At 41.8% G+C, this 72089-nt stretch overlaps 1 protein-coding gene across 4 annotated transcripts; it reads right to left on the reverse strand.

Annotated features, from left to right (window-relative positions):
* Positions 1-14500: 14500 nt before the first annotated feature.
* On the reverse strand, positions 14501-57495 carry fam219b (family with sequence similarity 219 member B). Of its 4 annotated transcripts, none has more exons than XM_073025073.1 (6): positions 57319-57495; positions 38077-38176; positions 27216-27306; positions 19775-19852; positions 18796-18850; positions 14501-17115 (listed from the first exon to the last, which is right to left on the reverse strand). In XM_073025073.1, the coding sequence occupies exons 2-6, from the start codon at positions 38135-38137 to the stop codon at positions 16957-16959; spliced, it is 444 nt and encodes a 147-aa protein (XP_072881174.1). In that variant the 5' UTR covers positions 38138-38176; positions 57319-57495; the 3' UTR covers positions 14501-16956. The 4 variants fall into 4 exon arrangements, with proteins under 4 accessions (XP_072881174.1, XP_072881173.1, XP_072881172.1 ...); XM_073025072.1 differs by lacking the exon at positions 57319-57495 and adding an exon at positions 55027-55156 and having other exon boundaries at positions 14501-17112; XM_073025071.1 differs by lacking the exon at positions 57319-57495 and adding an exon at positions 55027-55156.
* Between the last annotated feature and the right edge of the window lie 14594 nt (positions 57496-72089).

Consider the following 72089-nt stretch of genomic DNA (forward strand, 5'->3'; position numbering starts at 1 on the left):
TCGATCAAATGCTTTTTCAGCATCCAAAGATACAACGCATTGTGGAGTTTTAGAAGAGGGTGAATATATAATGTGAAATAGTCTCCGAACATTTGAAAAAGAATAACGACCCTTTATAAAGCCTGTTTGATCTTTAAAAATAATTTTACCCAAAATACTCTCCAACTGATTGGCCATTATCTTTGAAAGAATCTTAGCATCAACATTCAATAATAAAATAGATCTGTATGAGGCACAATCAGTAGGATCTTTAACCTTTTTGAGAATTAAAGAAATAGAAGCCTCATAAAAAGTAGAGGGTAAATCTCTTTTCAGAAAAGAATCTTTAAATATTTCCAACATATATGGAGAAAGCAATTTTCCAAATTTTTTAAAAATTCTACAGGATAACCATCAAGTCCAGGGGCCTAACCAGATTGCATTGAAAAAATAGCTTTATGAATTTCAGATTCAATGATTTAGGCATCAAGAGTTTTTTGATCCTCAACAGAAATTTTAGGAAAAGCAATCTTTCGTAAAAAGGCATTCATTTCAGAAGAATCTACTGGACATTGGGATTTATAAAGTTCAGTATAAAAATCTTGAAAAATCTTCTTAATTTCTTCATATTCCCGAGCCAGGGTACCATCCTTTCAAAATTTGCCTTTTGGCTCCAGCCGATTTTAATTGAGATGCAAGTAGTTTATTATTTTTATCTCCAAACATATAAAATTGGCTCTTTAACATATGCAAATAACCTTCAATTGGATGAGTTAATAATAGGTTATATTGTGATTGCAGTTCCACCCTTTTTTAAAATAAGTCAACATTAGGGGAAGTCGCATCGATATTATCTAAATCTTTAATTGGTTTTGAAATTTTATCTAATTCTACTTTAGTCTGTTTTTTTAAGTTTAGCTGAATAAGAAATAATCTGACCATGTAAAAATGCTTTAAATGTATCCCATATAATTAATTTGGACATACCTCCTATATCATTAAAAAGAAAAAATTCTTTTATCTGGCTTTCAATAAAACTGATAAAATCAGAGTTTTGCAATAAAGTCTGAGACATGCATCATGGTGGACGGGCAAAATAGACATGATCAAATTCAAAGGACAAGCTCAAAGGTGCATGATCAGATATAGCAATAGCATCATATTCACAGTTTTTAACATTAGGCAAAAGGCGGGGATCAATTATAATATAATCAATCATCAAGTATTTTTTATAGACGTGCAAAAAAAAGGAATATTCTCTGTTATCAGGGTGCAAATGCCTCTATAATTCAATCAACCCAAAATCGGTCAAAATGGAGTTAATAACTGACGCAGAATGATTTGGAAGTCGCTGATTAGTTGAGCTCTTGCCAATCATAGGATTTAAACAACAGTTAAAATCCCCACCCATTATCAACATATATTCATTTAAATCCAGCAATAAAGCAAATTCTTTTTTACAAAAGGAAGGATCATCTAAATTAGGACCATACAAATTGACCAAAACAACCTTTCTATTACAAATCACTCCTTTAACAATTAAAAATCTACCATTAGAATCTGATTCAATATCCTCCTGAGTAAATATACTAGATTTAATAAAGATAGATACGCCTTTAGTTTTACTCTGAGAAGTAGCATGGAGCTGTAATCCATTCCACCATCCAAAAACCTATTTTGATCTCCTGCCCTGATATGCATCTCCTGAGCAAAAATCATGTCAGGTTGGAATCGATTAATAAGTTTAAAAGTCTTTTTTCATTTAATAGGATGATTCCGACTGTTTAACTGTCATACTATAATTTTATTCTAATTTACTTTATACATGCGCAGAACACATACCAATACGGGATTATCAAAGATGGCAGTAATGACGAGTGCAACCATATAAAAAACACACGTGTTCTGGAACCACCCAATGGGAAAAAACTCCTAACTCTAGACCCACCCACCCACCCACCCTCCGAAAAGCCCGGAAAAAAGGCAAGCGAACTAAGATAGGATACAAAGCATGGGCCGCTCTGTTGGTCTCCTCTCTCCCTCCCCCCAGCCAGCACACAAAAAAATAAAATGACCTTGCGAGAAAGACAATAACGTCTCAACAAAGGAGAGTGTTTACATTCCATCATGTATTAAACAAAAAAAGAACCACAATAATATATTCCCTTAGAGAGAAAAACCAGCGCCATCTTAAGTTCAGCTTTAAATCTCTAAGAAAACTTTAAATTCGGTTATAGGACGCTATAATAAAACAGAGGGGAAAAAGGTTGATAGTATATTTAACCGAACTAAATTTACAGAAATATTAATTAGTAATATCATAAGTAACTAAACCCTCCCGGATATATATATATATATATATATAAAAAAAGAAACCCTATTAGTAGGAAAAACTACCAATTAGTAAATTAAGACACAACAAAAAGAAACATCAAACCAAATACTAGATAAAAGGAACAAATCCTTTTATCCTCTTTTTTCAGTCAAATATCTAATTATCCATTTAAACAGTCAAACTCGAACCGTAAATCTTCTTTCAAAAAAAAATCCAATAAGATGCAATAATGAGCAGGTTTTCTTATCTTCTTTTATTAATCTCTCAATGAAATATCCAAATAACCTTCATATATCTTCTTTTCAAAATGTGAATAATATACAGATAATCAAACAGCTTTTCAGACAGTTCATTCGGTAGTAATGTCAGTGACAGTGACAGGTATAACCTGAATAAAATCCAGTGCAGCTTTTGGGTCAAAGAAAATGCATGGAGAAGAATTAGGAGGAAAAACTTTCATTCTTGTCGGGTAACTCAAAGGGGGAAATAGTTTCTTATCATAAGCTTGTTTCATTAGCAAAGCAAATCTTGATCTTTGTCCCATTACTTCTTTCAGATAGTCTTCATAAAAACGGAGTTCAGACTCGTTGAATCTGAAAACTCTCTGTTTTCTTGCCTGTCGCATTATTTGATCTTTAATTTTAAAGTGATGAAAACAAACCAGAATAGATCTTGGTCTGCTTGAATTCTTAAATTTCAAAGTAAACGCTCTATGTGCTTTTTCAATAGCAAGCGGCTGTGATAAAATAGTCGGAAATAGATCATGAAAGAACTTATCAAAGTAGACCATTAAATCTCCATCTTCAGCTCCTTCTTACAATCCAACAATTCGTATATTGTTTCAACAAGACCTAGTTTCCAGGTCTATAATCTTATTTTGATATCTTTCCAAATGCATTGTAGTTTTAGACAATTTTTGCTTAGTTAACTTCAATTCCTCTTCATGTGTAGTAACTTGAGGTTCCACATCTTTAAGTTTTCCCAGAAATAACTTCATTTCATCATTATTCTTTTCCAGTTGATCTTTAATTGCCCTATTCTGATCTTGAATTGAATTCAGTGTCCGAACGATATCTTCAGAACATGATGGCATTTCATCAGATCTTTCCTTCGGCATCTTTCCTTTTCCATTACCTTTGTCACTAGGTTCAGGCAGATTCTTCCCACTTCTCATACACATAGACATATTACTCCCCTTCAAGAATCAGCAATTAAAATTTTTTAATTCAAAATTTAAACTGGGAGGAGAGAGAGACTCCATCGACAGACAGACAGACGTTTTGTTCTAATTTTCATTGTTGATCGAAAGCTTAGAAGGAAAAATTTAAACACATTTTAAACCCTAAAACTGAAGATTTTAAAACATGGAATGAGCTACAGGCACACACAGTGGCCACTTTATTAGGTACATCCGCTCATTAATGCAAATATCTAATCAGCCAATCATGCATAAAAGCATGCAGACATGGTCAAGAGGTTCAGTTGTTGTTCAGACCAAACATCAGAATGGGGAAGAAACGTGATCTATGTGGCTTTGCCTGTGGAATAAATGTAGGTGCCAGGCTGTGTTGCTTGAGTATCTCAGAAACTGCTGAGCTCCTGGGACTTTCAAGCACAAACTTCTATAGAGCTGACAGAAAATGGTGCAAAAAAACAAAAAGAAAACATCCAGTGAGCAGCAGCTCAGAGGGCAAAAACGTTTTGTTCTCTCAGAGGACCACAAACATACACGCAGTGGCCACTTTTCACTAGGTTTAGGAGGTAGCTAATAAAGTGACCACTGAATGGATTTTAATGTACTTAAGACATGAGCTGCTTAATTTAACTGTTTTTCCAAGTCTGGGATCACAAAGGTCAGAGCTGTGTTACATTCTCTAATTATCCTGCTTATACGGAAAATATTTCCTTGGCCTTTTAACTAGATTATAAGTCTGCTCATAATGTGTAAAAACAAGTCTATTTAACTCACTGATAAAGCCTGCACCAGTTAGACAAGTAAAGAGATGTCCTTTATTCATAGCCATCAATAAATGAAGTCACTTGCTCTTTCTAAATGCCTGTCGATATCTCTCTGAGATTATATCAATGGGCAACATTCTTCATTGATGTTTATCCATTATTGCCCTTGTGGGACTGCAGTTTTGGTCCCTGTGCCATCTCGACAAATGAGTGTTCAAATTGACCTTAATTGTCAGACAAGACTGACCTTGGAGAGACAGAGAAGTACTTGCTGACCTTGTGGCATCAATAATTTGAAAGCTTGTGGTGCCATGCTTGTGCAATTACAACTCCAGCCCCTGGAGGGCAGCAGTGCACCACCAGCACACTGGAAGGGCTACAGTACAATTTGATATTCCGGCATGCTCCTGGACAACATTCGTGCTGAACAGGAGGATATTCCTGATTTTTGGATATTAATTTGCATTTTTTTAAAACATGTCATACAGTATATATAAAGTTTCCAGTGAGCCGGATGAATTTCAGAGGAGAGTGGAAACCAAGTTAGTTTCAGAGAGAGGAAATGGGGACCCCAGTGAGTTTCAGGAGACAGTGAGAATGGGGACTCCAGTGAGTATCAGGAGACACTGGGAACGGGGGCCCCAGTGAATTTCAGAGAGTGTGGGAATATGGATCCCAGTGATTTTCAGTGGACAGTGGGAACTGGGGCCCCAGTGAGTGTCAGGAAAGCTGGCATGAGGACCCCAGCGGGTTTCAGAAGAGTGGGAAAAAGGACCCTGGTGAGCTTCAGGGGACAGTGGGAAGAGGGGCCCTGGGGTGAGACATAAGACATAGTAGCAGAATTAGGCCATTCAGCCAATCCGGTCTGCTCTGCTATTCCACCATGGCTGACTTATTATCCCTCGAAGCCCTGGTCTCCTGGCTTCTCCTCGTAACCTTTGATGCCCTGACTAATCAAGAACCTATCAACCTCACAGTGACCTGTCCTCCACATCCATTTGTGGCAAAGAGTTTCAGAGGGCAGTGGGCAACATCACCTGGTGTTACAGTACACCAACAAGGGCAAACCATCAGAAGACACTGCCTGAAGTCAACACCCGTCAAAGAGCCCCAGCATCCAGGCATCACAGCTACCATGAAGGTACAGAAGCCTGAGGTCCCTCACCCCAAGTACTTCCCTTCAACCATTCTGTTCCTGAACTGATAACCTAACACTAAAATGGACTTTCTTTCTGTTCTGATTGCATTTTTTCTTACAAAATTATGTATACCTTTTATTTATGATTTTTTCTTGTGAATGGTGCTTATCTGAAGCCATGTGCCTGTGATGCTTGTGAAAGTTTTTCATTCCACCTGTGCTTGTGAGTGCATATGCATTTGACAATAAACTTGATGGGACATTAAGCAGTGACCACGTTGGAACTCTCAGCCACAGAATATTTACGAAGATTAATGGATTCTTTCTGCTGTGACCTTGTAGCAGGAGGGGGCATAGAATCGTAAGGAAGGAAATTCCTTCCTTCCAGGAGCTGAGGGCACGACGAGAAAGGGCGAAGAGAACAAGCTTGGCAAAAACTGTGCGGCGTGAATTAGAGCGAGAGAGACAGAGACTAAAAGAGAGTTCAATAGATAAATACGTGTACTTGAACATCACAGACAGTACATCATTTCACACCCTGCGGGTTCTTTTGCTTGTGTGAGAGAATGCAAGACGCAGATGGTGCTCCAAATTCAAGCCCTAATCCAATAATTCACAGGTGACATTAAAAAAAAATTCTGCACCAAAAAAAAATAACCATTATAGAAGATCAGACGAGGGATTCTGTAGGTGCTGGAACTCTTGATCAACACACACAAATTTAAAAAAAAGCTGGAGGAACTCAGTAGGTCTGATGCTGCCTGACTTGCTGTGATTTTCCAGTGACGTGTGTGTTGCTTACTAGCATGGAAGATTCACCTGCAATGCCATTTTAGATAGGGGGAAGTTTCTGAGGATTTACTCAGTGGCAAAGCTTTCTATAACTTTATATTAAGGTTGAAGTTGTATTTTTTTGGAAGGAACACCATTGCCTATATCTTAATCAATTTCTTGCACAGCTCCCTGAATTTGTTCATGTATAAAGCATCGGGTTTATACTTTGAGTTTAGACCAAATCATGCATGAAGGGACTGAAATGTTAGTTTTTGGAATATTTCGTGTTTCTTGCTTCCATAAGCTTTCATCAGAACTCTGATGTTTGAGTTTAAGGTGGTTTCAGATCAAACAGACCTACTGACCATCCCACTTCTGAGAATCACCACCATCTACTCTCCATTATCGCTGCTCATCGTTTCTTCACCATTCCTTTCCTATCTGCTCCTCTCCTGTCTTGCCTCTCTTTGAAACAACGACACCCCTAATTTCCTCCAATTCCAATGCTAGTTCACCACCCCAAAAATATTATCTCCCAACAGATGCCTCCTGGTCTGCTGAGGACTTCCAAGATTTCTTTCTCATTAAGTCAGTCACAGAAACTGACAGGCTTCAAGCAGTTAGTATTGGAGTATAAAAGTATAAATTTTGCTATGTAACCAAAACTATGAAGTCAGTTTTGGATATGCATGTACTCAATTTAGTAGGAGACTGAAATCCTAAAAATGTAGAAGACAATGGTATGTTAATGAGAGATAGCTAAAGAGATGTAGATTAGAACATGATTAAGTCAATTGGTAAAAACAATAGTGGCAGGATGTACGTGTGATACGCAACTATAGATCGATTACATATGCTAATGCAACTGGACCAGGAGATTGCTATAAAAAATGCTGGGTCCGAGGATCGGTGGGCAATCAGCGACTAGCTCAATGACTGTCTCAGTTTTGATTTGCAAATTAAAGTTTAACCCTTCTTGAAGAATCTTCTGCGTCTCTTGGTCATTTGTGAGGCACGAGAAACCACGACATTAGCATGTCACTTTTACAGCTCGGAGCATCGGAATTCGGAGTTCAGTTCCGGTATCTTCTGCAAGAAGCTTACACGTCCTCCCACGGTCATGTTGGTTTGGTCCAAGTGTAACACTTTCTTCCAAAGAGGAACCAGTTAGTTAGTAGGTTAATTAGTCATTGGAAAATTGTCTTGCGATTAGGCTAGGGATAAATAGAAGGGTTGTTGGGCAGTGTGGCTTCTAGGGCCAGAAGGACCTGTTACACGTTGAAACTCTAAATGAAAATAAAAATAAAAGCTAAAATAAGCTTCCAATCATTAAAATCCTGAATATTTTATGCAAGTCAAGATGAACACTAGAGGGCGCCAGTGCTCCCTAATTCAGTCAGGTGGCAAGTTTGAAAGTCTTTCTTAAGATTTGGCATTGTTATAAGTCGCTTCAAATAAACACCGAGATAACTCACCTGGGAGAGTGGATTCGTCAAAATTTATTATTCAAAATTGTAATAATTTTTTTTGTTTTGAGATGAGCAACTAGGGAGAGTCAGCACAGAAGTAGACACTTCAGATCACCAAATCCATACTGACCCATTTACACTAGTACTATTCTAGTCCCAAATTGTTCTTCCCACTTTACCATCAAATCTTTCCGGAGTGAATTGCTACCATCACTACACTCGCCCACAGACTGGGGGAATACTACTGTGGATAATTACCCACAGAAAGCATCTGAGAATCAGGTTTACCGCTATCTTATATGATGTGATATTAATGAGAAACTTGTAAGAGTCAGTGTAGAATCCTGCCTCATCTTTCTTTGATCTATGTTTACAACAGGGTAGTAGTCAATATATTAAGTCCCAACTGGTGAAAGATCAGGATTCCATGTCCTGATTTGATGCATGTATAAAGTTTGTATTACTTTTCATTAGAAGTAGAAAAATTTAGAAATCAAGCGTTTAAAATTAAGCTTTTGGAGGGGGAAGAGGTCGGTGCGGAGAGGGGGAGGGAGGGTCCATGCAAGGGGGGGGAGAAGGGGTGATCAGTGCAGGGAGGGGGAGAGGGGGGCATCAGTGCGGAGAGGGGGAGAGAGGTGGTCGGTGCAGGGAGGGGGACTCACTGTGGGGAGGGGGAGAGGGTCAGAGAGAGGGCAGATTACACTTCTGGCTAGAGGGTCAGTGCTCATGATTCGGATCAACAACCCTTCATGACAGTTCCACTTCTCCTACATCACCAGCATTTCTTTCTTTTCCTTTTCTTCAAGCATGCCTGCATTCTCATCATCCTGCCTCTCTCTCCACAGGTGCCACCTGACCTAATGGGCATCCCCAGCATTTTGGATGCAGCCATTTCATGAGCACCACTGCATGGTCCATCAGAATTGGATAGGAAGTGTAGATACGCAAAATTGGATACGATGGGTCAAAGGGCCTATTTCTCTGAAGCCCAAATACTCCATTCAGACATAGGAGCAGATATAGGCCATTCAGCCCATCAAGTCTGCTCCGCCATTCCATCATGACTGATCTTTAATCACACTCAACACCATACACTAGCCTTCTTGTCATATCCTTTAATGCTCTTACCAATCAGGAAATGATTAACTTCTGCCTTAAATAAAGCACAAACTTGGCCTCCACCACAGTTTGTGGCAGACCATTCCACAGACTTACTACTCTCTGGCTAAAAATATTCCTCCTTAACTCCATTCTAAAAGGTCACCCCTCAATTTTGAGACTGTGCCCTCTAATTCTGGATACCCCCACCAGAGGAAACATCTCCACATCTAGCTTGTCCTTTCAACATTCGGTAACTTTCAACAAGATCCACCCCTCCAGACATTCTTTGAAATTCCAGTGAGTACAGGCCCAAAGCTGCCAGACACTCCTCATATGTTAACCCTTTCATTCCCAGAATCATCCTCATGAACCTCCTCTGGACTCTTTCCAATGACAACACATCCTTTCTGAGATATGGGGTCAAAACCTGCTGGCAATACCCCAAGTGTGGCCTGACTGGTGCTTTATAAAGGCTCAGCATTACCTCTTTGTTTTTATATTCTATTCCCCTTGAAATAATTGCTAACATTGCATTTGCCTTCTTTACTACAGACTCAACTTGTAAATTAACCTTCTGGGAGTCTTACACAAAGTCTCCAAAGTCCCTCTGCACCTCTGATGTTTGAACCTGCTCCCCATTTAGATAATAGTCTGCACTATTGTTCATCTTACCAAAATGCATTACCATACTTTTCCCAGGCCTGTATTCCATCTGCCACTTTTCTTCCCCCATTCTTCTAATTTGTCTATTTCCTGCTGCAATCGCACTGCTTCCTCAGCACTACCTACCCCTCCACCTATCTTCATATCAGCTGCAAACTTTGCCACAAAGCCGTCAATTCCATTATCTAAATCATTGACAAACAATGTAAAAAGCAGCGGTCCCAATACTGACACGAGGAACACCACTAGTCACCGGCAGCCAACCAGAAAAGACCTCATTTATTCCCACTTGCTATCTCCTGCCTGTCAGCCATTCTGCTATCCATGCCAGTATCTTTCCTAAAACGCCACAGGATGTCATTTTGTTAAGCAACCTCATGTGGGGCATCTTACCAAACACCTTCTGAAAATCCAAATAAATGAAATCCACTACCTCCCCTTTGTCCACCCTGCTTGTTACTTCCTCGAAGAATTCTAACAGATTTGTCAGGCAAGATTTTCCTTGACAGAAACCATGCTGACTGTGACTTATTTTATCATTAGTCTCCAAGTGCCTCGAAACCTCATCCTTAGTAATACTTAATAACACTTTCCCAACCACTGAGGTTAGGCTAACTGGCCTATAATTTCCTTTCTTTTGCCTTCCTCCCTTCTTAAAGAGTGGAGTGACATTTGCAATCTCCCAGCCCTCTAAGACCCTGCCAGAGTGTTCATTTTGAAAGATTGCTCGACTCATGTTGCCACTGCAATGTAGTGGTTAGCATAATTCTTTACAGCATCAATGATCAGATCAGGATTCAATTCATGCCACTACTGTTCAATTCACGGAGCCTGTATGCTCTCCCCACGACCACGCAAGTTTCCTCTGGGTGCTCCAGTTCTCTCCCACATTCCAGACGTACGGGTGAGGGTTAGTACGTTGTGGGCATGCTATGTTGGCGCCAGAAGCAGGTTGCCCCCAGCACGTCCTCACTGTTGGTCATTGACGTGAATAATGCGTAACACCCTTTTTAATGTATGGTACATGTGACAAATAAAGCTAACCCTAAAGATCTTAAATCTGGTACTTTCATATCCTCTGCAAGTAGAAGTGTTTCCTTCCTTGACTACTGAAAGGGGGACTCAAGGACAGCACTGTGTTATGGACACCTTACAGCTCCAGTAATCTGGGTTCAATCCCACTCCCGATGCTGTGCGGAATTTGCAAGCAGGTTCATGGAGGAGGAGGTCACTTTGGAAGGATTAGGTGCCGACATAGGTTGGAGTCTGTGAGACAGTAGGTTCAATGTGAACCCATGTAGGTTTTCCCTCGTGTGCCCCAGCTCCCCACACCACCTCAACATTCATCAGCTGGGGCAGAGAGTTTAGAGGCCAGGAAGTCACGTTGCAGCTGTACAAAATGCTGGTGAAAGTGTGTATTTCTGGTCTCCCCGTACGGTGGAGATACACAAGTTGTTTGCCAAGACGCTGCCTGGATTAAAGGGTATGAGCACCAAGGAGAGGTTGGAGAAACTTGGACTGTTTTCTCTGGATCGGAAGCTGAGGGGAGAACCTGAGAGAAGTTTGTAAAATTATGAGAGGCACAAGATGGGCTGCAGGATAGTTTAACACTTTACAGTCACGGCAATCTGGGGTCGATTCCCGCCACTGCTGAGAGGCTTGTATGTTCTCATGTGGGTTTCCTCTGGGTGTTCTGTCCCCTCCTACACTCCAAAGATACATGGATTAGTAAGAGTTAACAAATTTGAGGATGATATGTTGGTGGTAGCACTTGTGGGCTTCCCCCAGCATATGGTCTCACTGTTGACACTAACAACGTGCCTATTTGCTTCAATGCACGTTACAAATAAAGCTAATCTTTATCTGGAAAGGGTAAACAGAATCCACTTGCACAGGACAAAACGTGTCAGATACTAGACGGCATAGCTTTATGGTGAGAGTGAGATGTTTAAGGAGGTGAGGGCAGGCTTTGTTTCCAATATACAGGGCATGGTGGGTGCCTGGAATAGGCTGCCAGGGGTACAAGTGGAAGTAGATGAAATAGCAGCATTTTGAGAGGGTTTACATGAGTATGCAGCGAAATGGATGATGGGCAGGTAGGAGGGAATTAATTTGAACTAGGATGGTGTTTGACACAGACACTGTAGGCCATAGGGCCTGTTCATGGGCTGTACTGTTTAATCCCAAAGATGTGGGTTTAGGTTAATTGGCCACTGTAAATTGCCCTAAGAATGTAGACTCTGATAGCGTGGGGAGAATAGGATTAGAATGGCCTGTTTCTGTGCTGTATGAACCATTTTCAGACCACGGCCCTTTGCCCTAAAATTCGGACTCAGTGCCTTCAAAACTTTGATCCAAGTCACTCAATGTACCAAATATGGAAGTGAACACTAGAAACCTTCAGGGGTTTAAACAATGGCCCACTTTGCTGTTTTCCATTTCACATACCCACTCTCCTCCAAGAAAGATGCACAGACACCAACCACAGGTTAGAAGTTGTCCCATTACTGTAGTTCAGGGGGACACTCTGGGCTGATATCGAACCCACCATTACAGAGTACAGAGAGACTCTAACCTCAAAGATCTAAGCATTAAACCTCAGACTTTGTAACATGCTGCACAGAAACTATTAACTTTAAAACAAACACAGAACAAGGTGACTTCCTTTAAAGCATTTTTTATTTTAATCTGCCATACCAACATACAAAAAATAAATGCAATTTAATAAAATGTACTTAAGTCTATGTATTGCACAGACAAAATATTTAATCTTTTATGTTCTGCAAGCATTTGCCTAAATGGCAAAACTTCAAATGTTTCAGGACTCAGCTAGCCCAGTGCATTTTTGCAATCCAGAATTGCCAGAAAGCACAACATAAAAGTATTACATTCAATTCTTAAATACATCCACATCAATGTTCACAGAAATCCCATGGTTAGAGTAGTCTAGGAATTTTAGACTTCTGTGTATACAAAAATCTTGTTTAACATCCCTTTACATTTCATCGATCCTGACCTACAGTTCAAAGAGCAAGAACATGAGAATGCCATTTTATTTTAAAACTGAATCGCAGTAATTACAGGCTTTATAAGTAACAGCATTACAAACTATGACCTTGCTATTTTTCCTATTAATAACTTCTGCTTGGGTCCAAGTCCCATAACCCAAGATGTGCTCAGGTACTTTAGAATGAACTTGATCCACAACAACTCTCTTGAACAAGGTCCACCACACAGATATTAGTACAGCATTGATACTAACGGACCGATCACAGGTAAAACTGGTCTAATTGGAGGTACTCTCTGCCTCGGCTAAACACATTTATCCAGCTGCAAAATGATACCAAATCTAATCTCTTTGTCACCCCTCCCCTCCCCACTCTCAAAGTTAAACCCAGTTACAATACCATAAGCTTTTTCTGATGTGCCAAACAGCGCGTACAAGGACGTTAATAGGCTGCCGGCTTACCAGAGTACTACATAGCTTGCCTTTCCATTCTCCAAAATGAAACACTAATTCAGCTGAAACCAAGTGTCGAAAAATCCGGCTTGTTGAAGACAATTGCGGATGAGGTGCAGCTCTGCACCAAAACAGCTCACCAGCAACCTCAGCAAAAAGCAACTGCTCAAAGCTTTTAAAGCACATCTGCCAAATCAGAGCCTTTTTAATAGGACGGTGTGTGAAGTTTGGAGATTGCGGCATTCAATGCCTGACCAGGGTTGCAGTTCTGTAGCATACAGACAAGTTTCAACAGATGAGCTAATTTACAACCACACTAACCTCAACTGTGAATGGGGATAGTTTATTTTCCTTTACTGTTTAGCTCTTCAGAATGTTCACAATTTGCACAGTTCTCTACAGTGCTGTCAATTACTCAATGAAGTAATGCACCATAATAAATAACAAGGCAGTTTCCGGCAACTAAATATTGATGAACAGAAAACCTGCCTTTTGATCATTGTCTTTAATTAACCCCATCAGTAACCTTTACCAATGTACACAATAGCTAGTGAAGGAATGATAATAAGGGCAAGAGAGCATTTCCAGCCTTTATGAGGGATTCCTGTCAATTTTCCAATGCACTATATGTATGAGATCATGATGGGTGATCCTGGAATTCGAGATGCAGTCAATGAGAAAGAATCCTAGAGACAAGCTGATGAGCCAGCGTCATGATTTATGTCCAAGATGCCACCCACTGCCTCGTACTTTATGCACAAACACCAAGAAAAATACTTCCACTCTGATTCACTGTTAATCAGATCTAATACAGTACTTTGACTAAAACAGAAGGGGAAGTCAAAAACAAAAAGGAATCTTCAGGACTCACCTTAGCAAAATAAATCTGGATGGTAGATGAGTCAAACAAAAGTAAACTCAGATCTATTTATAATTTTAGTTATATTGAGCGCATTTTACTCTATCTAATGTTCTATAGGATCCCACCTGGACTTCATCCACATTAACCAACAGCAGACAGAAGCTGGGAGATTTGCCTTTACTTTAACATTCAGCCGCACCTCTAGATGGCAGCACTCATCACCTTTCTGAATGCTGCAGCCAATGTTCTAATCAAGGCAACTGATGGATACCCGAGCCCAGAAACTAAAATGAATCAATTATCCAATTTAATCTAATCATGCATTTAACCTTCAATTCATACTCACACTCCAAGAGATTCAACCTCATTGTACAAGATCTTAAGACACGTCTTTAAGAAAATTCTCCAATCCTGAAATTTCAAGATAAAAACTTACTACACAAATAAATAATTCTCCAAGCACGTCTTCAATTTACTGCTCAGAACAGATAACACTCCCCTCTGCATGTTGTCTTCCTAATATAGATAAAAGCACATGAACTGTGCAAATATGAGTGCTAAGCAATTCTTTGGTGGGCTGTTTTATGAAGATATTAACCCACTCCTTTTAAAAGCTTATTAAAATGGGTCATAAATGATTGCACATAAGTGCTTTCATCTTTCATACACTAATATCCATGGTAAAATCCCAGAGACTATGTGATGCAGAATCCTTTTTACCTCCCCTTCCCCCCCTCCTCCCCCCCCCCCCCCACCACCTTACAGTTTAAACAAAGCTTTCAGTCAACTATTTGCTGCTTAAAAAGAATAAAAGAACAATGCGACTGGAAGCCATGACACAGGAATGTCAAGTCTGCATTGTGGATTAAGACAGAATTTTGGTGGTGTATATGAAAACCATAAGGGAAACTAGTGTTTCAACCAAGCTGAACTGACAGCATATTAGAACAAAAAGTTCACATCATTGCATATATTAAACAAATTAAGCAACCCAATTGGAAAAGCAAACATTACATATACAGTAAAATGTCACATCAAAACAAACACAAAATGCAAACCACTAGAGTGATAATAAATATGTTAGTGTTTCTGTGCAGAGTGGGTCACCTGGTACTCAGAATAAGGGACTGAACAATACTTTGGATGTTGCCTTGATCCCTGGTAACATAAAATAGGCTGAAGTTCATTCAGCTTTTTAAACTGATATTTTAATCAAACAGCATTGTTTAAAGTGAATGATCTGGATAAAGGACTAATAATCAAGAGACAGTATCAAATCAGGTGTTGCCTATATGGAGATCACTGTGCAGACTTTGAGCTGAGTTTAAAAAAAACTACCCAATTTCAACTCAAACTCTCAGAACTTCATGTGAACATTGAATAAAAACTCCCAGTGATGAGAATCAGTGCATCAGATTATCACTGCCTTCATAACAAGCATCCACTATCTAGATGCTCAGGATACCTCAAACAGGTCCATTTTGGTTGCAGTGGAATTGTAAAAGCCAAACTGAACTCTCAACCATTTCAAATATTGCACCTAGCTCTTTAGCTCCACTATGGACGGAGTGAAGGGTTGGGTATGGGGCTTGCAACCCCATCCCATTAAAAACCTCAAGCTACTGAAACAGCAACAAAAACTGCTAAGACCTCACCCCCAAGAGAGGAAGGATCTTCAACTACATGACAGAGGACTCTGACAAGCTGCTGTCAGCAGCCTATGCCCCAGGAGTGATGGATTAAATAAGGTATTTAAGTACTAAACACATTATAAAGAGGCTTCCTTCTGAATCCATTAAATACCCATTTGTTACAGAATAGAATAAACTGAGGTAAATATCTTATTCTGCTCCACTGCATTTGTTATAGCATTGAGAATTAGTGGAAGGTTTTATTAGAAACATTCAACTATTCACCTGAACACAAGTGCAATCAGAACAGTGATTTCCACCTTTACTTTGGTCAGGTTTTTTTTTAATGTTGCTGCCCAAAACCATTCAACATGGTGACGACACTTCTGAAAGACAGTGACACCCAGACAGAAAAGCATCATATGATCCATCAGCGGTACCTGCTGCTAAAATCCTGTGCACTTTAGTTTCTTTCCCCATTTTGTGATCTGCACAAAGACACTAACCAGGTGTGACAAGCCTAGTCACTTCCTGGCCATCCCCCATGAATGGTATGGATCCTCTTTCAAAACCACATTGTATTAGGGACACAGAGTCTGTAACTTATTGAACCAGGCCCTGTGAATAAGCTCTAGAACCCAGCTTCTAAGTCTCCAAAAACAAAACAACTACCTTATGCACATTTTGGATGCTAGGTTTTGCACCAGAACTGTGGCGAGCCCTCCTACACAAATTAAACATTCCCCTGGTGCTGGTTCATCCAACTTACATGCTTAAGAGTGTCAAATGTTAAATGTTCCACAAAGGAAAATACAGATTTAAGCTACTTGTCATTCAGATTCAATTCAGCATTCCTATTACTGCCCAATCTTATCAAATGCTCAGAGCTTGGAGTTAATTTCTTGCCAGACAGACACTCTATTCGTGGAATTCTTGCCGACAGGTTCAACTGATGACCAACAGAACTTCAGCCTTCACAATCCTTCCTTTCCAAGTCACCCAGTAAGTTCAGTCTTCATGTACAGAATGAAAAAATGCAGTCCATTAACGTGCAAATAATTTGTGCAAAAACACCGGGTCTATTAAAAGCTGTCAGGTGCATAACTGGGGTTAACTTCTTAAGGTGGTGCACAGGCCTGTCTTGTGAATAAAATCTAGCATGTTAATTGTATTTACGCAAAACTTTGGTCTACTTCCACAGTCTTTTAGTTTGGGGAAGGGGTGGGAGGGGGGACAAAAAGAAAATCAATAGTTAGCCATAGCAACATCAGTAAATGCTGAACCATTGCCTTTTGACTAGGCAACTGGCAAAATCAATAGATAATCTTGGAAAAATTTAGTGAGCTTTATATCCAGACACTCAAACAGGCAAGTCTCAGATGATACAAAATGAAGGGGAACAGATTAAAGTTGGTGTAAAAAGATGAACAATTACAATCCACACATTAGGTTTTTCAAATCGTATATGCAAATGTGGTTTCCCAGTTCAAAATATATATATTCATACAGTCAGGTATAGAGTGCTTTCAAAAATTCAATTGTCCAAAGCAAGTTTTGCCTTTGATATGGTGTGGTTGGGCCATGACTACTGGACAGTGCAAGAACTTCCTGTCTGACAACAAGCACAGGCTGATGAGGTAACAGGCTTCGGAGGAATTAGGTCAAGATCTTCATCATCTGGTATTTCATCTAGGTGGTAGCCGTCTTTCAGCAGCTGACGGTTCAGGTCCTGATTTACTTGCTGCTGAAATAAAAAGTAGCTTTTTTTATTTTCTCAGCACAGGAAAAAGAAACAGATCAACCATTTAGTCCTCCATTCATGCAGGGAATACCTAATAAAATAAACAAGTAAGCTTTCAGCATAACCCTGTAATGTGAAAAGCACTCCAAATATCTTAATTCCACATTTAATTGCATCACTAAGGTTTTAAGATAATAAAGCAAAACAGTCAGCTCACCAACAGCTGATGGGCCAAATGGCCTCCTTTGTGCCATAAATATGGAAACATACGAGGCGTGAAACAGGTGACAAATACACTCAGTGGCCACTTTAATAGGTACAGGAGTGGAGCCTGATGTGGTCTTCTGCTGCTGTAGCCCATCCACTTCAATGTTTAATGTGTTGTGCATTCAAAGATCACTGATGTAATGTACTGTCACCCTCCTGCAAGATTGACCCAGTCTGGTCATTCTCTTCTGACCTCTCATTAACAAGGTATTTTCACCTACAAAATTGTTGCTCACTGATTTTTTTTTTTGTTTTCCGCACCATTCTCTAAACTCTAGAGAGTGCTGTGCTTGAAAATCCCTGGAGATCATCAGTTTGAGATACTCAAACCATCCTATCTGGCACTAACAACCATTCCACGGCCAAAGTCGCTTAGATCACATTTCTTCCTCATTCTGAGCAACTGAACCTCTTGACCATGTTTGCATGCTTTTATGCACTGAGCTACTATCAATGATTGGCTGATTAGATACTTGCATTAACCAGGTGTACAGAAGTACCTAATAAACTGGCCAATGAGTGTATACAAGCCAGGACATTGGAACTTTCTGATGACCTCTCCCATTCCCAAGGCTTTTTTTTTTAAATCACAGAACCCTCGTGTGGAAACATTCCCAGGGTCACAAATCTTCATGCAACAACTTGCTCCAAAACCCTTTCTACCTTCCTTTTACATTCTTGCCACGGGATCTCATTCCCACTCCAAGCAACAAAATCCCACTCCTGCAGCCAAAAGAGCGGAACATGTCTGGGCAATGGGCTCAGAACCAAGTGTGGCTGGCTCACCAAATGAATGCTTAGATGTGTGCGCTTTGAAAGTGAAATAAACTACAACATGTGAAATAACTGACAACCTAGAACAGGCATGAGAAATCCCAACTATACTGAGCACTGAACACCTGGACACTGCAGGAGTGCTGGGTCCTATAATAAGTACCACACAAACACAAAAGGCAGGGAGGGTGCATAGGAAGATATGGATGATAACCTTTAAACAAGTCTTTATTCTTTCCAATTGTTGATTTTTTTTGCTGCAAGTTACGCCAGACCAATATACCACAGTAAATCCCTAATACGTGCCAGCATATATGGCAAATAAAGTTGGTCCTTTGATAAAGGACCATGGATAGATGAAAAAAGCTCACAATTTCTGTTTTCTACTAAAAAAAACTGACAAAATTTCAACGAAAATAATGAAAGTACAATTGACAAAAAAAGAAACCACTTATGAAAGTACGGTAGGAGAATCAACCATAGTTGAGAAGTGAAGGAAGAAAATTGCAGAGTTACAGAAGGAAGAGCTGAAGAAAGTGACAGAATTGCTGTAAAACACTGCACCAAGACAATCAACCAAATGGTTTCGTGCAGCAATGACAGAATTTTATGCTATAATTCTGAGGTCCTCATTCACCTTACCTCTGCTGATGAGTAGCCCGATGATGAATAATACTTGGATTCAAACTCGCCATCACTAGAAAACCCAAAGAAAACTGTTTGTGATACATCAGATTAATTAAACGTGCTTTTGGATGAAATCAAGTAGAAATATTTCTCGTAAACTCACTTATCACAAAATTTAAGTGGTTCTAATGGGAAAAAAATCCATTTCTAACATAGACCATCACCCATGTCACCACCCTACATGTCATTATTAGCAGCTGATTAATGATAATCATTATTAGTTTAGCTGATCTCCATTCAGGCACCTGTTCCATTACAAATTACCTGGCCACAGCTGACAGTAATGGAAAACCAGCTCAATATCTTGACCCTGTTCAAAATCAATACAGATATAAACAAGCTGAGGTGGAAGGACTTTCAAAGTCTACAGAAGCAAGCCAACACCCGCAACGGCATCAGCGCCAGACTCCAGAGCGAAGGCTCCCGAGTTCGAATCCATGTCAGGCCACCCCCAAGCGCGCTTTCCATCCATGCCGGGTTGAGCATCGAGCTAGCCACTCGGCCTTGTAAAAAATACAAGCGTCGAGTCAGGAATGTTCATATTGTGACCCGGTTAATCCGAAAGGAGACCAATCCTGACACCATGCGCCAGACAAGAATGGCTGACTATCTGGTGCGACACACTTTAAAAAAACCTGTGGAACAGTAGTGCACAAAACAACGAGATAGCAGGGGGTTGTAAAATCATATCTTTACAGTAAAAAAAGCACTGCTTCAGGCTCGTTTATTTCCACAAGCCAGCCTTTTAAAATTCTGCCATGACTTTGAACCACCTCATCTTCAGATTTTTAAAATAACTACTTCATCACTTCCAAATTTACCTCATCATCTCTATTCTATTCGCAGTCTTGGTGATACTGTCAAATTAAGAAAACCTGTGAAAACTTGTGTGCACAGCTGAAAGGTAAATGCTCGATTAGGAGTTAACCCTTACCTGTCAGACTCCAAGGAAACTAAAGATTCTTCTGGATGCTGCTTCAAAGCAGAATATCCTTTATTGAATTTTACTAACCTGCAAATGATAGACAATTTTCAGAACAAATAGAAACATTCAACAAAATCTGTTGGCCTGCTTGCATCTTTTACTTTCATTGCTCAGTTATTACAGTTGCTTGCCAACTCCCAGGCTGGAAAAGCAACAATTTTTGCAACTTCATTCAGGTGAAGCACTGTCTACAGTTGTGATTAGTTCCTACTGGAAAGATTTGCATTTATATCACGCCATAGAAAGCCCTAAAACACTTCTATAATGTGGAAAACCTGACAGCCAATTTTGCACGCAGCAAGCTCACACTGGTGACAACCACATCAGCCACAGAGTAGAAGGACATCTCTTTAGGACAGAGATGAGGATGAATTTCTTTAGGTGGCGGCTAAAAAAAGGTGCCCTGAAACATTAAAGCCTAGAAAAAGGTAGTGGATATAGCCCACTCCATCACAGGTAAAGCCCTCCCACCTTTGAACACATTTACAAGGAGTGCTGTCACAGGAAATCATCATCCATCATCAAGGACAGCCCCCACCCCCAACTGGAACATGCTCTCTTTTTGAAGCTGTCATTAGGAAGGAGGCCTCAAGTCCCACACCACCAGTACAGGAAATGTTATTACCCCTCAACCATCAGGGTCTTCAACCAGAGGAGATAACTTCATCACCCCAAATATTGAACTGATTCCACAATAGTCTCACCTTTAAGAACTCTACACATCTTGTCGTGCTATTTATTGCTTTTTTTTGTGTTTGCACAATTTGTTCTTTTGTACATTGGTTGTCTTTGTTATGTGCAGTTTGTTCTACTATGAATGTCTCCAAGAAAATAAAAGTTCAGGGTAGTATTGGTGATATATACTGTATATCCTTTGATAATAAATTTACTTTGAACTTTTAACTTTGCTAAATCTGTGGAGCTCATTGCCACAGATGGCCGTGGAGACCAAATCATCGAGTATATTTAACGTGGAAGTTGACAGGTTCTTGATTAGCAAGGGTGTCAAAGGCTACAGGAAGGAGGCAGGAGAATGGGGTTGAGAGGGATAATAAATCAGCCATGATGGAATGGCACATCAGACTCAATGGACAGAATGGCCTCACTGGTTTTATTCACTATGACAGAGGAGCAACAATGTTCAAAGCTCCAGTGATAACTGCTCTTGAAAACAAAGTGGTGAAATGTTTTACATTCACCCAAGAGTGAAATGGATTTCACTTTAATGTTACAATTGAAAGACTACATCTCCAACAGCGCAGTAGTTCTTAAATATTACACTAGAGTGCTACCTGTATCTGTGTTCAAGTGTCTGAAGAGGAATTTAAATTCAAAATCTTCTAGCTCAGAGACAAGATCTAAGCTGCATCCAGCTATCAGCAGCTGCCAACTTCAGTGGGTCAGGACTGTGACAGAGTTACCAACATGAGCACACAACCAGTTCAAAGCAATTTTTTGATAAAATATTTATCTTAGACCTTTTCCTGGTAGAAGTTGACAGGAGAACAAATTTGCATTTTCTCAATTAAAAAGGATCTTTAAATCTACTACAGATTTCAAATTTGCATTTAATCCTGTAAGATTTCAATTTGAAGATATTGCAGAGAACATAAAAATTAAAATTCTACATGAACTACACAGAATCTTTAATGAGTGCAAATTTTGACAAACCTAAATTTAAGGGATGTCAGAAATCACACTTTACAATGTATTAAAGCAAATCAGAAGGTTTGAAAACCAATTGATCAGAGTTTATTTTCTATTTCAAGGTTTGCCAACAAAAATCAATTAAAATAATGAGATAACATGCTTCATTTGAGACCGACTATGATTTACACAGAATATTTTTCTCCAATCTGAATGCCAATCAAAAGCTTGAAAGAAAATAAAATTTTGGAGCAATGGTTTACCACGGGATGCATCTTGAATGAAGAAGCTAAATGGAGAAATGATTTGGAGCTTCCCTCCATATCGTTAGTTGAAAAGCTCGTTTTGAAACAGAAGAGGTTATGCAAGAGATGTCTTACACTGGTTAAAACTATCCATTCCTGTAAAGTAAAAGCAAAAACAACACACACACACACACACACTGGAGCAGCTCAGCAGTTCAGGCAGCATCTATGAAAATGAAGCAACAATTGATGTTTCAGGGTGAGACCCTTCCTCAGGACAGGAAACGAAGGGTGAAGATGCCGAAATAAAAAAAGGTGGGGAGAGGGGAAAGGTGACAAGCTAGAAGATGATGGGTGAAGCCAGGTAGGTGGGAAAGGCAAAGGGCTGGAGGAGGAGGAATCTCATGGGAGAAGAGTGGACCATGAAAGAACGGGAAGGGAGGGCAGTAGGGGGAAGTGATAGGAGGCCAGAGTATGGGATAGTGAGAGGGTGGGGAAAGAAAAAAGGAAATAAATTACCAAAAGGAGAAACTGATGTTCACGCCATCAAGTTCGAAGCTACCTAGACGGAATGTGAGGTATAGCTCCTCCACCTGGAGACTGACCTCATCGTGGAAAATTAAAAAAAAGGCAATGGACCAACACGTCAGAACAGGGACAGGGATTAGGAATTAAAATTGTTGGCCAGAAGGAAACTCCGTTTTTGGCAGATGGAGCGGAGGTACTTGCAAAGCAGTGCCCCAATTTACAGTCGGGTCTCAACTATAGAGAGGAGGCTGCATCGAGAGTGCTGGATAAACAGATGACCCCAGGTTCACAGCTGAAGTGTTGCCTCACCTTAAGGACTGCTTAGAGCCCTGAATAGAGATAAGGGAGGAGATGAAAGGACAGGTGTAGCATTTCTGTCAGTTACTCGGGATAAGTTTATGGGGGGGAGAAATGGACAAGGGAATCACAGAGGGACCAATCTATGCAGAAAGCAGAGTCAAGGTGAGGTAAAATACATTTAGTGGTAGGATCCTGTTGAAGATGGCTAAATACAAAAAACCGTTCCTTAATATACTCAATACAAATCAGCTTTCAATGGAGGGCCCTAGCAACCTGTATCTGACTGGAACATCATTTGCACAAATACAAAAAGATATTCTGCAAATGCTGCAAATCCAGGGTAACACTCAAAATCCCAGAGGAACTCAGCAGGTCAGGCAGCATCAAGTGATGAGGTAATGTTTCGGGCCAGGACTCATTACCAGCACAGGTAAGGAAGGGGGAAGAAGCCAGAATGAGGTCAGGGGTGGAGGAGTACATCAGAAAGAGATAGATGAAACCAGGTGAGGGTGTTGGGGTGAAGTGAGAGGCTGGGAGATGATAAGACAGAAAAAGGTAAGCAGCTGAGGTAGTAATCTGAGAGGAGGGGAGAATGGCCCATGGTGAAAGGAAGCAGGAGTGGCACTGGTGGGAGGTGATGAGCAGGTGAGAAGAGTGGAAGGGGAAGAAATTACCATAAGTTATAAGTTGAAATTCTATTGGTGCTCGGTCATATGCACAATTTCACACGGTGGACTGTATTGATTTATCATTTCTGGAGCCCATTAAGAAACAAGGAAACCCCCAATTCTGACCGTGCTTCCAATATTGAAATCCAGAGGTGCAGCACCAATTTCCTGCAGTCATCCAGTAGGAATCTGGGTGCCAAATCAGTGCCATCTTTAACAATTCCATTCCTTCCAATATAGGATGACTATGAGGGAAATAGACATTGCAGAAAATTTAATTGTTAATCAAAATCATTTGTCAACTTGAATGCCATTATCAAAATCTTTTTACGGACAGCTTCAGTAGCTTTTAGTAGTTAATGGAAACACATTGACAAATTTATACAATTCAATGTGAAGCGCTCGTTGTAATCCTTGGACAAAGAAACCAAAGCAGTAATGAAATGAAATTCAGATCATCTGCAAGACCATGAACAGGACTCAGCGCACTATGGATTTAAGATTATAAAAGGCAGAGTCAGGTAACACAAGATTGAGAACTACTGAGATGTTGACCCATTTCACAGAGTATTGTACAATTGGCTCCCAAGGTCCATACTGAGATTCACAGACCACACAAGCTCCTCCTGCCTTTACTCTTTCCCTCAGAGGCTTGTGAATAATAAACATCCAAACTTATCCATTAGATACAAAGTTTAATTTGCAGTGCAAGATGGAGTTAAGGCTAACCACAGCTTCCAGATGCATTCCAGCCACAGCAAGCTCCTATACAAGTGTTAAAACTGACCTAACCCCACAGCAAGTACTACTCTTATACATTAACCTTCAGAGATGTTGCAATCAAAATTGCAAAGGCAATGAGTGCCATTTAGAACATTTGACTCCATATCTACATATACATTAAAATCCTTGCGTACTACAAGGCTATTCATACTTCACTGATAATTTACACTGCTGTGACAAAGCAGCTCACCATTCTGTTCAACATGATCAAAGCCATGGGAGAAATATAATGCTAAATATATTTTCAGAGCAACACACTGTAGGCAATTAGCATGCAATCGTAACAGTAGTATTTTCACATGCCAGTCCCCACCCTAAGTTGGTGGATGGAGAATTTACAAAAACTGCACAAATTGGATTAATTCAAGTGTTTCGAGTAGCACAGCTATAGTCAGCAACATCCATAACAGTTTCACAGACATGTTGAATGGACTGGCCCTCACTCATGCTACATTTGTGATTATGTTACCGAAACACCTTGAGCTCACCTCAATGTTAACAGACATTCCCCGGGTGTAATTTTCAACTTCTACATCATTTAAATAAATCAAATTGAAGGAGTCTTTATTACAAGCAAAAACTCAGACTGCATTATTACTATAACTGGGAGGTCAATCTGAATCTCAGCTTCACACAGAATGAAGGAGCACTGAAAACCCCAAACCCATTGAGACAATGACCAAACTGGCTGTGGAACAAAAGACAGAGCATAAACACAAGATACTCTGCAGTTGCTGGAAATTCAGAGTAACATACAAAATGCTGGAGGAATTCAGCAAGTAAGGCAGCATCTATGGAAAGGAATAGTAATAAAGACCATATGTCAACTGTTTCTTTCTTTCCACAGATGCTACCTGATCTGCTGAGTTCCTATATTTTGCATGTGTTACTTAGAGCACCTCTTGATTCAAAATAGAATAGCTGACAAGCTGCTGCTCCAGTTCCAGAACCAGGTTTAATCCTGACCCCTGATATTATCTGAATGGAGTTTGCACATTCCCCATGAACGGTTTTCATCAGATTGCAAAGACAAGTGGGTTATTACTTCAAGTGGACACTGGAAGTTGCCCCTGGTGTGATGGTAGAATCTAGGGGGAAGATGATAAAAATTGTGGTACAAGCTTGTTGGTCCAAAGGGCCATTCTCCATCTTGCGTGACCATAAAGCACTGTTTGTAGATCATACATTTGTTCTGTGGCCTAGGAGTAGGGAATTCTAAATCAAACTTGGTTGTCAAGTTATTTTAGCTTTGCTGAGCAATTTGTTTTACTTCAACCACTTGTACAATCTTTTCCTAAAATCGTTTCCATTGGGTAGCAAGTGAGAAAACAGGTCTACTTTACAAAAAAAAAAACACTACCATTCACTGAGAGGCCATAACCACAGTTTAACATGTACAGAATTTAAAATGGTGAACAAAATGAACAAGTAATTCTGATAACACACACAAAATGCTGGTGGAACACAGCAGGCCAGGCAGCATCTATAAGGAGAAGCACTGTCGATGTTTCGGGTGGAGACCCTTCGTCAGGACTAGATTAGAAAGTAATTCTGATAGCAATCTTTTGCTCAATAATGTAAACTTGATTGCCAGGAACTTTAATTTGCTTTTTAAGGTCACAAGATAGAAGGGCAGTATGAGGCTATTCAGCCCATTGAGTCTGCTCCACCATTTGATCATGGCTGATTTATTATCCCTCTCAAGCCTATTCTCCTGCGCTTGTTGTAACCTTTAATGCCGTTACTAATCAAGAACCTATCAACCTCTGCTTTACATATACGCAATGACTTGGCCGCCAGTTGTTTGTGGCAATGAATACACAGATTCACCATCCTCTAGCTAAAGAAATTCCTCCTGTTCTAAAGTAACATCATTCTATTCTGATCCTAGATGCCCACATTATAGAAAACATCCTCTGTACATCCGCTATCTAGGCCTTTCAATATTCGATAGATTTCCATGAAACCCTCCATCATTCTTCTAAACTCCAGTGAGTACAGGCCCAGAGCCAAATGCTCCTCACACATTAACCCTTTCGTTCCTGGGATTATTTTGTAAACCTCCTCTGGACCCTCTCCAATATAGCACATCCTTTTTAAGGGGCCAAAACTTTTCACAGCTGCTCTTGCACTTTACAACACGATAAAACATGTATTTAACCATATGCACGTGTTCCAGTTTGTTTACATTTTGCAAAACATTTAAAAGCTCAATTAAAACTGGTGTTGTTTCCTTCCCATTTTCTTGAGAGAATTCTTTAGATTGGCTGCCAAGTCCACAATGACATCACAGTTAATGGATGGCGGGGATCTGCTGGACAGGTGTCCAGGGAAGGGTAACTCCATGCCAAAGATAACCTAAGATGCTTGAGCAGCCTTCATCAAGGTTCTCAATTACTGCTGACTACAAATCCTCAGCCACTTAGTTATGACTACGGAGCTATTAATACAAAATAGATGCCAATTAATTCAATGAAGAAAATTCTTTGGTAAGAAACTGGTGAAGATGTGGAATTTGCTACCACAAATGGTAATAAAAGGGAATGGTATTGGGGTGTTTATGGTGGAGAAAGGGAAGATACTTAATGTAAAAACTGAAATGACGAAAACATTAAAATCCCTATTGTAGGTACAAGCAAAAGTCAGCATTACTCCAAACAAAGACTGTTTCCTCAGACAGGAAAGGTCGTCTTTTCAGTTGTCAATGCAGCCAGATAAAAGTGTGCGAAGATGATCAAGCATGGAAGGGGAATGAGAACATGAAGAAATGAGGATGAGTGAGAACAACAAAGCCGCAAGTATATCTCTGCAGCAATTTCATAACACAAAATATCAAGGCATCATGGAGTGTGCGGTCTGTTCAATCAACGAGTTAATGCCATAATACAATGGAGAGAGAACTGCAAGACTGCTTATGTTCAGGTGAAGTATGAAGATGGGAGTGGGTTAGTGTGGAGCAATAGTCATTGGGCTATTGCAGGCTGTTTCTCTGAAATACCTCCTTTAACACCTCCAGAACCAACTTGACTGCCCTGTAGCTGCTGGTGGCTCCAGCAACTGAAGGACAGTGTGAGACAGTCACTCAACCAATGCTTATTGCAAGATTTTTTTCTTTCATTATAAAGAGTTAGTTTTCACTCCAAATTAAATTGCCAAGAATATCACTCCTCAGCATCATAGGAACTCAAGGTCACACTGGAGCAGAGCTGGATGACTAACCTTTTTGTCCCTGACTTCGGCTGATGCAACACCGGACCTCCAACCATTGCCTTCTTCTTAAGGGCCCTCTTGGCCAATTCCCGGTGTTTCTCTGCAAAAGAAAGAAAATTTAACCTGCAGAAAGAACACTGCTTCATCCAAAAAAGCCTAAGAAGTCATAGATGAATAAAATCCAAGGAAAGACAAAATTCAAGTAGCATGGTTGAATACGATAAGTTAGTTTCTCTGCGAACACCCCAGACACAGGAGACTGCAAACGATGCAGACCACTGGAGGAACTCTGTGGATTGAACAGTAGCTGTGGAGGAGGAGATTTGTTGATGTCTCATGAAATATTGACAATTCTTTCCTCCCACAGATGCCACTCGATCCAGTGAATTACTCGACTAGACTGTTTTATATAAATTTAATCCTTTTTGAAGAAAAGGACAAGAAAGGTGGACCACAATGAACTATTAGCACACAGACTCTGCGGACGCTGGAAATCCAGTGCAACACAAAGTTCTGGAAGAAATCAGTTGTCAACGACATCTATGGAGTGGATTAAATAGTTGATGTTTCTGGCCAAGACCCTTCATCAGAACTAGAAAGGAAGCAGGATGAAGTCAGAATTTTTTTTTAAAAGTGTGGTAAGTGAAAGAGTACAAGCTGGAAGGTGATAGATAAGACCAGTTGAGAGGGAAGGTGGCTGGGTGGGGAAAGAGATGAAATGAAAAGCGTGGATGGGGTGGGGGAATGATAAGTAGAAAAGATAAAGGGCTGAGAAAGGACTGTTGGGGAGGACCGTGGACCATAGAAGAAAGGGAAGAGGGGAGGGGAACCAGGGTGGGAAAATAAAGTGAGGAAGGAAAGAAGGAAGAAATGACCAGAGGTAAAATGATTGAAAGAATATTTTTCAATTTTGCTTAGCCATACATTTTTCTGCTGTTGGGATTTCCAAGATAAAACTTTGGGCATTGACATTCTGACAATCATTGTGGATTTTCCTTTAACTCCTATCATCAGTCAACAGTGCAGCATTGGACTGCACAGTCATGTATTGACAGACAGGGGAAATATGCCTTCTTATTTAATGGACATCAAGGACTTGGAGCAAAGTAGAAGCATCAAACACTATAAAAATCTGCCGTGAACTTCCACACAATAGAGTGAAGCACAATTACGCAACAAATGCTGGCCTTCCCAGTTATGCTCACTTCCTATATTAAACTAAGAAAGAGGCAACACGGTAGCATAGCCATTAGTTAACATCATTAGTTAACATTAGTGCCAGTGACCGGGTTCAATTCGCATCACTGCCTGTAAGGAGTTTGTACATTCTCTCTGTGATTGTCACTTTCCTCCAGATGCTCCAGTTTCCTCTCACATTCCAAAGATGCACGGGTTAGTTGGTCAATAGGTATAATTTAGCGACACAAGCTCGTTGGGCTGGAGGGACCTGTTACCGTGCTGAATCTCTTATTTAAATTTAAACAAAATCCACTTAATCTTACATCAACTCAACCTTCAACATACAAATTTAATTAATCTGCACCTTCTTTTCTATTCCTTACCATAACTGTACCAAAAGAACCAAAAGACCTGGAGCAGTTTTAAAGCTTGTGCAGTCTGTCATGTTGTGTAACCATTCAAATAATGATCCTGACCTCCAGTAATGAAGAACATCATTCCTTTTGAAGTTTCAAGATAGATTTCCAATTGCTGTAATACATTTCCCTTTGTTAGTTTCTCATTTATTGAACGGTTTAATTGTTTTAATATCCTTTCAGATTAATTACACTAAAGTGAATGTTGGTGGTTTTGTTTTAAATTTATGCATTTGAACACTTGCGAAGCCAGTGATTTATCCCTCCATAACATTCTGTGAGAAACTAAGAATTTGGCCCTGAACAGCATTATGATTTTCTGATATTGCAGCATTTTCACAAGTTTTCCTCCTTAGAATGAGTTGGGAAATATTGTTCTTTTAGAGTCAGTTTTACAGAATGAAAATGGCCCCTCTGCCCAACTCTTCCATGCTGACCATTATGGACCTTACAACCTGGAATCTGTCTTTTTGTGACTGCAAAGGAGATACAACATTCCTAACTCATGTGGGGTGGCACATGGCTTCGCAGTTAGTGTAATATTAGTACAGAGCCAGCAAACCGGGTTCAATTCTGCTGCTAAAGAGATGTACATTCTCCCCAAGAGCAAATGGGTTTCCTCTGAGTGCTGTGGTTTCCTCTCACATTTCAAAGATATATGCATTAGCACGGGTGTAACTGGGCAGCGCGAGCTTGTCGGGCAAAGGTCTGTCACTCTAAATAATAGGAGTATGCTGCATCTCTAAATAAAAGGAGTACGTTTTCCAACAATTCCCCTTAATGTCAGATCCAAGACTATCAAATGTTATTACTGAACATTGTAACGTATACTCACTCAGAAAACAATTCCAGCTCATGAACACAATATTCAATCACAAACGTGAATGGTGATCTAAACAGCCCAAGACCCATCAGACATCAGAAACTTCCATCATCTGAATAAAACTCAGTCAGATCAATGGAAATCAGTTGAAACCGAGATGGGTTTGAACAAACAGAAGAGCAGTCTCAAGATGAATGACTTTTCATGCCCAATTCTCCCCTACAAAAAGTCAATTGTTCTAATGATGACATCCCCTTCTTGCTTATACCTCTCCCCAGCACCTGGTGAGGCCTATTTAAAACTGATTCTTTTATCCATGCTAATTCTTTAAGGACTCTCTTAACTTAATTGACTCAAGATGCTACAAACCATGAATTGTGTGAAGCCATTGTCTTGGGACAGATGCCTCTAACAGTAACAAGATTACAAGAATAAAATCGAATCTTCCTCATGACTGCATGGGCTCCTTCTGGGTGCCCTGGTTTCCTCCCACATTCCAGAGGCATGCAGCTTAGTTTGTTAATTGGTCCCATGGGTGTAACTGGGTGATATAGGCTCATGTGCCAGAGGGGCCTGTTACCATGCTATATCTGTAAATAAAAAGGGAACATTAATAAAAACAGGTTCCTCAATCTATTAATTAGGGATAAGCTCAAGTTTATGTGCACAGAATTTCTTAGCACCCATGGATCCATTAGACCCACAAACCAACCTGACTGGCATACAACACCACCCTCTGAAAACCCAGTTCTGCCCCACCTGCAAGCCCTAGGTGGCCTCATCAGTCACTTCAAAACTCAAGGGAAACAAGTCATCTCATTCCCAAAGACAAAAAGAGTCTCTGATGCTTATCTTACTATTTTTATTTCTATCTAAATGGTCTATGTTTATCTAATGAAGACTAAATTGTTGGATTTCTCATTTTCATGGAGGTGGTGGCCACATGACCAGTCAAGTCTGTGCCAGTTCTTCCTACAATTCATCTTCTCGGACGTTCCCAGCAAATACCCGACCTTACCACCACCACCCACACCAAGGCGAATTTACAGTCACTAATTAATATAACAATCAGCCTGCCATTGGAAGATGGGAGGAATTTATCAAGGGATACCCAAAGGAAGAATTTGCAAACTCCAGACAGACAGTACTGGAGATCAGGATCGAACCCGATTTGCTGGAACTCAGGTGCAGGTTTACCTCCTGCCCAACTGTGGCATTGTGTCTCATTTTGTGATTCTCAAGTCCAAGATAAATGAGACAAAGCACGAATCCCATAATTAATGAACCCAGTGTTGACTCACCGTACACAGGCAGTGCTGCAGTGGGTCAGACAGGTCACTGGCATTGTGGCCTTCCGCAAAAGACTTCAGTAACTTAATTCATTACAACTAGGGATACAAGACTACAGTTCTGTTACTTTTCACTAAAGTCAATAAAACCATAAGATCCAGGAGCGGAATTAGGTTATTTGAACAGATTCAGTCCATCAACTCTGCCGTGTCATTTCATAATGGCTGATTTATTATTTCTCACAAACCCCATTCTCCTGCCTTCTCCCCGTAACCTTTGATGCGCTTATTACTCAAGACTATTAGTCACTGCTTTAAATAAACCCAATATACCCAACCTTACCAGAAGCTCTCCCAATCACCCCATGGCTAATATAAACAAAAAACAAACTGTAACAAATGCTAGAAATACAACTCAAAAACAATAAACATTAGAAACGCCCAGCAGGTCAGGCAGCATCTTTCCAGAGAGAAATGGAGTCAAGTTTTTGTGTCACTGACCCAGCATCGAAACACTGGCACTTTTCGGCTTTGGGTTTCCTGAGCAGGAAAAGCTTTACTTCATTGACGTCATAATGCAATGAAATGTGACATAACCCTTGCAGATAGTTTTTCTATATTTTGCTCATTCAGTTTTCCAGAACAACATCAAGCAGCCAGTGGACAAACCAAGGAAACAGATAAAATGACTAACCGTTGAACTCCAGTTGGTGACAATGGGCAACCTTCGCCCTGTCCTCACGAGAATAAAACCTGGTGAAAATTCAATGAGGCTCACTTTCCCCACTCTAATCAGCACGAGTTACAATTAACAACTCTATTGACAAGACAGGCGAGGCTTAACAGGATAGTCAAAATGATCAGTCTTTTCTTTTATTTAAAAAAAGCTTTTCTGTGGCAGAAGGAGAAGTACTCACATAAGCAGCAAGCCTGGAAATCAGGAACTATTCAGGAGGAAGCATCTTGCAACTAACATGCAGTTTAGTCCAAGTCAGGTGATCATTAACTGTCAGGCTGTCACTTAAAACATATATTTGAAGCTCTGTATGAAGCAGTCCTGTTTAGTTGTAGTCACAGAACACTACAGTATAGAAATAGACCCTTCAGTCCATCTAGTCTGTGCTGAATTATTAATCTGCCTAGTGCCCTGAACCTGCACCAGACAATAGCAGTACATTCTCCTCCAATACGTGTACCTATCCGAATTTCTTTAACATTAAAATCGAACCCGCATCCACCAGCTGCACTGACAGTTCATTCCACACTCACTACTCTGAAGCTCCCCTCATGTTCCCCTTACACCCTTAACCCATGACCTCTAGCTCTAGTGTCACCCAACCTCAGAAAAAGCCTGCTTGCATTTACCCTATTTAGAGATAGTGTGGAACAGGCCCCTCTGACCCACCAAGCCACCGATTTTAACCCTAGCCCAATAACAGAACAATTAACAATGACCGATTAACCCACGAACCAGTACATCTTTGGACTGTGGGTCAAAACCCACACACAGAAAAGAACATACAAACCTGCTTACAGAGAACACCAGAATTGAACTCTGAAACTCAGTACCCCACCCCAGCTGTAATGGCATTGCGCTAACTACTACACGACTATGACACAACTACCTATACCCCTCGATTTTGAAAGCCTTTTCACTCTTGTTGGGTCCTCTATATATTAAGGAAGCTTCCCTGAACATATTTGAATAATTATCTCATCCAGCACTTTTATAGCATGGGAGTCCCAGTGAGTAGTCAATATGACATTATTAACAAATAGCTATATGGCTGCTTATAAAATACAAGAGAAGCATTGTTCAAGTAATGTTTAATTTCCCCATTACTAGCTATCAAGCTGTAAATACATAATCCTAATGAACAGTCATGGCCTGAAACATCAACTGCCAATTCTCCTCCATAAAGGCTGCCTGACCTGCTGAGTTCCTCAAGCATTCTATACGCGTTGCTCTGGATTTCCAGCATCTTTATACTCGTGTAAATATTTTGTCACCTTACTCTCACCTGCCAGTTCAGTAACCTAACCCTTTACTCCAGCCCCATCAGCTTAGACTGAAGAACAAACAACGACCCAAACTGTATTTAAATTATGTTTATCAAAGCACCAACCTTACAGGTTTCTTAGTTTGCAAAGTAGCATAACTGAGCTGGGAGCAGCACGAGGTGAGGCACAGCAGTCTGGGAGGTGCAGCCGAAGCTCAGGAAGTTGCTATCGTTTGACAGAAGCTGGAACGAGATGGAGGCAGCCGCCTAGGGAGAGACAAATGGGAGAGCGAGAGAGAAAAAGAAGAGATATCAAGGAAAAGAAAGAAGAGCCAATGTAAGGGAGAGCGGAAGAGAAAGAAAGAAAGATACACTGAGTGCTGAGGTAGTGCAATTGATGAGAACAGTTCCTGCCGAGCAGTGTGTATAACAGGAACTTGAAGTGAGGAAAAACAGATAATACAACAAATTGATCAGAGCTTTGTGGGTAGCTGTAAAGATTAACATCTTGAACTTGGACACGTCAATAGGTAGATCATTAAAATGGCTCCTTCCAGATGCCATCAGGAGGAATGTTTAAGATACCATTTGCTTTTTTTATTTATTTTATTTAGAGACACACAGCAAGAGGCCTATCAAGTCCAATGAGCCTGCACCGTCCAATTACACCTATGTGGCCAATTCAAATGCTAACTCGTATGGCTTTGCAACGAGAGGGAAACTGCAGCACCAGAGGAAACTCACGTGGTCACAGGGAAACTCCTTATGGACAATGGCAGAATTGAACCCAGAACACTGGCGCTGTAACAGCATAATGCTAACCACTACGCCACTGTGCCACCCTGTTTCTAACATGGGTTCCCACTTCAGCTCAATTCAATAAGTTGACAGGCCAAGACCAGAAACTCGACCAAGTGGACCATTGGCAATAAAGGCAGCAAGCCTACAGTGCCACAGAAGGCAGAGCAAAGATGGATGACAGGTAACAGAAGTGACGGGCTGCATAATATCTTGTTATTTGAGCTGCCATTCACTGAATTGCCAATTATGTAAGGTAAATAATACTAGGTTATGCTTTTTGAACAGACCAAGAGCAGCGGTCGACTTTCCCCAGTATCATCAAAGATGCACAAACAGCTATAAAAGGTCCACACACACAGAATGCTAGAGAAACTCAGGTAGCATTTATGGAAGGGTCTCAGCCCAAAACGTCAACTGTTTACTCTTTTCCATAGATGCTGCCTGACCTGCTGAGTTCCTCCAGTATTTTGTGTGTTACTTTGGATTTCCAGCATCTGCAGACTTTGTGTTTGTAATTATAAAAGATCAGCAATTATATACATTACCCAATACATGCTGTAATCCCTGCAGTGCTCACCAGGCAAGGCCCCAAGAGTTTGAGTGCAGGCCCAACAATGCCACAGACACAAGGCAGGCAGAACAAACCCTTCTGGATGATCACAAAACAGGTCTGGGAGCAGGATCTCAAGAAAATTCTTGTGACTACCAAACATCCACTATGAGGAACCAAAGATTCCAAATGTGGACTACATTGCAGCCCAATACTTCTCCCTTATTTTATATAAAGGAACACAAATAAATCATTTACTGAGCAATAACAAATACTCTATGCTTGCTCCATTGCTGGGTTATGAAGAATTGACTTTCTCTGTGCAAAAAACATTGTGAAACACTCCCATCCTAATCTGGTAATTTCATATGCCAATTCAACACCTCACAATCCACTCTGAAGGATGAGAGTTAGCCACACAACATTCATTTGGCACAGATCCCATTTTGAGCTATTATTTTAACCTACAGGATAGACAACCAATGACTGATACTTAGAGTGAGAGGTGGTTCTCATAGAGACCAAAATAATAGGCAATGTGATAAATTGTATTGACTGGCTGCGTCACAGCCTGGTATGGAAACACCAATGCATTCAAATGGAAAATCCTACAAAAAAAGTGGATTCGGCCCCGTCGATCAAGGGTAAAGCCCTCCCAACCATTGAACACATCAACATGAAACACTGTCATGGGAAAACAGCATCCATCAGAGACCAGCATCAAACAGGCCATGCTCTTTACTCGCTGCTGCAATCAGATAGAAGGTATAAGAGCCTCAGGACTTGTACCACCAGGTTCAAGAACAGTTACTACCCCTCAACCATCAGGTTCTTGAACAAAAGGGGATGACTATACCCACTTGCCCATCCATTGAGATGTTCCCACAACCAATGATTTCACTTTAAGCACCATCTTGTTATCTCATGTTCTCATTATTTGTTGTTATTTGTTTACGTTTGCACTTGCAGTTGTCTTCTGTACTCTAATTGATCTTGTTATAGAATCTATAGAATAATAATTGAATATGCCCACAGGAAAATGAATCTCAGAGTTGTATATGGTGACATATGTGTACTTTGATAATAAAATTTACTTTGAACTTTGAAATTGAGTTATTCACAAGACGAATTGATACTGAGAGACTGGTACTTTTGTGAGGAGCCAAAACCAGCACATCCTGCATTTTTGTAATGGGATGTTAACAGAAATTACCAGTTACATTAATTTATCAGATTTATCATACTCAAGTGTAAACTTGAGATAATCAATTAAACCAGTGACTGCCCTTGCCTAATGCACCTTCACTTTCAAACAGAACAAAGGTGATTCCCAAATCCCACAGCTGTATGTGGAAACGGACGGCGGCAGAAGATAACTACAAATAGATGGCAACAGGATGCAGAGTGAAGTTGCTGACTGCACTGGGCCTGGGGTGATGACTGTAGCAGGTCCAAACTTGTCAGTCACACCACTGCCCCTCCTTGTCACACATCATACTAATCTGGTACTTTCAATTGATGCATAGGTACAGGGTTTCTTGGAACTCTAATCAATTGCCAAGTACCTACACCTCAGGGGCTGATGCCTGCCGAGTTCCTCCAGCATCTTGTGTGTGTTGAAGCAATTTAGGACAGCTCAGGGCAGGATAATAAATCTGAACACATCAGCCACCCACGTACATTCAAAAACCAAATTCAAAAAGGCAGAGATCTTGACCTCTAATTATTTTTTTATTTTTTTTAAAAAAGGTATCAACTGTTCAAGTACCAAGAGGGTTAAGCACAGTGATTCTTTCCTCCACTCCTTTTCCTTTTGTGTTTCACACTTTAGAAAAAGAAACTCAGTGACTCTTCCATAAAACCCTGACATTTCAACCTGAACAGCAAGGATGCATTCTGCTCGAACCAAGCCTGGATCCTTGGACTACCTTCTCACTGTTAGCAACAAATTACCATATTAATCAGATTTATCTTGAAACTTCTCCCCCCCCCCCCCCCCCCCAACCAGAAGGAACATAATTTCTTGCTCAAATACCCACCACAGCTCCTGTCAATGAGGAAACAGTGTGCTGTACTGTACTCTGCAATCATAATGGTCTGGAAAACATCACTGGCATGATATATGTGTCAGGAATTTGTCTCAAGTCAGAACAGTGAATCATTTAATTATTAATCTATTGCAACACAGCAACTTCAGAACATTTTGCCATCCATTTCATTACACAAATCTGAGTGCAACATTTGCCTCCAGTTTCTGTAAACAATTCTAAATGTCCTAGTGACTGAACGCATTAGATATTAAGGATGAAATATTCCTTCATGTCTTTTTTCCAGCATTTGGGCTCAGCTCTTCTGGAGCACAAGTGATCAGGGAGCTGAATATTCATTGTTGTGTGACACCAGCCCAAACTCGATCAAATGACACTGGAGAGGTAGTAATGGGGGAAACAAAGAAAAGATGGACTTAGCTTAAGTATTTTGTGACTGTCTTCATTGTGGAAGACAACCAGCACAATTTGGCAGAAATTTAACTGAGTGTCAGGAAGAAGCCAGTGCAGCTGTTATCACCAAGGAGAAGGTGCTTAGGAAGCTGAAAGTTCACCTGGATCAGATGGACTACACCCTAGGGTTCTTAAAAAGATAACCAAAACGAATGAGGAGGCATTAGAAGGGATCCTTCAAGAATCAGTAGATTCTGGAATGGTTCCAGTAGACTGGAAAATTGCAGATGTCACTCCACTTTATAAGGAAGGAAGCCAAAAGACAGGAACTTGTAGGCCAGTTGGCCTGACTTCAGTGGTTTGGAAGATATTGTAGTCCTTTATTAACAATGAGGATTCAGAGTACCTTTTGGCACATGATAAAATAGGCCTAAATCAGCATGGTTTCCCAAGGGAAATCTTGCCTGACAAATCTGTTGGAATTCTGAGGAAATGCCATGCAGGATAGACATAGGACAGTTAGTGGATGTTGCTTACTTGGATTTTTAGAAGGCCTTCAACAAGGTGTCGCACATGGCTAAGGAGGCCAAGTCATTGTATACATTTAAAGTGGAGATCAAGTTCTGATTAGTAAGGGTGTCAAAGGTTACCAGGAGAAAGCAAGAGAATGGGTTTAAGGGGGACAATAAATCAGCCATGTTGGAATGGCAGAGCAGACTCAAATGGCCCAAATGGGCTAATTCTGCTCTTGTGTTTTGGTACTGTATTGTTCACATTTGAACAGCATCAAGGTTCAGAATGGAAGAATGCCATTCTTCCATTGCTACAGTCCTGGTTGAATTAATGAACCTATTCATTACAGTTATACAGCATGCTGGTACTGTCAAAACTCACATTAGGAATGATCTCAAGCCCAAAGTAATGGAAGGCTGACATTCCTTGAAATCATTCAGTATTTGGACAAGGAGAAATTAAAACTTCCAAAAAAAAAAAGGCAGCACACATCATTATTGACCCCCACCACCCATAACATGCTTCATTCTCATCATTACAACCCAGGAGGTGGCACAGAAGCTTTAAGGCACCCAACATTTTAGGAACAGCTTCTTCCCCTCCGCCAGATTTCTGAAAGGACAAAACCCAAGAATAATACCTCAGTATTTTTCTCCTTTTGCAATATAATTTTTACCTTTCTTATTGTATTGTAATTTATAATACATTATATGTATTACATTGCACTACTCCCTTAAAACAAGAAATTTCATGACATAATGCCTGTGACAATAAACCTGATTCTAAATTACCATTTAAATCTGGAACTAATGCTAGTGCCCATAAAAACTACATGTGAGCAACGAGCTTGTGACTCACGCAATTTGAGGTGTATCGATGGAGTTCTGGTGTTGGTCGGCAGCTGCTTCTTCTCATTCATTTTGAAGGACGTCTCGTTTTTCCAGTTTTTGTTGGGACCCTTTAAACAGAACAAATGAGGAGATGAGGGGGAAAAAGAAGTTCACAGAGCAAATTCAAAACACAAAAGATTCTGTAAATGCTGGAGATATTGAGTAGCATGCATAAAATGAAGGAACTCAGCAAGTCAGGCAGCATGCAGGGGATTAAAAAGTAAAAAAAAACTCAAGCCAGGACTCAAAAGTTCTCAACTTGAAACAAGAACTGTTCATTCCCATTCATAGATACTGCCTGTTGTGCCGAGTTCCTTCAGCATTTGTATGTTGCTCTTTACACAGTAAGCCACCTTCCACTAACAGGACTCTAACATTTGAACTGCTGCTTCATCTAGTAAAATAAAGGCCAAAGGCTAATCTGAATGCAGTTTTAACTCCACATGCTTGCCAATACATGGAACCTTGCTTAGCAAAAAGCCACACACACAAAATGTTGGGGGATTTCAGCAGGACAGGCAGCATCTAGAGGAAGAAAAAAAAAGTATAGTCTATGTTTCAGGCCGAGACCCTTCGGCATTCGACAAACAACACAGCACTAAGTTGAACTGAACGTTCCTAGACTGCTTCAATTACTGTGGTTTGAGGTTTCATATTACGCATTTTTCGCTCTTTTTTGAAGTTTGCACAATCTTTTTTGTGCGTTGGGTGTTTGATGTTTTCTTTGAACAGGTTTCATGGTGTTTCTTTTTTGTGGCTGTCTGTGGGGAGACTAACCTCAGGGTTGCATACTACATGCATACTGTGATAATAAATGGACTTTGAACCAGTCTAAATGTCTTTTAAATGTCACTAACATGTCTAATTCACTTTGTTTGGCAGCTCATTCCATATATTGACCGCCCTCTGTGTGGAAAAAGTTGCCCCTCGGGTGCCTATTAAATCAGGAGGCTCTGTCTTTCAGTACCTCTGGCTGCAGACCAATACCCCCCTGCCCACATCACCATACTGACCACTTTTTTTGAAATAGTCATTGAGCAAAAGCACTGCACATCTGCTATTAACATTTTGTCACCGAATATTTAGAGATTTTTGTCTGAAGGCAATACTCATTGATTTTATGGGAACATAAAAGATGATAATTCCAGGCTTACATTCTGACTCAGATGTTAAACGTTTAAAGTCCAACTCCAACAGATTCAGCAGCTATAATCAAGCACCTTCAGCCAAAGTATCTAAGGACTTGCAGGTCAAGTGAAGTGAAAGGATCCAGCTATTCAAAACAAGATGTGGCAGAAACCACACTGATTGAGCAGCAGTCTTGGGTGGAATAAGATACTGCATTCTGTACAAGGGAACACTCACAATTACAATAAACCAGCCCAGGAAAGGTTTCGATGCTAGCTACTTCAGGATCACTGCTTTACAAAGGGAGGTATTAGTAAAACACAAAATGATGGAGCAACTCAGCAGGTCAGGCAACATCGATAGAAATGAATCAACAGTTGACATTTCAGGCCAAGAGCATTCAGCAGGACTGGAAAGGAAAGGGGAAAATGCCAGAATAAGGTGGACAAGGGGAAGGAGTACAAGCTAGATGAGGATAGGTGAAGCCAGATGGATAGGGGAGAATCACAATCCATAGGTGCCTAGGACACACACAGGGTAATTTCAAAGTTGGAATGTGGAGTTCCCCTGACAACAGTGGTGATCAAGTCCCTCGACAATGGTGACAATCAAGTGGTAACTGAGAATTGTGAGCCCTGAAATCTTTGTAACTTGATATGTAGTTTTTTTTGTGTAATTTGTGCTTTCTACTCTATTCTCTGGGCTTCATATCTAAGGTCTCATTTTCATTCTAAATGCCATTTCTTACTTTTATTTTTTGCATCATTTGTTTTTTCCTCTCTGCACATTGGGTGTTTGTCTTTTTTTAAATATGAGTTCTTTTGTGGCTGCCTGTAAGATGAATCTCAAGGTTGTATAATGTATACATACTTGTATACATACTATGTATGTATGTGTGTATACATACATACATAGTCAATGTACTTTCAACTTTGATGAAGTAAGAAGCTGGGAAGTGATAGGTGAAAAAAGCAAAGGGCTGGAGAAGGAGTCAGTTAAGAGAGGAGAATGGACCATGGGAGAAAGAAGGAGACACCAGGAAGTGGTGATAGGCAGGTGAGGAGAAAAGATAAGTGGCCAGAATGAGGAATAGAAGGAGTAGGGGAAACATTTTCTGGAAGGAGAAATTGATGTTCATGCCATCAAACTGGAGGCTACCTAGAAGGAATGAGGTTTTGCTCCTCCAACCCAAGGGTGGCCTCATCCTGACAAAACAGGAGGCCATGGATTGACGCACCAGACTGGGAATGAGGATAGGAATTAAAATGGTTGGCCACCAAGAAATCATGCATTTTGTGGATGGAGTGCAGGTGCTTAACCAGGTGGTCCCCCAATTTATGTCAGGTCTCACCAATGTAGAGGAGGCCACATTGGGAGCACCAGATACAATGGACAATCTCAACAGCTTCCCAGGTAAAGTGTTGCCTCACCTGGAAAGATTGTTTGGAGCCCTGAATGGAGGCAAGAGTGAAAATGAATGGGCAGGTGTAGCATTTCTATTGCTTCTGGCGATACATGTAAAAGGGAGATGAGTGGGGAGGGGCGAATGGACAATGGAGACAAAGTAGAATCAGAATCAGGTTCACTATCCCTGACATATGTTGTGAAATTTGTTGTTTGAGGCAGCACTACAGTGCAAAACATGAAATACTATAAATTACAATAATATAAAATTAAATAAGCATGACAAAAAGAGCTAGAATTATGAGGTAGCGTTTGTTCAGAAATCTGACCGTGAAGAGGAGATAGTTATTCCCAAAATAAGGTGTGGGTCTTCAGGTTCCCTTACCTCCTCACTGATGGAGGAAGTGAGAAGAGGGCATGCCCTGAAAGGTGCTTAATGATAAATGCCACCTTCCTGAGGTACCATCTTCTGAAGATGTGCTCAATGTCAAGAGTCCATTAACAGAGGGAGGGACCAAGGGTCAGGTTGTAAGGCTGGCTTTGCCGAGGCTTCCAACCAGGTCGAATGAGCTACAATCCTGTCAGGTCAAAACCCACAACCAATCCATTGCTTTCAAGTTCAACTGCCATTCAACATGGATAAAGCCAACCAAAACAATGTTCCTCAAAGGTTCACTTTGTTTACAAAGTATGTATGCAGAATGCTACTCTGGAATTTGTCTTCTCCAGATAACCACAAAACACAGAAAATCCCTATGGAAGTCATTGAGGTCCCCCCTCAATGAAAAAGAAAAAAAAAATCAAAACTTGCAAACCCAAACCACACCCGCAACCCCTCCTTCGCACAAAAACTAACAGATCGTCCACCGGGACACGACAGCTAAAACATCAAACCCCTAACCCCAAGCCCCTCCCACAAAAATAAAATTGCACCATCCAACCTCTCCTTCACCCAAAAAACTATCACCCACCAGCCAATCGGCAACCAGAACGAAAACACAGAAAAACTAGAGGACACCAATGCCAAGGGCAAGGTGTAAAACAGAGTACCAACAGGCACACACAGCACATATAGTCATGAATAGTTAGGACTGCAGAAAAAACAGTCACAAAAAAAATATAGCCCAATTCTGAGTGTCATTCGGATTGACAGTGTACGGGATGTTGTCCTGGAGTCACTTTGTTGAAAGAACAAGCACACAACAGTACTCAATGTGCACTAGTGCTGCCAGACATATGCAATCCAGCTCGTCTTCCACTAGAGTACAGCACCAATGTGGTTCCAACCCAAGCCATTATGGACTCGAGCTCTCTCCCTCACCACCTTTGCAGCTCCTCCCCGGGCAGCTACAACAGGCATGAGAGACTGGTCTGCGCAACAATAAGGCCACACAGCTCCCCACAGTCAGTCTTGCCAATGAACCAAACTTTCAGTATTCTACATTAGTAATCCAACAGGATCTTGCAATCATAAGAAAAACTTCTTAGACAGCCATTACACAATTTGTTGGACCACAAACCACCTGACTCCTTCCTCGAGTGCCAATAGCAGGCAGCAACACGATATGCCCAAGTCCAGCTCCACCCACTTTGAGCAACTTGTCAGTGGGACAGACTAGCAACACTTGATGTTCTCAATACTCAGCAGTGTCTCGCGATTGCAAAAAAAAGGTGTAATGGATGAACATTACACCTTTGCTTGGACCCAGAGAGGCTGCTACAACCGTGCTTTCCGACACCTTACTGTGATGCCTTGGCACCAGATTGGAGGGCGAGAGAAGCTGTTAATTTAGTTTTTTTTAAAAAATGACTTCACTTCAGCTTAATGCCTTTAATTATTCATTAGCATTTTAATGCGTTCTTAATGATTTTTTTTGAATAATTAGTTTGTTAATCTTCATTTTAATGGTCTTTAAAATGTTTCTGACATTCAGAGACATTTAAGATCTACTAAAATCAATGAAAACTTATAGCCAACAAAGCTCCACCTAGCTGTAAAAAACATTGATTGTTTGTCTTCAGGCTCCTATACATTCCCACTGATAGTAGTAATGAGAAGAGGATGTGCCCTGGATGATGGGGACATTTTATGATAAATGCCACTTTTTTGAGGCACCCCCTTTTGAAGATGCCCACAATGCTGGAAACTAGTGCCCGTAATGGAGCTGGCTAAGTTTACAACTCTCTGGAGCTTTTTCAGACCCTACGTACTGACCCTCCATACCAGATGGTGATGCAACCAGTTAGGATCAGAATCAGATTTACCAGCATACTGTATGTCGCAAAATTTGTTGTTGTTGCAGCACGATGCAATAAACGATAGAAAATAAATGTGAATGTTATTAAGTATAAACAAGTTAATTAAATTAGTACAACAATAGCAATAAAATGGTAAGGTAGTGTTCATGGGTTCAATGTCCATTCAGAAATAGGATGGCAGAGAGGAAGAAGCAGTTCCTGAATCATTGAGCATGTGCCTTCAGACTTTTGTACCTCCTGCCCAATGTAAACACGGCATGGGTGATGACAGTCCTGAATGATGAATGCCACTTCTGAGGCATCACTCCTTGAACATGCCCTGGATACAGGTTTCCCCCGCAATCTGAAGGTAGAGCATTCCTATGAAACCGTATGCAAGCCGAAATGTTGTAAAGCGAAGCAGCAATTACCATTAATTTATATGGGAAAATTTTTTAAGCATTCCCAGACCCAAAAAATAACCTACCAAATCATACCAAATAACACATAAAACCTAAAATAACATGAACATATAGTAAAAGCAGGAATGATATGATCAAAATACACCCTATATAAAGTAGAAATATTGTACGTATGGTGTAGTTTCATGTATCAAACTCGGGAACACAGCGAGCCAAAATCGATTTAGAGAAAAAAAAATTGGCACGTACACACAGGCACAAACAACTGCCCGCACAAGGCTTCACGGTCATTGTAGTCTTTCTCCGGGTAAGCACACATATAAAGTGGGCGGCTTTTTTTCGTAAAAGCGAAAATCCTCTTTGGTTAGCGAAAACAGGTACTAATGTAGGTCTTTCGTAACAGTGAGCTGTCGTAAAGTGAACTTTCAAAAAACGGGGGCCACCTGTACTACCGAGGCCAGTGCCCACTATGGAACTGACTAAAGTTTACAACCTGTAGCTTATTTCGATCCTGTGCTGTAGCCCCTCCATACCAGACAGTGATGCAGCCAGTTAGAATGCTCTCCACAGCACATTTGTAGAAATTTGCGAGAGTCTTTGCTGACATACCAAATCTCCTCAAACTCCTAATGAAAGATAGCCACTGTCTTGACTTCTTTGTAGCTGCATCAATATGTTGGGTCCAGGTTAGATCCTCAGAGATTAACACCCAGGAACTTGAAATTGCTCATGCCTTTCACTTCTGATCCCTCCGGAGGACTGGTGTGTGTTCCCTTGTCTTACCCTTTCTGAACTCCACAATCAGTCCTTTGGTCTTACTGACGTAGAGTGCAAAGTTGTTTCTGCAAAACCACTCAACTAACTGGTGTATCTCGCTCCTGAATGCCTGCTCGTCACCATCTGATATTCTGCCAACAATAGCTGTATTATCAGCAAATTTATAGATGGTACTTGAGCTGTGCTATTCAGAGAGCACAGACAGAGTAGAGCAATGGGCTGAGCACACACTCTTGAGGTGTGCCAGTGTTGACTGCCAACGAGATAGAGATGTTATTTCCAATCTGCACAGATTGTGGTTTCCTGGTTAGGAAGTTGAGGATCCAGTTGCAGAAGAAGGTACAGAGGCTCAGGCTTTGAAGCTTTTCAATAAGAACTGCAGGAATGATTGCACTAAACACTGAGGGGTAGTCAATAAACTGCATCCTGACATGTTTGCATTGTTCAGGTGATCCGAGGCCGTGTGAAGAGCCAATGAAATCACATCTGCCATAGACCTATTGTGGCAATAGGTAAATTGCTGTGGGTCCAGTCCCTGCCGTGACAGAAGTTAATTCCAGCTATAACCAACCTCTCAAAGAACTTCATCATCGTTGATGTGAGTGCTACCAGATGATAGTTGTTCAGGCAGCTCACCTTGCTCTTTTGGGCACTGATATAATTGCCCTTTTGAAACAGGTGGGAACTTCCAGCTGTAGCAACAAGAGATTGAAAGTGTCTTTGGACGTTCCCGCCAGTTGGTTGGCACAGGTTTTCAGAGCCCTACCAGATACACCATCAGGGCCTGTCACCTTGTGAGGGTTCAGCCTTTTGAAAGCCAGTCGCACTTCGACCTCTGAGATGGCGATCACAAGGTCACAGGGAGCTGGAGGAATCCTCATAGCTAGAGTTCTATTCTCCCTTTACTCAAAGTTTGCATAAAGGCGTTGAGATCATTTGGGAGCGAAGCATCACTGCCATTCATGGTGGCAAGTTTCGCTTTGCAGGGTGTAACGGCCTGCAAACCCTGTTAGAGTTGATGTGCATCGGATTCTGCCTCCAACCTCGTTCAGAATTGTTCCTTTGCTCTTGAGATAGCCCTCCATAAGTCATCCCTGGTTTTCTTCTTTAGTCCCGAGTCACAATGCCACAGATCTAGCCCTCAGACTACAGACCTCCTGGATCATTCACAGCTTTGATTTGGTTATGTACAATATGTTCCCATAGGCACATACTCATCCACACAGATTTTAACGAAGTCAGTGACAACTGTAGCATACTCAATCAGACTTGAAGATGAATCCCTGAATACAGTCCAGTCCACCAGTTCAATTGCATCTCCTTTGTCCATACCTTCTTGGTGTAAAGTGTAGACGTGGGATAGCACGGTAGTCACCCATTGATGGTGTAACAATGGTCCAGTGTTTCGGTTCCTCTGGTACTACAAGTGATTTGAAGGTAATAATTATTTACAGACTTTTTCAAGCTGGCCTGGTCAAAATCCCCCGAAATGATAGGGATGGCATCAGGACATGCTGTTTCGTGCCTGTTACTCAGTTTGTCTAGAGGCTGTTTGACACTAGCCTGAGGTGCGTGTACATTGCTACCAAGATGATCGCTGAAACCTCCCCCAGCAGATAAAATGGCCAGCATTTGATTGAGAGATGTTCCAGGTTGGGTGAGCAGGCCTAGGACAGCACTTCAACATTTGTACACAAGGAGTTGAATATATAGTCTACTCCACTTTCTTTGCCTTTGAAAGATTCAGTCCTATCTTGGTAGTTTATTGTGAACCCATCTAGCTACATCACTGCATCCAGATTGGCAAGGGATAACCAAGGTTCCATAAAATTAAAAAATCCAACAGCTTTTAATGCCCCTCTGGTACAGCAATCTAGCTCTGAGATTTTCGACTTACCAGAGATTGTACATTTGCCATCAAGGTGTTCAGTAATAAGAATCAAAAACCAAACTTCCTTGGATGAGCTTTTAAACCAGAGCAACATCCTCTCTTCCACCACACTAACAACCAGTGTCCATTCAAGTTTCATCGACTGAATAGTGACAGATTTTTTAAAAAGTAGATAAATTGCAAAATGATGTTACTAACTGTACAGACCATAGAAGTAGCTGTGGATTTCAGCTATAGCAGACTGAAGCGTGAATATTTGATTGCTTCCATTGGAGCTGCTCACACAAGTCACCTTCTTGATGGCGCCCCAGTACATCTTTAGAAACTTGCTGGAATCATTGGTGACATACAAAAGCTCCTCAAGATCCTAATGAAATACTGTACAGCTACTGACATGCCTTTTTCGTAATTGCATCAAAATGTTGGGCAAATGTTGATCTTCAGAGATGTTGACACCCAGGAACTTGAAGCTGCTTACCCGTTTCACTGCCGACTCCTCAATGAGGACTATTTTGTGTTTTCACGACGTCCCCTTCCAGAAGTTGAAAATCAATTCCTTGGTATTAATGTTAAGTACAAGGTTGTTATTGTAACACCACTCAACCAGCTGATCCATCCCCTTCTTGTATACCCCCCTTGTCCCTTGTCACCATCTGGGTTTCTGCCATCAAGTGGTGTCATTGGCATATTGATAGATGGCATTTGTGCTGTGCCTAGCCACACAGCCATGGGTGTAGAGAGAAGTGCAGAGAGCTGAGCACACATCCTTGAAGTGAGCCAGTGTTGATTGTCAGTGAGGAAGAGATCCAAGGACGGCAAAAAGTAGATCTGTCTGAGAGATTTGAGAATAATCCCAGGGGTTGGCACTGGGAGCCACGAGGCAGAATTAAGCAGTGTAATTTTACCTGAGGAGCTACAATTAACAACCCAGATGGCTGCTGTAAAATTTGACTACTGGATGCAAGAATGTAATCAATTCAGTTTCAAGTGAAATTCAATCTATTTAAGCATTTAATGGCTTTCATTGTAAAGTTATGCAGGGAGAAAATTCAGAGATCGTGCAGAGAGAAAATTTAAAAGGTTGGACTGCTTCAGCCAAGCAGGACAAGCAACAGGTCCAGTAAAATACAAACAGCTTGAACTGTGCTGTACTGTTCTATGTACTATGTCTATAAACCCAATGGCCTTGTCCCAAGGTATACTGAAAACCTGGGGGAGGAAAATAGCAAATAGAAGTACAAACACTGAGTAGGAATTGGGGGGGGGGGGGGGGGGCATGGAAATGTGGCTGAAGTACATTGATACAAGGCAACGTACAGGAGTTGTGTTCTAATCCATCAACCACGTTACTAATTTGGAATCTAGACACAAGGTATATCCTCGTTTATTCATCTGAGATTTGTTCGTCATTGGTGACCCGCTTTTATTGCCCATTCTCAGCAGCCCTCAAGGTAAAGGAAATCTAATGTTTTTTTTTGGCTGGGGAGTTCCAGGATTGGCCATTTCCAACAGGCACCATCATAAGGCAAGTAACTTCAAAATCATATCTTAAGTTATACATGAAAAACTTTTATAAGGTTTACAAAATGAACTCAGTGAAAGATGCACCTCTGCAAAATCAGAATGATAGAACTGAAAGTGGTTTTAAACTTTATTCATTATTCAGGGACAAAAAGCACATACACCTGTTTTATAAGGGATCCACGTGCAGATTCAGATTTATCTCATGTACATCAAAACAGAGCGAAATATGTCCTTTGTGTTAACAACCAACCCACCCAAGGATGCGTCGGGGGCAGCCTGCAAGAGTTGCCATACATTCCGGTGCCAACACAGCATGCCCACAATGCTTGGCAGATCAGAACACAAGTGACAAAGCAGCAACAGCAAAACAACTCCCATTGCTCCCTGCCACCAACCCACATACCCACGTGCACACACAGCTCTTCAACTCCAGGACTGGCTTCAAATTTGGCTTCCAGTGGCCATGGACTCGAAGAGATTCACAGATTCTGGGCCCCAAAGTGAGCTTCCAATCTGGACTTCAGGACTTATAGGTAAGCAATATTTTTGATCTTTAGAATGCAAGTACAAGACAGGCACTTCATCTTTAAATAACTAAGCCGAACAGATATCTCTGAGCTTTTATCTACAGATCTACATTCTGGCATAGGAAAGTGGACTTAATAAAACAGAAAATTTATCCAGTGATAGATAATTCATACACCAGCCTATTATCTGAATTCAGATTTGAAGAGAATTGAGCTTGCACCCAGCCTCCTAGCCTCAAGTAGTCCTGTCCCAAATGTCTTGATTTCACATTCATGTACTCAAACTTTGCTACCTCCAGAATCATCCACCATAATAAACCTACAGGAGTGCTGCACTTTCACTAGGTAACTGCTCCACGAGGGGCAACTACGATCTTCATCTGTCAAAGTCTTGAGCTTGGGGATTCCCTCTCTAAGTCACGACTCACCCTTTAAAGACTCTACCTGATATGTAACCAATCCACCTAACTTCTTGGATAACTATTCATTTCCGTTATTGGTTTGCGGTCAAATATTGCTTGGCATCCTCCCAGAGAGATAAAAAAAAGTCAAGGCCTTTCACAAATACTTGTTGTTACTGAAGGTAGCCCTGTCAACAGCTGTCTGACATCGCTTTGTACATTAGTGAAGGCAACAAAGCACCACAAATACAACGGCTGCGCAGCAAATGACCACCAGCTGTTTAGCTGGATTCTTTTTACATTAGTAAAACAGCATAAGCTGTGAAAAGTAACATCTTCATGGTGATTAGTACAGCTCAGTATGGATGGAAAAAAAACGAACACCAGTTACTGAGAATTAACCGGAAAATGCAGGGATCATCAACAGAAAACGGTGTAACTGATTGATCAGAGTGTCATTTGCAATTACGCACTGTTCATCATAACTAGTAACCAAATCTTTCAGAGGTGAAAAGGATCTATGCATGACGATAAACAAAATGAATGTTGGAGCAGAGGAAACAAAAGCAGGGAGCTCTAAAGAGTGGGCTGTGTTAGAAATACAAAAGAGGGAGAATGGAGAGATTGAATGGACAGTAGACACTGAGCTGAGAACAAGAATGAGGGAGGGACATGGCTGTGACAAGAAAAAGACTTTGAATTCAACTGAAGAACCCATCTGTCTATATCCAACCGTTTGTTTTTAAATTCTTAATTACTGGCAGACAGAAGCCGTTTCACCACACACCTGATTTCTGCAAATGCATACTGGATGAAGTGTCACAGAAATGGTAATCTTACTGGAAGCACTTAACTCCTGTAACCCACAATTCATTAAATAAAGCACCTGACCCTCTCAGCATATATACAAGGAAGTGAACATACCGCACAACAATTTATTTTCCCCTTGTTTTCTCTCACTTCACTTTTAATATCGGAAATTACATTTGGACTTCAGACTCAAAGCAAACAGAAACTGTCATTTTACTGAGTTACACAATAATGAATTACATGGAGAAATGTACCATAGTATACACAGCTGGGAGTTAACTGCATTAAGGGATCTATTAAGGGTGTTCAGATTTATGGGACGAAGATGGCACCAGTGAACAACAGTACCAAATATAACATCAAGATAGTTCACAAAGCATCTCCTTTCATCTCTTCTCATTTCAGATGTGGTTCTGCTACTGTGAGAACCCGTAATCTACATTCTGGCAGTGTGTTTTCAACCTGTTCGGGCAATCTGGCACTTTGCTGACTCCAAGAGGGTTCCACAAGGCTGCGAACCCTGCGGCCTGGAAGCCAGGAAGCTTGGAAACAGGGTGCAAGCCATGACCAACTCCATCTCCCACCGATTAAAGCACCGAGGAAGATCAAAATTATTCAGGCAGGTATGAGGGTAAGCAAGGAAGTAGTACAAGGTGATAGGTGAAACTGGGAGAGAGGGGAAAAGTGAAGTTAAGAGCTGGGAAGTCAATTGGCGAATGATAAAGGGCAGTAGAAGGAGAAATCTGACAGGTTAAGACACAGGGCCATGGAAGGAAGGGAAGGGGGAGGAGTACCAGAGGGAAGTGATGGGCAGGTAAGGAGATACGATGAGAGGGAAAAGGGAATAAGGAAATAGAGAAGGAGATGGGAGGGCATACCAAAAGTTTGAGAAATTGATGTTCGTGCCATCAGATTGGAGGCTACCCAGAAGGAATACAAGGTGTTTCTCCTCCACCCTGAGGTTGGCCTCTGCATGGCAGCAGAGAATGCCATGGACTGACATGTTGGATGGGAATGGGAAGTGGAATTAAAATGGGTGGCCACTGGGAGATCCTGCTTTTTCTGGTGGACAGAGTGTAGGTGCTCGGTGAAGTGGTCTCCCAGTCTATGTCAGGTCTCACCGATATAGAGGTCACACTGGGAGCACCAGATACCATAGATGACCCCAAATTCACATGGAATGTCACCTCACTGAGAAGGGCTGTTTGGGGCCCTAAGGGAGGAGGCATAGGGGCAGGTGTAGCACTTGACTGCTTGCAAGGATAAGTGCCTGGAGTAAGTTCTGTAAGGAGGGACAAGGGAGTCTTGTAGGGAGCAATCCCTGCGGAAAGCAGAAACTGGGGGTTGGTGGTGGGGTGGGAGGCTGAAGAGATGTTCTTGGTGGTGGGATTCCATAGGAGATGGAGGAAGTTACGAAGAATTATGTGCTGGATGAGGAGGTTAGTGGGGTGGTTGGTGAGGACAAGAGGAACCCTATCCCCGGAGGGGTAGTGTGTGGATGGGGTGAGGGCAGACATGCATGAAATGGAAGAGATGCGAGTGAGGTCAGCATTGATAAGGAGGAAGAAAAGCCTCTTTCTCTGAAGGGGGAGGACATCTCCTTAGTTCTGGAATGAAAAATCTCATCCCGAGAACAGATGCAGTGGAGTCTGAGGAATTGAAAGAAAGGAATGGCTTTCCCCCCACCCCCCAAGTAACAGGGTGGGAAGAGGATTAGTCCAGATAGCTGTGAGAATCAGTGGGTTTATAAAATATATCAATGGGTAAGCTGTCTCCAGAGATAGAGACAGATGGAGAAAGGGGAGAGAGGTGTTGGAACTGGACCACGTAAATTTGAGGGCAGGGTGCAAGTTGGAGGCAAAGTTGATGAAGTCGATGAGCTCTGCATGAGCACAGGAAGCAGCACCAATGCAGTTGTCGAGGTAGCGTCAGAAAATATACTATCAGTATAGGCTTGGAACATACACTGTTCCATGTAGCCAAAAAGACAGGCATAGCTGGGCTCACGAGTGCCTCTTCCCTCCTGGCACTTATCCTTGCAAGCAGAACAAGTGCTACAGCTGCCCCTGCACCTCCTCTCTCAATACCACTCAGAGCTCCAAACAGTCCTTCCAGGTCAGGCAACACTTCACCTGCAAGTCTGTTAGGGTCATATCTACTGTATCCAGTAAGACCAGACGCAGAATAGGAGACCGCTTCGCAGAGCACCTCCACCTTGTCCGCCAGAAGGAGCAGGATCTCCCAGGGGCCACCCATTTTAATTCTTCTTCCCATTCAGACATGTCAGCCCTGGCCTCCGCTACTGCTGCGTTGAGTCCACACTGAGGTTGGAGTGCTCCTATATCTTCTGGTCTTATACAAATTTCAGGGCTAATTACAGCCAAACTTTTCTGTTTGGCTTTCTGTGAATAGTTACAGGGGAGGATTAATTGGGGCATCATAAAACAAAATATTTGCACTTTAGTGAAATCTTCAGCTTAGACATCTTAGAAATCTTAAACATCCCAAAGGTGTTTGCAGGAGCCCTGTCAAATGGAGGATAACACCCAGTTCTCAAGGAGATTTTAGGTCCAGTCTTATAGATAATTCTGATGGTGATCATAGAAGGAAGGTGTGAAAAGTGATGTCTGGAGTTAGGAACCTGGGCAGCTAATGACAAAGATGTCATTGGTGGAAATGTTTGCCTCTGACTTCCCAAACTGGGAACAAGAACAACTGAAGATTCATTAGTCCTGACGAAGGGCCTCGGCCCGAAACGTCGACAGTGCTTCTCCTTATAGATGCTGCCTGGCCTGCTGTGTTCCACCAGCATTTTGTGTGTGTTGTTTGAAGATTCATTTGATCAGGTTCCTGTGAAGTGCTCTGGTATGAGTTACTGACACAAAGGCAAGCTGTCATTCTCCATAATTTTTTGCTCTTTCAGTGCACCATTTACTCCCTCATAACCAATTCATAAACCTCCAAAAATAAAGATTAGCTTTATTTGTGCACATGTACATCAATGTGGACCATTAGTCTCGCGAGACCATGGATCTGCGCCTGGAAAGTCTTGCTTCAGTCTCTCCAGGGTGCAGGCCTGGGCAAGGTTGTGTGGAAGACTGGCAGTTGTCCAAGCAGCAAGTCTCCCCTCTCCACACCACCAATGTTGTCCAAGGGAAGGGCAAGGGCTGGCACAGCTTGGCACCAGTGACGTCACAGGAGTTGCCAGAGTCAGTTTGAAGACAACGCCAGACTGTCTTAGGGACTCCAGCTCCGATTTGTCCTCGGGGTTTACTCCCGAAAACTTTCCCGTAAGGAAGTCAATATTGATCCCATCAGTACATCCAGTAAAATGCATCATTTCAATCAGATCAAATCAGTGAGGATTACACTGGGCGGCCTGCAAGGGTCGCCACACTTTCAGTACCAATACAGAATGCCCACAACTCATTAATCCCAACTATAAATGTGGGAGGAAACCAGAGCTCCCAGAGGAAACCTACTCGGTCATGAGTAAATAGTTTTGAGTTGAACCTCGATCAGTGACTGCTAGCACTGTGGTAGCAGTTAGCATAATGCTACCATATCACCCAGGATATGTTCTTTTGGCCATGACATGTCTGATCATCTGCTTTACCTACAAAGTTCTATAATCATGTACCCAACCATCCACACACTAGACATGGAGTAAAACACAAGTTATTTACTTCAGTCTACTTCCTATGAAAGCATTGAAAGAACACTTTCCCCAAGGTGCACACAATTCATATCACAAAGTCAAAACCATAAGTTACAACAACAAAAGAAAACTTGCTGTGGAATTTAAACCTAAACTTTAAAAGAAATGATGAGCACAGAAGATTCTGCAGATGCTGGACGGACACAGACACGCACCTAGCGGAACTCAGCATGCCAAATCCCCTGAAGGGGATACGCCCAAAACATTGACTCTTTATTCCCTTTCATAGATGCTCCCTGACCTGCTGAGTTCCTCCAGCATTTTGTGCGTGTTTAAAAGAAACAGTGATGGTGGCCACAAAAGTACTGGATGAAAACCTTCCATTCAACAAAGCCCCCTCAGGGAAACAATTCTGCCACCCTAACCTAGTCTCGTCTACATTCATTTCCTGACCCACCAAAGTATTTGACTATTAAACTATTTCCAATTCCACCAGCAGGTCACGTTTAAGGAGCAATTAGAGGCGGATAATAAATGTCACCTTACCAATGTCATCCAGATCCCCACAATTAATCAGTTGTGCTAATGCTCTTCCTAAAATTGAAATGTGACATTATCAGCCTTCTTCCTATGCCTCGTGGGGATAATATACTAATACCTTCTCCGTTTACTTTCAACTGAAACTACAAACTGTAAAACTGTTTCCCACCTGCCCTCACCAACAAGACTCACCACATACTCACTAGTGATTTAACTCATCAATTTGGCTACACTCAACAGCTTTGTTTGAAATCACAGAGCTTTGTTTGTCCTGTACATCACAGGGAACCAAAGACTAGAGAACACGGTAGTAAAGGTAAGAGGCAAAAAATTAATAGGGACCTGAGGGGCAACACCTTCACGCAGAGAGTGGTTCGTATATAGAACAAATATCAGAACAAGTAGCTGAGACAGGTACAATAATACTTAAAACAGTTGGACAAGTATATGCATGGGGAAGGTTTAGAAGGATATGGGCCAAATGGGACTAGCTTAGAGGACAACCTTGGTCTGTATAGACAAGTTAGGCTGAAATGCCATCACAAAGCTGGATTACTCTACGACTTGAAGATTAACTTTATTTCTCATGCGTACATTGAAACATACAGTAAAATGTGTTGTTCACACGAAATTAAATCAGTAAGGATTATGCAGGGCAACCCCACAAGTGTTGCCATGCTCACTGTAACTATATAACATGCCCACAAATACCACAAACACCCCCTAGGTCAAGTATGCAACCAGAAAAACAGTGGATCCATGCAGTCATTCTACACAAGTAATCCTGACCAAGTGGCCATCTTCAGTGCCTATCATTGGGATTATTAAATTCAGGGGAGTGGATACCTCACTTAAACAGTAGCAAACTAACTACACAGAGAGGGAGACATAATTGCAAACAGAGCCTCAGACCAAGTCTGCTTACTACATCAGACACAGGTTCTAAATTCAGAGTATAAATTCAATTAGGCACTAATCCAAAACTCGCCAGAGGCAATTAATTAGCTTTAATTCATCCAGCCCAGAATTCAGTCAGAACACAACATCCCATTTAACATACAAGAACATTCGAATAATTCTGTGCTTAAAGAGATAAAAAGGCGACACGAAAATAGAAAAGAACTGATGAAAGAGCAATGAATCAGCTCATTATAACTGACGATCACCAGGGAACGAATAGAAACACGACAAAATGAATCTTATTGCCAAACTAGTCATTCTACAAAGTACGACAGTCACATCATCCAACACTTCTCCCGAGGAATGGGCTCATAACCCCACCAGTACACCTCCATCCCACCCGAGTCCGAGGAGCTTCCCCCGCTCAGTAACCCACCCCGGTACTCGGACCCCTTTCTCCCAGTTTCCACGTAGTCCCCATAGTCAGCGGCTCCAATCCTCCCTCCCCTGGTACCCGCACCCCAATCCCTTCGGAACCCGGCCGGATCCACCCATCCACAATACCCACCCCACAACCCCGGTACCTGTTCGGCTGATCTCTTCCACCCCCTCCCCCCGGTACCTGACAACCCCTCCCCTGGTACTAACTCCCTCAGCAACCCCTCCCTCCATCCCCGATCCCCTCCTCCCACCATTACCGAGGGCCCGGGCTGCTGCGGTCCGTCCAATGGACAGTAGAGCTCCGCAGGCTCCATAGCTTCGGTGCCGCCTCTCCACTCACCACCAGGACGCCATCACACACTTCCGCATCCGGAGCAGAGGCTACCAACTGAAGAGGGGAAAAAATGGACCCGCCCCTTGGTCAGCTGATATGGGGTGTCACTAACCCCGCTCCCAAACAGCTGATGACCCCGCCCCTCGATCAGCTGACTGAGAGCTGGGCACACCTACTTGCTCAGTTGTTATAGCCGTCACCCTCTGGTAAGCTGATATAAGAGTTCCCTACCCACTGTGTCAGCTGATACAAAGATGGCCCTGCCTCTCAGTCAGCAGTTATAGGAAAGGTCCTACCCCCTCTTTCATCATCTGATAGGGGGTTGGTTGCTAACCCCACCCTCTGTTAGCTGATACAGTATCGGGAAAGCCTACATCCCCCATCACCGTCCCTCCACTTTCCTGCATTGGTTTCTGCCCTTCACCTACCAGACCAGCATTCAGTACAGACCCTTCACTGCTCTGAGATTCTGGTGATGAACTGGTCTCCTGAACGGCTGCAAGTCCGTTTCTTTGTAGACTTTCACAAATAAAACAATGGAGGTGTCTTATGTTTAAGAAAAGCCAGAGCATTTCATTTATTGAACACCAAAAACTGAACACAAATCGTGGTAACAGTCCTTTACGTAATTACCTCATCACATCAGACCAGCCTCTTAAAGTGAAGCCCAACCCAATGTCGGCGGTTGTGAGTTCTGTACGTTACCCTACACCCTCTGCTGCAAAGCCCAGTGTCACGTCGCACTTCATGTATATAAATCTAGGCTGCTTCAGCAAGAGAGATCCCGCATGCTGGAATCTGGAGCAACGTGCTGGACGCTGGAGGAGCTCAGCAGGTCCTGGAGCTTCTATGTGTGGAAATGGACAGTGGATGATACAGTTTGAGATATTTCATCTGGATTGGTGTCATAAATTTACCAGTGAATTCAAAATGAGCAGGTAACTCAAGCTGAAACATGGAAGCACTCCTATGGTCTGGACTCATGAGTGGGCTGGACACCAGACAATGAAATTCAGCATCATCCAAATGTAGGGTCTAGACCTTTAATGTTGACTGTTCATTTTCCTTCAATTGATACTAATTAGCCTGCTGAGATCTGTATCATTGCGTGGATAGGACATGATTCCCAGGAATGGACCCGCTCTCAGGGCCTCATGACCAGACGCTTTTTGATATCCCAAGGGCGCGGCCTAGAAGACGAGCATGCCTTCAGGGTTCCAGGATTTCATGGCTCTGGGGAAGTGCTGATTCAGCCAGTGCCCCTGACTGAAGCATTGCGGGAGAACATGGAATATCAAGAGCAGCGGGTTAGCTGCCAGGGGCTGTGTACCCGCAGAGCTGCACCTTTTTGGTGCCGACAATACGGGTGCAGAGCTCAGAAAAAGCGATGCAACAGACTCTTAACATCATAAATCAGTGAGTTGTTTGTTATGTCTCCCCTCTCACTGTGAAACGGGGACTCCTCTTTTTTCCCTTATTAGGGAAAGAGAGGGAGGGCCTGTGGTATGTCGAATTAACGGGTCAACGAGTAGTTTTTGGGATATTGTAAGTCTGTGTCTTTATTGATGCTTTGCTGCACGCTTGAGTGCTCGGTGGAGGGTGTCGATGCTTTTTGCTGGTGGGTGTGGGGAGGTCATTGCTTTGCTGCTGCTTGTGCATGGGAGGGGGAGCTGGGGGGGCTTGGGTTCAAACGTTTTTACCGTCATTCATTCTTTGGGGCACTTCTCTGGTTTTGTGGATGTCTTCAAAGAAAAAGAATTTCAGGATGCATATTGTATACATTTCTCTGACATTAAACACACCTATTGAAACCTATTAATAATAAATAAATCGTAAATAAATAACACTGAAAAGGAAAAGTTGTAGAGTCCTTGAAAGTATGTCCATAAGTTGTATTCAGTGATGAGTTCAGTGTTGAGGTCAGTGAAGTTACCCACGTTGGTTCAGCAGCCTGATGTCGGTAGGTAATAGCTGCCACTGAAAATGATGGTGTGGGACCTAAGGCTCCTGTACATCCTGCCTTTGGCAGCAGTGAGAAGAGACCATGGTTTGGACAGTGGGGATTATTGTCAGAGCTTGTTGTGTATAAATTGCCCACAGCATCACAATAGCAATTATCCTTAAAAAGTCTTTCAAAGTGGCTTTATGAAAGATCCCCTGGAAATAAAGGGCTTTATTAAAATCAACAAGCATTGTCTGATTCACAGCCTCTTACCTAAGTGAGTCTTGTACTGAAGTGTCTTGCAACTCAATCCACTCTCCAACATATGGGAGTACGAGAAGAGTGGTGAGGGGCTGCTTCCACGGACAAATGGTAGCGTCGATCACTGGAAAGTTTCTCACCAGACTAGAAAGTAAACACCCACAACGTTCTGGAGGAAATCAGCAAGTCAGGCAGCATCTATGGTGAGGAATACACAGTTGAAATTTCCGGCTGAGTTCTGTCATCAGTAGTATAATTCACTACGTGATATTTTTTGGATGGAAATATGTTTTCTTGATAATCTGATCCCCTGAAGACACGGTAGCAAAACAGAGTGAAATGTCAGAGTTGGATTGAAATTTTAGTTATCAGGCTTTTAAGAATTAGCTTATCAAATAATATTCAGTAAATTTTGCACTTTCTTTTGTTTAACTTTAACAGATTTTATTTTTGGTCATGCTCTTGCACAATGTCACCTTAAAATGAAAACTTAATTTTACATGCCATGTTTCACAAACGCAGAAAGCCCCCAAAATGACACAATTTTTGGTGTGTTGTGCTATAAATTCAGTGGCCACTTTATTAGTATCTCCTGTACCTAACAAAGTGGCCACTGAGTGCATGTTCGGAGTCTTTTGCTGCTGAAACACATCCACAATATGTTGTGGATTCAGAGATACTCTTCTGCACTGTTGTAATGTGTGGTTATTTGAGTTACTGTCACCTTAGAAACACCACAAATGCTGACAGATCCATTCTTCTTGGCTACTGGGACCACTGGCATTGTTGTTGAGCTCCACTCAATCTTGGAAAGAATTCCTTCAGCCTCCATGCAATCTAGCTCACTGGCTACTTTACTCTATAAAGAACCGGAAGAGCATGGTAAAAATAATCTGCATATGGCATTTTCATTTAATACTATTTTACCCTTGATATGCTTGAGTTTTCCACTGCCATCCTTGAACCCTGCTGTGGCATCATCTTTCTTAATTTGCCTTCAGGTTATTATGTTGTTGGGGATGTGGCATGCAAATGGTGGACAGATCTTGAATCAAGTTGTAGTTGCCTCAGCCAATCATGGTCCCACATTGCTGGCCATCCTGTTTTTACCACAAGCAAGCCCAATGTGGCTTGTTGGTTGTTGTATTTCACTGTTACAAAGGCCATTCCCACAGGAATGATTTTTTCTCCAGTATAAGTTTTTGTTGGATATCTGTAGGCTTCCATTCAGTATCTTTGAGATTTGGTTCAAATTCATAGAGGGAACAGAAGTGAAGAGAATGAGCGATTTTAAACTGCTGGAGTCAATATCTCTGAAGACCTAACCTGGACGCAACATATTGATGCAGCTATAAAGAAGGCAAGACAGTGGCTATCTTTCATTGGGAGTTTGAGGAGATTTGATTTGTCAACTAAAACACTAGAAAACTTCTGAAATATAGCAGGGAGAGCATTCTGACTGGCTGCATCACCGTTTCATATGGGGGGGTGGGGGGGCTACTGCACAAGATTTACTGCATAAGTTGCAGAAACTTGTAAAATTAGTCAGCTCCATCATAGGTACAAGCCTCCTTAGTATCCAAAATATCTTCAAAGAGTGGAGCGACATCTATCATTAAGGATCCCCACCACCCAGGACACGCCCTCTTCACTGTTACCATCAGGAGGGAGATACAGAAGGCTGAAGGCACGCACTCAGTAATTCAGGAACAGCTTCTTCCCCTCTGAAATCCATTTTTACATAGACATTGAACACATGAACACTACCTAGCTATTTTTTATATCTGTTATTTTGCAATGCTTATTTTAACTTAACTATTTAATAGACATATATATACTTAACGTAACTCAGTTTTTTTCCTCTATATTTATTTATCACATATTTCATTGTACTGCTGCCATAAAGTTAGCTAATTTCACGACATATGCTGGTGATACTAAATCTGATTCTGATTCTGATTCTGAAACTTGTTTTGTGGAATGACTGAAAAAGCCGAGCCAGGGTCAAATTCCATTTTAATGAATTTGCCGTTCACTACTGAGTAAGCCATATTGTTAGTGTTTGTTAGTTTTTTGTGTTGTAAAGCTCAAGACTACCTAGTCCTATCACTTACATCATTATCAGACTTTTCATCAACAGCTGCTCTTTTTAAAACTGCAACTGACTTTTTTTTAATCTTTGTCATTTCCCTGTGTAGTCCATTTATTCATCTGCCCTACATGCTCTTTGTATCTGTCCTACGTTGTTGCATTTCCTGCAAGTTTTGCCTTTAAACTTGTCTTGGTCTGCTGTATGTGAGCCACGGCCACAATGAACAATTTGTTCAACCAGTAAAGTTTCTGTTTGAACATTGCAGGTTCATTCATGCTCACTTTCATTCCTGGTTATAGCCCAATTGTGTCTCTGGCTGCTGTTTCCATTGATGAAGTGATTTCAACTGTTTTTTTTAAATGTGAGTTGTGCTTTGGTTGGGAGTGTTTTTGAATTCTTTCTTGTAAGGTTCCACAAACTAAATGATCTCTCAGTGCATCATTAAGCCCATTCTGAGCTGACAATGCTCAAATGAGCTCTTCAATTCAGCAACGTAAGCAGAAGTAGACTCCCCTTCCTTTCAATTCTGCTTTTGAAACCTGAAGTGTTCTGTAATCATCAATGGTTTCAGTTCTAAATACTCCTGCATTACTTTCAGGATATCAGCAAAGCTCGTTCTGGCTGGTTTGCTTGGAGCTGTTTAATTCCAAAGCAAAATGTATGCTTTCCCTCCTATTGCACTCAGCAAAACTAGCACTGCTTCTCATCAGCTATTCCACTTGCTTTAAAATATTCCTCAACTTGTTCAGTACACAATATCCAGTTATCTGTTGTACTATTGATTATGTCTATTTTTCCGATGTAGCCAGTCTTTCCATCTTCTTTTATCATTTTTATCACCTGGTACTCACTGTAAATTAACCAATGAATTATGTATGTGTTCTGCCCTTTTTTTAACCTGACCATCTCTTTCCTCCTTCCGATGAAAAAAAACATGCTGCACTTTTTAAAAAACTCATACATCTCTCTCTCTCTCTCAAAGAAAAAAAAATGCTGGACTTCAACAGGTAGTTAGTCATCTCGGGTTTATTTTAAAATTTAATCCTCACCACTGTTATGTTTTGTAATTACAAAAACATAAAGATCATGGAGAGAAAAACACGGAGCTGGGGATAATGCATCTACTTCATTCTTACTTTAGTGAGGTGTTCACATATGAAATGCCGGCATAATGACGCGTGCCATTCACATACTATTACATATAACCCATAATTAATTATGTAAACAACAAAGAATGCTTAATCAAACAATATATTTGCAATATTACTCAAATATTACTGGAATATGTACCGGAGGAGAATACTGAATTCCATTTATTTATGTAGTTGTTTATTATAACTAGTAGCAACGCACATATTGCTGAAGGAACTCAGTGGTTCAGGCAGTATCTATGGAGGGAACGTAGAGCAGTACAGAATAGCAACAGGCTCTGCGGCCCATTATGCTGTGCCGAACTATATAAACTAGTAATTAAAATGCCTAAGTAAGCTGATCCCTTCTGTCTACACAATGGCTATATTTCGCCATTCTCGGCACATACATGGCTCTATCTCAGATGCTCTTAAACACCTTTTTCATATTTGCCTTCACCACCACCCCGGCAGTGCCCTCCACTCAGGTAAGAAAATTCCCTGCGCATCTCTTTTACCCCCACTCTCACCCTAAATGTTTGACCTCCTTAAAAGCTTGCTCTGGATAGCCAGGAGAAGGGTCTCAACCCAAAAACTCCAGAGATTTTAATGGTGAAGTGCAGGCCCTCGTACTCATCAAGGGAGTTCACTGCCATTGTGACTATTGCTGTTTAAATTCCACCCCCCCCCCCCACCACCATGCTAGTGCTGCAGGAGCTCTACGGCACAATCTGTAACCCCAAAGCCACTCACCCCGAAGGTGTCTTCATTGTTGCTGGTGACTTCAATCATGCCAAGTTAAAAACAGTCCTGCCAAAGTGCTCCACCAGCATGTTAACTTCGCAACCAGAGGAGAGAATGTATCAGACCTGGCTCATACCAACGTTCACGGACCTACAAGGCTATCTCTTGTCCTCACTTCAGATACTCAGACTACATACAGTATCTATTTTGCTAATCTCTGCATACAGACCACCGGTTAAACGAGTCAAACCAGTTCACAGGGAGAGCAGGAACTGGCCAGATGGTGCCAACTCAGCACTGCAGGACTGCTTCAAAAGCACGGACTGGAGCATCTTCAGTGAGACGGCTACCCCCGATCATCGCATCAAAGTGCGGGATCAGTGACTGGCCACATAGAAAAATGCATTGAGGACATTACCGTGATTGAACATAACACTGCCAAGGCAAACCAGAAACAATGGCTGACTGCAGAGGCTTGTTCGGGATCCTGACACCGCCTTCAGATTGGGGGACAGGACAACTCTAAGGTCAGCAAGAGCTGAACTTTACGGCCCATCAGGAAGGCAAAGCTTGAGTATGCACAGAAAATTTACAGACACCTTTGTGACAGCTGGGACGTGTGGCAAGGTACACAAACCATAATTGATTACAAGTCCACCCTGCATGCTAAGGACAGCACCGCCTCCCTTCCTGATAGGCTGGACAGTTTCTATAGACAATTTGACCAAATGAATGATGTGACATTGAGAAAAGCCCTTTCTCTCCCTGAGGAACAGACACCCCATCTGGCCACAGCTGAGGAAGACGTAGCCAGGGTAAACCCACGCATAGCTGCAGGGTCAGAGAATATATTTGGTCAGGGGCTGAGGGACTGCACGGTCCAGCTAACAGGGGGTTTTAATGGACATCTTTAATGTCTCTCTGAATGAGTCACCTGACCCTGTAAGTTTCAAGGCAGTCTCCACCATTCCAGTGCCCAAGAGAGCAACAATAACTGGCCTAAATGATTACTGATTTCAAAAATCATGAAGTGCTTTGAGCAGCTGGTAATGGATCATATAAAATCCCACCCTCCAACTACATTGGACCCTTTCCAGTCTGCATACTGCTCAAACCTATCCACTGATGATACCGTAGCCTCGGCCCTCCACTCCGTCCTGTCCCACCTAGAAAATGGAACCTTGTACACTAGGATGTTGGTCATTGACTTCAGCTCAGTGTTTAACCCCTCAGAGGCTGGTGGGTGAACTGTCCTCACTGGGACTCAACACCCCTCTCTGAAACTGGATCTTGGATTTCTTGATGGAAAGACCCGTCAGTCCGAGCAGGCAGGAATATCTCAAGCTCCATCACGCTGAGCACTGGTGCCCCCCAGGATTGTGTGCTCAGTCCGCTGCTGTTCACACTGCTGACTCACAACCATGCTGCCGGATTCAGCTCAGACCGCATCAAGTTCAGTGATGATACTACAGTTCTTGGCCTCATCACCAACAATGATGAGTCAGCACACAGAGAGGAAGCAGAGAGGCTTATCAAATGGTGTGAGAATAACAACCTGAGTCTTAATGTTGGCAAGACAAGAGAGATGATCATGAACTTCAGGAAGATACAAGTCAACCACTTTCCATTGGACAACAATGGCTCTGCTGTTAAAAGAGTGAAGAGCACAAACTTCCTTGGTGAGCACATGATGAACGATCTAACCTGGACCCACAACACCTCCTCACTAGTCAAGAAGGCACAGCAGCATCTACACTTTCTGACGAGATTGGGGTGTGCAAGGTTCCCCTCCCCCATTCAATCACCTTTCTACAGGAGCGCCATCAAGAGTGTTCTGTCTGGCTGAACCACTGTGTGGTATGGAACTTGCAAGGCATTAGAGGACAGTAAGAACCACCAAGAGGATCATTAGGGTCTCCACCTCCCCTATTTGTGACATTTACCAGGAGCTTTGCAGATGAAGGGGCCCAAACTATTGGTGAGGGTCCCTACCAAACATCCCACAATCTCTTCGAGCTGAATCTGAATCTGAGCCACTACCATCAGGAAGGAGGTACAGAAGCATCAGGACTAGGTCAACCAGACTAGGTAACAGTTGACTAAGGGATACCCTGCCACCACCGAGATCTCGTCACTAGGATAGCAAGCTGTTTACTGTACTGTTTACCCATGCTGCGCTCTACTACGTGCATTTTGAATTATATTTTATTAACTTATTTATAGTATAATATTTTGGTGTATGTGCTGTGTGCTGTATATGTTCTGCAGGTGCACCATGGCCTGGAGGAATGTTGTTTCATTGGTTTTGCTGTGTATATGTATAGTCAGATGACAATAAAATTGAACTTAAACGTCGACTGTGCACTTCGCTCCACAGATGCGTTTTGATGCACTGAGTTCCTTCAGCATCGTGTGTGTTGTGATTGATTCTAGTACCTGCTGTCCCTTGTGCCTCCAGTATAGCTGGTAAGGTAGGTGAACACAGCCGAGCGACCATGACGTTGTTGCCGTTACTGAGACACGCATAGTTGAAGGATGGGACAGACGGACACAGAATTTTCAAGGGAGGCAGAAGTACTGTAAAAGAGTTGTCATTGAACTGTGAGTGAAGGAATACATTCCTTCAGTATTGAGGGAGGATATCCTGGAAGACTCCTCAAGCAAGGCCATGGGGTAAAGATTAAGAACAAAAAAGGTGCTGTCACTTTGCTGGGGGTGTTTTAAAGTCCTCTGAACAGTCAATGGGAGATAGAGGAACAGTAGCAGAGGGTCATAATTAAAACAGGGTTATGGTACAAGGGGATTTCAAAATCCCAAGTATTAACTGAGATTGCTTGGTTGTTAAAGACTCGGTATGGTGGAATTTTTGAGGTGTGTCTGGGAGAGCTTTTTGTCACAGTTTGTAGATAGATCAATGACAGAACGAGCATCACGGGACTTCGTCTTGAGAAATGTTGGTCATGTAGAGAGGTGTCAGTGGGGGGAGCATTTTGATAATAGTGACGGTAACACTGTCTGCAGATGCTCATCAGGTTGAGCAGCATCTTGGAGATAAAGAAAAGATCAACGTTTTGAATCATCAAGACTGTCCTGATGGAAGCTCACCACCATAAAAATCGATGTTTTCTTTGTCTGCAAATATTCAGCATGGCCCATTGAGTTCCTCCAGCAGTTTGTTTTATGCATTTTATGTATATTTTAAAGTGGTTATGGAAAAAGATAGGAATAGACTGGGAATAAGAAATTAAATGGGGGATGGGTGGTTGTGGAACTCCTATTTCATAAAATAACACAGATCCTGGAAAAGTTAATGGTACTGGTTTATTTGTATTCATTTATTATTGCCAAAATACAATGGAAAGCTTATCATGCACAGTGTTTATGCAAATGATTACACAGTGCACCAGGACGAGTTAAGCCAATAACAATGCAGAATGTGTAACAGCTACAAATATAGTGCAGATAAACAATGAAGTGTAGAATCATAACAAGGGAGATTACGAGGTCAAGAGTCCATCGTATTGTACAGAGATCTATTCAAGAGTCTGATAACAACAGGATAAAAAATGGTCCTTAAGCATAATGGTAAGTACTTTCAGTCTTCTGTGTCAGGTCTAATTCTGCACAGTCTGAGGCACTCAGAGGAGAAATACCAAGAATTGAAGGCTATCCTGTTCCTGTAAGGGATAAAACCAAGGGGACTAAATACAGGGAATCCTAGACATTGATGGATCGAGGGGTGGATAAAAAGGAAGGAAGCTTAGAGCAGACGTGGAGAACTAATGATAGGGAAGGCCAGTCAAGGATATCTCAAGTGTAAGGAGATGCTTAGGAATGAAATCAGGAAGGTAAGGGTGATTAAGAAATAAAATTTTAAAAAACAAGAGAAAGCGTAGGGACCATTATGGACAATCTGCTTGTGAAGTCCTAAAGGAATATTTTTCATCAGTATTTCCATGGAAATGGAGTTTTCAGTCAGCGATCTCAATGAAAGGGAACAAGTAACGAGGTGCCTGTCAAAGTCTTGTGGGCTTAAAGGTGGGTAAATGCCCATGGCCAAACGGTATTTACCCCAGGCTGTTATCAGAGGCGTGGCAGGAGATTACTGAGTCTCTGTCTGAGATTTGTGCAGTTTCACTGACTGAGGTACCAAGTGACTGAAGAACAGCAAATGTGCTCCTCCTTTTCAAGATGGCTTAGATAAGGTGGACAGTAACTGTCTTTGCCACAGTCTGAAACTAGGAAGCATAGATTTAGGATGAGAAGGGAACTTTTTTGCATGGGTGGTGAGTAGATGGAACAAGCTGCCAGAGGAGGGGGTTGAGGCAGTTATAATATTATCATTGAAGAAGTACTTGGATAGGTACATGGAAGGGCAGGGCCTAGAGGGATATGGGCCAAATGCAGGAAATTGTGACTAACTGGGTGGGTATTTGGTCAACATAGATACAATGGGCTAAAGGCCAGCTGTACGTGCTGTATTGTTCTATAATTCTATGATAGAAAGGAAAAGTTGATCAATCACAGTCCTGGAAGTTTAAAATTAGTAGTAGGGAAGTTCATGGAAAAAATGTTATGAGAGACAGGAGTAAATATCTGGAAAGGCAGGGACCAATTAAAAATAGCTAGCATGTTTTTCCTCCAAGAGTCGAACTTATCTGACCAATTAATTAAAGTTTTTGAGAATGTTAAAAGTATAGTAATGAGAACTTCAGTAAGGCCCTCAATGTCCCACTTAGGAATCTGGTCCAAAAAGTTAGAGCCAGTGAAAACCAGAGCAAGTTGAAAAATTAGATCTGAAATTTGCTTGGCAAATGGAGACACAGGATGATTGTAAAGGGGTTTTTTTGTGATTGGATATCTATAACTTGTCATATTCCACAGGTGTGGGTACCCTTGCTGTTAGTGATGCAGATGTAAGAGGAATTATCTGTAAGTTTGCAGATGACACTAAGATCGGTGAAGAAGTGGACAGAGTGAATGGTAATCAGGCAAGAGAGAATCAAGTTTAGTGTCAATGGCATATGTTGTGACGGAGTAGGTCAATGGGAGTAGGCAGTTTAAATGGTTTGGCACAGACTAGATGGGCCGAAGGTCCTATTTCTGTGCTGTACTTTTCTATGACTCTATTTGATGTTTTGCCTAGCAGTGCATTGCAATACATAATAATGAAAAGACCTGTATAATTACAATAATAAATATACATAAAATTAAATTAAATAGTGCAGAAAGAAAGCAAAGAAAATAGTGAGGTGGAGTACTGAGTTCATTGAGTGATTTGATGTGATGTTGAAATGAGCTGGGACATGGCAGATATAGTTTATTTATTTAATTTAGAGATAAGCACAGTAACAGGCCCTTCCGGCCCAACAAGCCCAGGCCACACAGTTACACCAATTTGACCTATTAACCTACTAAACCGTAGGTCTTTGGAATGCGGAAGGAAACTAGAGCACCCAGAGGAAACCCACACAGTCATGGGGAGAACGTACAAACTCCATACAGCCTGCAGCAGGAATTGAACCCAGGTCGCTGGCACTAACCACTACACTACTGTGACATACAGTTCAATCCAGCAGAGCTTGAGGTGATCTGTTTCAGAACATGGAACAGTACCGGCCCTTTGACCCAGGATGTTGTACTGACCTTTTAACCGACTCTAAGATCAATCTAACCCTTCCCTCCCACATAGCCCTCCAATTTCCTATCATCCATGTGCCCATCTAGAAGACTTTTAAATGAACCTAATGTATCTACTTTTACCACTGCTCCAGGCAGTGTGTTCCACACACCCATCACATTCTGTGTAAAAATAAACTACCTACGACATCCCCTTATATTTTCCAATCACCTTAAAATTATGCCCCTCCTCATCAATATAATTTTACCCTTCTTAAAAATTTCAACCAACTGGTCAGACAAGATATGCCCTTGACAAAGCCATACCGACTATTTCTAATTACCCAAGTAACACACGTAAAATGCTGGAGGAAGTCAGCAGGCCAGGCAGCATCTATGGAAAAGACCCTTCAACAGGACATCTGCTGAGTTCCTCCAGGTTTTTGTGTGTGTTACTTTGATTTCCGGCATCTGCAGATTTTCTCTTGTTTGTGATTTCTAATCACCCTTCCAAATAATCAATAGTCATGTCTCTCATATTTTTATTCCGTTAGCTTCCCTAAGTATGCCCTATTTTGGAAATACTAATGACCATAGCATAAATGGTAAGGTCCTAGGGAAATATTGAGGAATAAAGAAACCCTGATGTACAGGTCCTAAGGTCCTTGAAGGTGACGGTTCTGGTTAATAACATGGAATGCTGGCTTTCATAAGAAGGGTGTTAAATACAAGACCAGGGAGGTTATGTTCCAACTTAATGAAACAACATTCAGACCTCAGCTAAGGTGGGGGTGGGAGGGACTTAATAAAAGTGTATACAATTGCAATTAAGGCAGGTAGAACTATAATGATCTATGTCCTCAATAAGTCAAGTTGAGTTGATTGTCATGTGTAGAAGTATGCTGAGGTTCAGTAACAAGGCACATAAATTCAGGCAATGCACAAAACATAATTTAGACATGATATACATAATTTACCCAAGACAATGAAGAAGAAAAAAGACTGCACGAAATGTGACATCAGTGCAAGCAAAAATAATCAGAGTCAAGTCCATGGTAGTGTGAGAGGTGGTCTGCAGTGTTACATTAATGAGGTAGGATTCATGTTGTGCAGACCAGTTCAAGAGACTAAAGGTTCTGGAAGAGTAGCTGTTCCTGAACCTAGTAGTGTAGTTCTTTAGGCTTCTGTACGTCCTGTCGTGCCTGTACATCATTGAGAAGAGGGCATGGCTGGATAGTGAGGATCCTCTGTGATAGATGGCACCTTCTTGAGGTAGTGCTTCTTGTGGATGCTTCCAATCGTGGTGCCCATGGTGGGCCAGGCTGTGGCCACTGCTCCTTGTGTGCTTAGTTCCACAACTTGGAGATGCATTAGCTGGAAGGATTAGAGGGGGGCTGAGGAAAAAGTGGGAGGGAGCCTGACGGTGGTAGTTCTTCCACTTTTGGGTATTGGGAAGTGAGTCATTCAGAGGATACTCAGCCTTTGCTGCCATGGTGTTTGAGTGACTGGTCCAATTGCAGTTTTGATCAATAATGACTACCAGGATGTTGGTGGTGGGAGAATAGGCGATGGTAATGCCATTATAAAGACTACATTTTTCGTCGAATGTAAATCGAAACGTACAGTGAAATACATCGTTTGTGTCAAATCAAATCAGCAAGGGTTGTGCTGAGCATCCTGAAAGCATCATCATGCTTCCGACACTAACATAACATGCCCACAACTACCCCTAACCACACATCTTTGGAATGAGGAAGGAAACCAAAACACCTGGAGGAAACCCATGTGGGTTCACCTACTTAGTCTGGCTTCTGCCCCCATCATTTCCAGTCTTGGCGAAGGGTCGCGGCTCAAAAGGTCAACTGTTTATTCCTCTCCATAAATGCTGCCTGACGTGCTGAGTTCTTCCAGAATTTTGTGTGTGTTGCTCAAGATTTCCAGCATCTACAGAATCTCTTGCGTCAGCAAAGGACCTGATGTAGGCTGCTATTTCCTGCCCTCTAGTGCTCCGTTGAAGAACAGCACCTTGAGGTCCTGATGCAGGTTTCAACCTGAAACATCAACAGTTCCTACCACCCCCCACACTGCCCACAGTTACTGCTCACCCGCTACGTTCTTTCAGCAGATTGTTTGATTAATTGTTGTTAGTTGGACTTGTAACCTGATTCACTGTGTGTATTGCTATAAAAGAAAGCTCCAAATGAAATAACATTCTTTCTTGTGGTTTGGAGCTCAAAGATTGCAATATTAAAACTTTTATATGCTTTGGGTGTCATTTAAATGTGCTGCAAAATACATCTTATGGAATTCATAATGTCCTCATTTACTAGCCTGGCTGAAGACTGCTGCTCACAATCAGGGAAGATTTCTGTGGACTTAGGCACACCACAGCAAGCTACCTCACAGGGGATAGCAGGTGAACATTCACCAGTCCTTACTGAAAGGTCTGTGGTGGAAAGGCTGAGAGCTTTAAGCTGGTATCCACATCTCACAGGATTGATCTGGGGTCTCACACCCAGATGCAACCATGAAGAAAGCATGCCAGTGTCTATGCTCAGAAGTTCAAGTAGACTCAACATGTCATCAAAGACTCTGACAGACTCCTCCAGTCGTACAGTGTTAAGCATTCTGACTGATTATATCAAAAGCAGAATCAGATTATCACTGCTTTATACGGCACAAAGTTTATTGTTCTGCTGCAACAGTACAATGCCTGGCACAGAATCACAAGAGATTACAGAGAGTGGAGGACTCAGCCATTTGCATCATAGGTTAAGCTCTTCCTACCATTGAAGATATCCATAAGAGGTGAAGTCTTAGGAAGACAGCATCTATCATCAGGAATCTCCACCTCTTCTCGATGCTGCCACAGGAACCACAGGAGCCTGAAGACTCACAACTCGGGGTTCAAAAACAGCTTCTTTCCCACTGCCATCAGTTACTTGAACCAACCTTAAAAACACTAATTCTACCTCAGACTCCAATGGTACCCCCAAACAGGGTGTCCTAGACTCTCCCCCTCATTTCTGCAAGTCATTTCTGTGGTGGTTTACAGAGTTAACCCCAACTTGCGAAATGTCATTCTGTTATTTTTGTTTACTGTGTCATGTAAGTTATGTATAATTTATGATAATTTGCATTTATGTGATTTATAAAAGCTCATTTTCATGGCAATTATACCCAGGGTATGTGTGCTCATGACAACCATAATCTCGAACTTGAACCTGAACTTTAGCTCACGATCTGAAATATAGTAAGACCCAAAACCCTACACAAAAAGAGATTCTGCAGATGCTAGAAATCTTAAATAACACACAAAATGCTGGGGGAACTCAGTTAGTCATGCAGCATGTATGGAGGGAAATAAACAGTCAGCCATTCTCAGCCTGGCACATCCACTGTTTATTCCCCTCCATTGATGCTGCCTGACTTGCTGAGCTCCTCCAACATTCAGCGTGTGTTGACCAAAATCCTACAGTGCCTTACACATCCATTTCAGGATTACACAGAGTATCTTTAAAGTGTTGTCGCTGTTGCATTGCAGGAGACAGGTCCCCCTAACCGATGCAAACAGCTGGGTGATAAAGATCAAATCTTTTTCTTTTGGCAATGTTGAGTGATGGTTAAATATTATCTGGGGGCAGCACAATAGCATAACGGTGTGCAGCTTACACTTTCAAAATGTCAGCGACCTGGGTTCAATTCCGCTGCTGTCTCCAAGGAGTTTGTAAATTCTCCCCATGACCGCAGAGTTTCCTCCAGGATTTCCAGTTTCAACCTGCGTTCCAAAGACGTATGGGTCAGTTGGTTAATTGGTCAATTGGTCACATGGGTGTAATTGGATTGTGTGGGATCATTGGGACAGCAGGGCCCGTTACCAGTAAATAAATTGTTCAGGACACCAGAGGTATTTTCTTAGAAATTGTACCATGGACTCCTATACATAAAAATGTTCTCGAAACCTCAGTTTCAGTAGTTTCATTGCCACACTCCCTCTGCTGCAGGAGATTCTGATCACACTGCAAAAAGGTGATGTGCCTAGAATGGGTGCAGAAAGGCTAGCGGGAAAGGTACCAGGGATGTGGAATTTCAGCTCCAGAGACCAATGTACACTGGGACTGGGAGACAAAGGCTACACAGTACACTGGGACTGGGAGACAAAGGGTACACTGTACACTGGGGCTGGGAGACACAGTGTACACAGTACACTGGGACTGGGAGACAAAGGGTACACTGGGACTGGGAGAGACAGTGTACACAGTACACCGGGACTGGGAGTCAATGGGTATACTGGGACTGGGAGACACAGTGTACACAGTACACTGGGACTGGGAGACAAAGGGTACACAGGACACTGGGACTGGGAGACACAGAACACAGAGCACTGGCACTGTGAGACGTAGGGCAGTGGAGCTGGGAGATAACACCTAGGACAACTATACACAGGGCACCAGGTGTACGGACGTCATGTGCACAGGACACTGGGGCACAAGGCACTAGTCTGGTGGACTATTTTTTAAATTTAGTTATATATATACACTCTTTGTATTATAGTAATTTTATCTGAGATTCGGAATCAGGTTTATTATCACCGCATGTGTCATGAAATTTGTTAGCTTGACAGCAGCAGTTCAATGCAACACATGGTAATATAGAAATAAAATCAGTCAATCAATCAATCAATTACTGTATATGTATATTGGATAGGTTAAAAATAGTGCAAAAACAGAAATAATGTGTATTTTAAAAAGTGAGGTAATGTTCATGGGTTCCATCTCCATTTAGGAATCAGATGGTAGTGGGGAAGAAGCTGTTCCTGAATCACTGAGTGTGTGCTTTCAGGCTTCTGTACCTCCTTCCTGATGGTAACAGTAAGAAGAGGGAATGACCTGGTTAATGGAGATCCTTAATAGTAGACATCACCTTTCTGAGGCACCGCACCCTGAAGATATCTTTGATACTACGGAGGCTAGAACCAAGATGAAGCTGACTAATTTTACAACTTTCTGTGGCTTCTTTTGGTCCTGTGCCGTAGCCCCTCCATACCAGACAGTGATGCAGCCTGTCAGAATGCTCTCCACGGAACAACTATAGAAGTTTTTGAGTGTTTTTAGTTGACAAGCTAAATCTCTTCAAACTCCTAATGAAATATAGCCACTGCTTTGTCTTCTTTATAGCTGCATCGATATGTTGGCACT

This window comes from Hemitrygon akajei, chromosome 21 (assembly GCF_048418815.1).
Source record: "Hemitrygon akajei chromosome 21, sHemAka1.3, whole genome shotgun sequence".
Lineage (NCBI taxonomy): Eukaryota > Metazoa > Chordata > Chondrichthyes > Myliobatiformes > Dasyatidae > Hemitrygon > Hemitrygon akajei.

What these genes read in the sequence shown, in the direction of transcription:
- fam219b (XM_073025071.1), bottom strand. Translation starts at nt 55,083, where the DNA reads ATGGAGCCTGCGGAGCTCTACTGTCCATTGGACGGACCGCAGCAGCCC. An exon ending in CCGAAGTCAGGGACAAAAAG is followed by an intron (nt 19,853 to 27,215) that starts GTTAGTCATCCA and finishes TATCATTTGCAG; the next exon opens with GTTAGTAAAATTCAATAAAG. An exon ending in CGGGCTACTCATCAGCAGAG is followed by an intron (nt 17,116 to 18,795) that starts GTAAGGTGAATG and finishes TTTTTATTTCAG; the next exon opens with CAGCAAGTAAATCAGGACCT.